Here is a 60,948-nt window from a genome sequence, read left to right on the forward strand (position 1 = left end):
CGATTCGTGGTAGAGGGTAAACGTCCTTTTTGGTGATCCGGTTCAGGTGGTGATAGCCGACGCAAAAGCGCCAGGTGTGGTCTTTTTCTTTAACTAAGGCCACTGGAGATGCCCAGGGACTCGATGAAGGCTCAATGACATCTTTGTTCAGCATTTTCTCGACCTCCCTCTGTATAACTTGGTGCTCAGCATGTGACACGTGATAAGGGCATTTGTGGAGTGGACTGGCGTCGCCGGTGTGAATGCGGTGAGTTACGTCACTTGTGCGGCCCAGGAGATGGTCATCGACGTCAAAGATATCCAGGTAAGAAAATAGAACACCCCGGGAGCACCCCAACTTGGGAAGGTAAGAGGTCGCTGGATATCGGTTTGTCGAGGAATGCCTTATATTGCGAGGTGATGACAGGTTTCGCCATGGTCTTAGTGTCAGGGGTAAAAGAACAAATCGAACATTCATCAAGGGTGGAAAGATCGGCTTAAGTGATGCCTTGGTGAAGAACTTGGGTCGACGTAGAGAAGTTCAGAACTGAAAGTAGCACCGTGTTGTTAGGAACAACCACTATAGTATGTGGTAGTGCGATGTGGTGCGTAAGGGTCAACTCAATGAGGAGAGCCACCAGATAGTCTCCATCAGGAATGGGCGCAAATGGCGACACAGGAATGTACATAGCACCCTGAGGCGGTAGCCGTAGAGATTCCACTGATCGCAGCCGAGTGCTACTTGGAGGAGTGAAATCAGTGTTCAAAGGCAATTCGAGCCGTAAGATACCGGTGAAACAATCGATGAGGACGGAGTGGGTGGTTACGAAATCAATTCCAAGGATGACGTCGTGTGGGCAAGAATCAAGTACTGCAAAGAGAACAAGAGTGTGGTGGCCGGCAACAGTAACGCGGGCAGTGCACATGCCAAGCACCGATGTTCAACTTCCGTTGGCCACTGAAACAGTGGGGAACATAGCAGGTGTGAGAACCTTTTTCAAGCGATATTGAAGTGTTGAACTTTAAACAGATACTGCGGCACCAGTGTCAATTAGAGCAGTAACGGCGTGGCCATCAACGAACACTCGAAGTAAATTGCGCCTTGAAATTGTAGCCGGTTGAGGGTTTTCGTTCCGAGTCGTCAATGCAGCGCCACCTCCAGGAGCTGTACCCGTCAGTTTCCCGAGGGATGAACAGAATAAGCCGGTGACGGAGAGCGGCGGCGTTGATGGGAGCGTGACGGCCAACCCTGAGGTGACGGCTAGCAGCTAGACCAGTTTTTTTGGGTGACGACGTCAGCGTAGGACGGTTCGGAGCGCGGAGATGAACGGCGAGGTGAAGGGTGCTGAAGATGGTCATCCGGAAAAGCGGGTTGCGAATAGTGTCCATGGTCCTGACGGCGGTCCACATTAGGAAAGTGCTGTGTTGGGGCTGGCTGGTCCCGACGAAGCAGAAGAAGAAGACGGCCGACGGAGATGAACGCGGCCGGCGGGGACGCCGACCAGCCCAAACACGCGGGTTGGCGCGAAGCGCCGAAGAGAAGAACAACAACCGCACTCCACGGTTACCCAACGCACACTCCTTTTATTTTACAGTCGCCTTGAAATTCTGGATGCCAGAGCGGCGCCCTCTGGCATCTTCACATGCCATTCCGAAACAGAAACCGACAACCCAGGACACAACAATCATCCCCTCCTCGAAAGAAGTTCACCTATACACTGTTTATATTTATACATGATTGGTACCAACGTAGTATACAAAGTATGTACGTTAGAACACATGAAAATTCAGAGAATGGCACACCAAACTCACACACCATGAGTGCTGAAAATGCACTGAAAAAGTGTGCAATGGAAGTCCTGAAGATGCACTGAAAAAAATGTACACAACTCAGTACAATATTGATTTGGTTGCATTGGACCTTTTTACAGAACAATAATGTTCACGAACAGTAATATATATATATATATATATATATATATATATATATATATATATATATATATATATATATATATATATATATATATATATATATATATATATATATATATATATTGTAACGAAGAGTGGCGCGGCAGCTTTGGGCGATGAGCTGGACAGCAAGAAAGAAGAGGCAGAATAGAAGAGCTTGCCCGACGAACGGGTGTTGTGTCTGTCTCGCTCATTACAATGGCGCAGCCGTTCAACGAACCCGTGCGTGACGGCCTGCGTGAAGAAACCGTCCTACAGAGCGGACGCACTCTACAGCGACCCGCAGCTTGTGCTCCCGTGGCCATGGCATCCGACCTGGCCACCGCGGATACCGAAGCCAGCGCGCTGCCTGCAGGCGTCCTTGCCCAATCACAAGGTGACTCCACTGACTTGGCTTCGCAAACCGCCTCCTTGCGCAGGGACGCCGTACACGCTCCCTTGGACTTCGCCTCAGGTACCATCCCTGGAGCAACGTCAGTACCGCCGCCAGAAGACAGGCGTAATTTCTCGCTTGTAGCCGCCAGCGAACTCTGAACGGTTCTGCACGCCATCGCTGCTTCGAGCCAGCGTCTTGCAGACGCCACCGTCACCTTCTCAGCAGCTCGTGCACGCACCACGTTTCCTCTTCCGTCCATGGCTGAAATGCCTGACTTTACCGGCATTGATCAAGACCCAACCGTCTGGCTGGATGAAATCCATTCGTTGGCCCGTCGACATGCATGGACTGACGACGTGACGCTATCGCTAGCCGTAAGCCGACTGCGCGAGTCCGCCAAAGCGTGGCATCAATACAATCGCTGCAAGTACAAATCCTGGAGTGACTGGACCACAGCCTTTGTCAGGGCCTTTCCACCACTTCCATCCGCATACGACGATCATTTCATGCGCATGCGATAGCGTCACCAGGCTCCATCGGAAGACGCCCGTAAATACGTCTACGATAAGCTCGGGCTTCTCGACAAATGTGGCATTACATGGATCTCTCCGGCTGCCCGCCAGTATGTCGTTGATGGCTTGGCTGACCCTACCCATGCTGGCGTCTTATCTTTCCAGTCACCTGAAGCGTCACCCCAGGTTTTCGCTCAAAAGGCAGCCGAACTTCAGCAGAACTCTAGTCGTCGACTTAGCTTAGACACATTACCGACTGTCCGTTCACTTACGCCTCAACACGACATGTATGCTTCAAGTGCGGTCGCATTGGCCACAACGCCAAGGAGTGTAGTCAACCGTTCTAGAACCGAATCCACTACCAAGCTTGTCAAATTCCTCGGATGTCCATTCATGTTGAGGGAATAGGTGACCTACCTGCTCTGGTGGATACCGGTGTGTAACGAACGGCGCTACACCGGCGTCATGCTCCGGACACTATCCGACCGTGGACGCAACCTCCCCTCTGCGGATTTGCAGGAAGTGCTATGCCAGCCGGAATGCTCGACATTTCAGTCCGGACGGCAGCGGGCACTAAAGTTTTTCCAGCAATTCCCGTCTTTAAAGACTTTCCTGCCGACATGATCCTTGGTGCTGACTTCTTGCTATCTGATGACATTGAGCTCACCATACATCGCGGCCACGTCGAGCTCTGGTCTTCGACAGCTGGGACTACCGCCACCACCCTGCCACCACGGACAGGTGAGCTGTCCACTCCGCCTACCTTATCTTCTATACTGGCTCGCCATCAGCCAGTATTCGCTAGCAATCCAGCAGAACTGCCAGGCAGCCAGGCACTAATTTGCTGCTTCATCGCATACCAACGGGAGATCATCCGCCAATATGCGTACCACTGCGACAATATGCTGAGCGAGAACGGGCAGTGATCGCAGAACGGGCAGTGGGGATCTGGCGCCGCCATGGACGCCAAGCATTTACGCCTACTGTTTCTGCAGCTGATGCAGGTGATGACTACCGTCTGCAGCACCTTCGACTCAGCGTGCTTTTTTCGTATCAAGAATGCCGACATGAATCACGTGTGCCCCGCTTTCATATGCCCTTGGGATCGCAACCCGCCACTGGTCATGACAGCGCTGCCGGCAGCCGATCGTCTCATCCTCTGGCAACCTTGGTCACACCAGGATTGGATACTACTTAAGCAGGCACCTCAACCTGCCACTCCGGGATCTGGCGCCGCCATGGACGCCAGGCATTTACGCCTACTGTTTCTGCAGCTGATGCAGGTGATGACTACCGTCTGCGGCACCTTCGACTCAGCGTGCTTGTTTCGTATCAATAATGCCGACATGAATCACGTGTGCCCCGCTTTCATATGCCCTTGGGATCGCAACCCGCCACTGGTCATGACAGCGCTGCCGGCAGCCGATCGTCTCATCCTCTGGCAACCTTGGTCACACCAGGATGGGATACTACTTAAGCAGGCACGTCAACCTGCCACTCCGGGATCTGGCGCCGCCATGGACGCCAGGCATTTACGCCTACTGTTTCTGCAGGTTGGTTATTCCTATCGTTGTGTATATGGAAAACCGTTTAGAAAGCTGGCGTCAGATCCCACGTGTGTCAGTGTGCTTATTTGTGATTTATTTCATGTTGTTACAAACTACTCGGAAAGCGGAGATGTTATTGTTGGGTTGCTTTTGCTGCTGTCCGGCGATATCGAGCAGAATCTTGGCCCCCTTTCCGAGGAGCAAGAACAAAAAATGTTTTCTGCGATCATGCAAATCCCTCAGATGTTGCAGAAGCAGTCAGACATTCTTGATGAAATTCGCACCCTACGCTGTGAGCAACAAGCTATCAAACAAAACGTATCTGATCTCGCGGCTAAGGTCGAGCGTGCTGAAGCCAGCGCATCATGTGTTCCGAATTTGAAAGAAGTAGGGAGAGTGACGGCTTGCGTTGAATCACTTGCTGCATCGTTTGCCTCCATGCGCGAACGCCAAGACGATCTAGAAAATAGATCACGCCGAAATAACTTGCTATTTTATGGTCTTGATGATACCACTGGTGAAACGTGGGCGGAATCTGAGGAACGTATTTTGACTTTTTGCTCCGAAAAACTAAGCGTTGGTGCTTCTGTAACATCAATAGAAAGAGCCCACAGGCTTGGGCGTTTTTCACAGCAAAACAACAGGCCGATAATAGTGAAGTACGTGTCATTTAAAGAAAAACAACGGGTGCTTGCCGCTGCGCGAAAACTAAAGGGAACCGACTATTCTATCAGCGAAGACTACTCTGAAAAGGTTAGATTGGAGCGTAAAAAGTTACTCCAGTTTGCTAGAGAACGCGGTGTTGATTTCAAGCTGAACTTCAATAAGCTCAAGATTGGCACACAAGTTTTTAGGTATGACGCGGCTAGTGATAGCGTGAAGTGCAATGTCCGATAGCCACGAATTCAACCTCTATCGCGCGAAAAGACAGATGCTGTAATGGAACTTAAAATAATTGTTGTAAATTGCCGTAGCCTCAAGAACAAAAAGGAGGAGTTTGGTGCACTTGTTGAACTAGTAAAGCCACACGTCGTTGTGGGCACTGAGTCGTGGTTGGATGACACCATAACTGACAGCGAAATTTTTCCGCCGAACTATACGGCATATCGAAAAGATCGCAATGTGCATGGTGGGGGCGTTTTCGTCCTTGTCCACAGTGCTATCAGTAGCGTGCCAATAAACCTAAATACCCCATCATGCGAAACGGTCTGGTGTAAGGTTATCCTCGCTAACGGCTCCGCAATGGCTATCGGGTTGTTTTACAGGCCACCTTCACAGAAAGGCCCCGAGTCATTGTTTCAGCTTAGCAATATTTTACTAGCTCTAGATGCAACGCGTGTTATTTTGGCGGGCGATTTTAATTTGCCAAACATCGAATGGGTTCATCTTCAGCCTAAATCTAACACGTCGTCGCTTCTGTACTCTGCTTTTTGTGAAATGATTAACGCTCATTCGCTATTTCAATTTGTATCTCGTCCTACCAGACTAGGTTCCTCTTGCAATAATGTGCTTGATTTAATTTTTTGCAATGACCAAACTCTAATCTCTTCTGTCACAACAATACCAGGTATAAGCGACCACGAAGTCGTTGTTGGAACAATAAGTTGTGATATCGGGCGCCGCCCGAATACGTTACCGCGAAAAGTGTTTTATTATAACCGCGGTGATTATGTCTCTCTTTCCCGAGAGCTAGATCATTTTTTACCGGAGTTCAGACAATATGCTACCAACCTGCTACATGGCACCTGTTCAAAACTAAGCTTTTATCACTGATACGCACTAATGTTCCGTCACGGGTGCTTTCCTCAAAGCGTAGAACTAGTAAGCCCTGGATGAACAGCAGCCTGAAGGCCTTGATTAATCGCAGGCACCGCGTGTATCGAAAGTACCGCCAGACACCACAACGCGAGCTACATGAAACGTTAAAAGAACTAAACAAGAGTGTTGCTAAACAGATGCGCTGTGCTGAACTTGAGCATCTGGGTCGCCTACCTGATAGGATCAAAAATAACCCGAAAGAAGTATGGAAGTACGTTAAAAGCAAGCAGGCTGTGAAGGAAACGATTCCAGATGTTATAGATGACCTCAACTTCAGCACAGACTTAAAGGGCAAAGCTGAGAGATTCAATTTTTATTTTCAGTCTGTTTTCACCCAATCAGTTTGCCTACCCAGCGGCCCTCAGTTAGTCAGAAAAAAATCAGAAATGACTGAAATATGTTTTACGGAACGTGGAGTCTTAGCTCTGCTACAAAAAATTAAGGTAAATGTGGCACCTGGTCCTGATGCTATTCCTAATTATGTTTTAAAAAACTGTGCTGCCTCACTCGTACCATTTCTAGTCTTGCTCTTCGAAAAATCAATGGCGCTTGGTTGTTTACCTGGCGACTGGAAAAGTGCCAACGTTGCCCCTATCTTCAAAGCTGGAGACAAAACGCGAACAAAAAATTACAGACCGATCTCGCTAACTTGTGTAATATGTAAATTGATGGAACACATTATCTATACCAATTTAATCTCCCATCTTCAAGATAATAACTTTTTCTGCACTACGCAACACGGTTTCAGAACAGGGTTGTCCTGCGATACTCAACTAATTGAATTTAGTCATGATATAGCTGCCTCGATCGACAATGGATGCCAAGTGGACCGCGTATTTTTAGATTTTCAAAAAGCCTTTGATTCTGTATCACACAATTTATTATTACTTAAACTGTCTGCTCTAAATATCCCTCCCTCTTTGTTGAAGTGGCTTGAAGCGTATCTTGTTGGTAGAAAACAGCGGGTTGTTTTCGAGGGAGTGAATTCATCTGAAGTCGATGTCTTATCAGGGGTCCCCCAGGGATCTGTTGTGGGACCCCTTCTTTTTTTGATATTTATAAATGATATAACCCAACAAGTATCCAGCCGCATGCGCATGTATGCAGATGACTGCTGCATATATCGTGACGTCACGTCTGCTCAAGATTCTGCTCAACTACAAAGTGATCTAAATGCTGTGCTATCATGGTGCACCACATGGAACATGACACTTAACTTTTCAAAATGTAATACCGTTCACTTCACAAACAAAAAGAACATTCTAAATATGAATTACTTTCTTGGAGACAATCGTTTGGAAGTTGTGTCTAAATATAAGTACCTAGGCGTTTTCTTTACGAGCAACCTATCCTGGAACGACCACATTGAATACGTCGGTGCTAAAGCGAGCCGTGTATTGAACTTCCTGAAGCGTAACTTTAAACAGGCCCCACCTAAACTAAAGGAAACGCTCTATCTTTCTAACGTTCGCTCAATTTTAGAGTATGGTTGTGTGGCTTGGGATCCAGACACTAAAATATGTACTAATGCGCTAGAAAGGGTTCAGAAACGAGCAGCGCGTTTTGTGTCTGGTAACTATGATTTCACTAACCGCTCTTCGTGCATTCGTAAACATTTGGGTTGGCCTCTCCTGCAGGACAGGCGCAAATTCTTAAGATTAAATCTATTTCATAATATTTATATTGGTAGCACTGGTTTAAATAAAGACGTGTACATTAAAGATCCCACTTATGTATCCTCTCGCCTAGATCACTCCCGCAAAGTTCGCGAATACCGATGTCGCATGAACACTTACAAAAACTCCTTCTTCCCGAAAACCACACACGAATGGAACAACCTACCAGAATATATTGTATCCACTCCGCCACCCTCATTTCAAAATGCTCTGTCACAATTTTTGTTGAAATGAAAGATGCCAATTTCTGTCTGCATTTCTGTTTGTGTTTTACTTTTCCTTGATTGCCTCGTGTTCTCGAGAATGTGTACACACTGTATAAGCTGAGCATGCTTACTTGTTTTGTTATCGGTATTCATACCCTGTATCAATTTCAAGTTTTATGTCTCCTCCCCCCTACTGTAATGCCCAAATAGGGCGCTGTAGGTACTCGAGTAAATAAATAAATAAATAAATAAATAAATAAAACAAGTAGATGAAATGCTTGCCGCGGGCATTATTAGGCCGTCATCGAGTCCGTGGGCAGCGCCAGTCGTCCTTGTTCGCAAGAAAAACAGATCACTATGCTTCTGCGTGGACTACAGGCAGCTCAATAAGTGTACAATGCCTGACTTCTACCCTTTACCCCGCATTGATGACGCTGTTGATACAGTACGTCACTGCAAGTTCTTTTCGTCGCTTGATTTACGCGCAGGGTACTGGCAGATTAACGTCGTGGAGGAAGATAGATGAAAAACGGCCTTTCGCACACCTTTCGGTTTGTATGAATTCAACCGCATGCCGTTTGGACTAAGAACGGCTCCTAGCACTTTTTAGCGTGCGATGAATTCAGTGCTCGGACCATTGAAAAACCAAGCCTGTGTGGTGTACTTAGACGACATCCTGGTCGTTGGCAGGACGGAGGATGAACACCTTCGCAACTTGGACGAAGTACTACACAGACTCTATGCAGCAGGGTTTCGTTAGAACCAAGAGAAATGCCGGTTTAAGGTGTCCAATATTTCGTACCTGGGACATAATATATCTCCTGTCGGCCTTCAGCCACTCCCGGAGTGAATAGCTGCCGTGTCGCAGTATCCCACACCAACCTGATTGAAGCAGGTTCAGTCATTTCTTGGAATGGCCTCGTATTTGCGAAGGTTGACTCCCACTTCGCTTCGATCGCAGCTCCCTTAAGCGGTCTTCTTAAAAAGGACGCACGGTTAGAATGGCGCGTCTCACAAGAAAATGCTTTTCGAGCTATAAAACAAAAGCCCACTTGTTGCCCCATACTAAGTCACTTCAATGAGGACTGGTCCACCGAAGTGCACACTGATGCCAGCCAAGTCGGCCTAGGAGCTGTGTTAGTGCAGCATGATCCACGTGGCGTGGAACACGTGGTCGCTTATGCCAGCCGAAAACTTTCAGACACCGAGCGCTACTATCACTCCAACGAGCTTGAATGACTTGCAGGGGTATGAAGCGTCGATGATAAGTTTTGACATTATCTTTTTGGGCGTAAATTCCCTGCTGTGACTGAAAATGCTGCTATAGCATAGATGTTCTCCAAGCAGCAACTTAAGCACAAATTTGCCCGGTGGATATTCACACTGCAAGAATACGATTTTGACGTGCGCCACCGTGCCGGGGGGCTGAACAACGTCGCCGATGCACTCTCATGGAACCACCTTGACTGCGCGCAACAAACCAGGCAAACCCATATTTTTTCCGCCCAGATGACTATATCCCGAGGCCAACAGGTGGATAAAAATTTGGCATCCATTATTGCATTTATCACTGACAAGGGAAATCACAGTACTTTTGTGATGCGCAATGCCGCATTGTACCGGCGTCACTGGCGATCAGACCGATCCGAAGAACGTTACTTCCTGGTGATCCCGAAATCCCACAGGTCAGAAATATTACGAGCCATTCGCTACTCCCCAGGAGGCGGACACACCGGCCGACAAGCCACGCTCCAGAAACTACAAGAACGTTTTTGGTGGCCGAAGATGCAAAGTAGCGTTGGTTCTTATGTTGCCAGTTGCAAAATCTCTCAGCAGTTCAGGCGAATGCCTGGGTGTCCACCTGGATTACTAACACCAATCCAGACACCTGAAACAATTTTACGCACGATTGGCATTGATTACGTGGGACCTCTACCCACCACCACCTGCGGGAAATCGTTACGTCATTGTAGCTGTAGAATACCTGACAAAATACGTGGAAGTGGAGGCCGTGCCATCTCTTGCATCCACTTACCTAATCGACTTGCTCAAGCACCGATTGGAATGGAGACATGGCTTACTAAAAAAGTTAATATCTGATCGGGCTACAACGTTTCGTAGCGGGGAACTGAAAATGTACCTTTGCACGACAGGCGTGCAGCACCACTTCGCATCCGCGTTTCATCCTCAAGCAAACGGCCTTACTGAGAGAACCAGATAGATATGTGGGGTTTAACGTCCCAAAACCACTATATGATTATGAGAGACGCTGTAGTGGAGGGCTCCGGAAATTTTGACCACCTGGGGTTCTTTAACGTGCACCCAAATCTGAGCACACGGGCCTACAACATTTCCGCCTCCATCGGAAATTACTGAGAGGACCAACCAGAGCATCTAGGCACGACTGGCTCTATATACGAAGGCAGGGAAAAGAGGAGAGCCCGACTGAGACGTCCACCTTCCGTCAGCCGCTTTTGCCATTAACACGGCACTGCAGACGTCTACCGGGGAAACGCCCCCCGAAATTGTTTATGGGAAACTAGCACAGCTGAAAGCGGTCCTCTGTCTGGATGCTTCCATTATAGTTCCACGTGCCAACGATCGCAAAGCGGCCCGTCAGAATATCTGAACTAAGGCGATCAAGAAAGCCGCCCACGCACAAGAAAGTCAAAAGCGCCAATATGACAGACGCCGTAGGCCCACTCCTGCTTACAACACCGGCGACGAGGTCTGGGTGCAAAGGAGCACCAGCGGGCCCGGCAAGAAGCTACTCCCTAAGCTGGACGGGCCATTTATAGTTACTCAGCGTGTACGAAAAAATACCTGGCGTGTGAACACCTCAGATGTGAACGTCACTCGATGAACGCAAAAGAAACAACTTTGCCGTGCATGTGTCGTGCTTGAAAAAAGCAGTTGGACCGCTGCAAGTGCAATGGACTGTAATTTCTTTTTTTTTCTTTGTCATATCCACAGTGCGGCCGAATGTAACAAAGAGCGGCGCGGCAGCTGTGGGTGATGGGCTGGACAGCGAGGAAGAAGGGGCAGAATAGAACAGCTTGCCCGACGAACGGGTGTTGTGTCTGTCTCACTCATCACAATATATATATATATATATATATATATATATATATATATATATATATATATATAGGTTTTGCACAGCATATTCTGACTGACGTTTCGGCTGGTGCACCAGCCGAAATGTCAGTCAGAATATGCTGTGCAAAACCAACGTGCGTAGTACTCTCTCTCTCTCTCTCTCTCTCTCTCTATATATATATATATATATATATATATATATATATATATATATATATATATATATATATATGTGAAATGGCTGACTGCCTCGCACGGTTGTCTCTAGATGGTCCTGCAATGTCCATTGTATCTGATGCCAGTTTTTTTTCTATAAATACCGATTTCGTAAATATTCTTTATTCCAGGATTCCATCAAAATTAAATTACCAGTTCAAGAATACGGCCATATTTTTTTGCTTGGAATAATTAATGGGCCCCTCTCGCAAACTGTAAGTGTGCATCACAAAATTTTGAAGCTGCATAATACCTCTTGATTTCTGATTACCGAGGTCTCGTCAAATGCCATCTCCCTTTTGCTCTTACTGTCAACAGCCAGAAAACATGGATCATTTTTTGCTGACATTTCACAGGCCACAGGAAGAAAAACGTAGAAACTTTGTTCAGAAAATAAACATTATCCTTAATACTGAAAATATCATTTTCCTTGCGGATCCTTCTCTGGGCGACAGCAACAGGAGTGGAGTGTCTGCGTAGCACTCTGTGAATTTTTTCAAAGACACAAAAAGGTTTTCTTGTTGTTTTTCGTGTTTTTTATATTTTTCAAACCTAATTAAGTTCTAGTTCTTTAAAATTACCGTCCATTTATCACTTTCAATTATTAGGTATTTACCTACTTCATTCGTAAGTCACCTTAGAATTATAATATATTTCCTAGATGACTCAATAATTATTTTTCTTCTTCAAAACTTAGCAATTAGTTTTCCCTATCACAATACGCACCGGTTTAATGGCCGATCCCCCATAGTGGGTACGAGCCAAAGCATATAGAAACTAGCAAGCAAGCGAGCAAGCAAACAAACAAGCAAGCAAGCAAGCTTCTGGCTGTGCCGAAAACGAAGACTCGGTGAGCGTTCTGCTGGCAAGGCACAAGAATGACTTCAGGCACAGGGTAAGTAAATTTCTGCCACTAGTTCCCTTCTTTCGGCATTTTTATCCTATTCTTTAGTCGCTCTAAAAACCTACTCGCACTTTTTTGCGCAAAATACGAGTTTATAGTTTCCTTTGGGTAAGAACATGTTGCGAGGACTTATCGTTGTGTATGAGTATGGTGCCGCGAGTCGTCTGATTGAACCAACGCTTTTGGGTGAGTGATGCTAACACGTCATTACTTTCTTACGAAGTCTCTTGCTTTTCACCGCTTTCTTGAACTAGAAATGATTCGCTCCTTACCTTCTCATCCACTATTTAACGCTACTAGGCTAACCGTAGATGTAATTACTGGTACGTATGTCGGACTCCCGACTGAGGGCCACTGTCTACTTTTCTATAGATTTACCAAAGTTTTAATTCTTAGAATGCGCCAACAAAAACAAAATATATTCTTGAAGGCAGCGCCTGTCTATTCCTTAGCACTTCGAAACTTTTCGCGTTTGATTCTCATGCACTCCAACCACTCACAACGTATACGCTCAACGTAACAATAACATAGAAGTACCCGATTAGTTCGCGAAACGGGTGCGTGCAACTCTTCAGTGGACAGGAAACGTCAAAGTAGGAGTGCGAACACTCGAAATCAACAAAACTCCGACATTGCAGACACTTTGAAACCACCAATGTCAAATTTGAGCATGACGGGGAGAAGTTAGTAGAGAATAAACGCGTGAAAAAGATGGTCATCTAGGGCACTAAGCTGGCCTAAGATCGCAGGGTCAGAAGTTCAGAAACACGCGAGCTTTTCGTTTTGTTTTTAAACAGTTAAGAAGGCCACGCAAGCTACTAGTCAGGTGAAGTTGAGAGCTGATGGGCGGTAAGGTGGTGTTGTACAGTGCTAGTATAGTGCAACAGAACCCCTTCTTAGAGATGGCGCAGCAACCTAGCATGCCATGACTAAATTCGGATCAAATAGAGATGTTGAATCAATCCCGATCGTATATTTTCTTAAAATGTGGGAGGAACGAATCGTTAAAAAATAAGGCGAAAAAAAAAAGATCTGAGGTGCGGCCTCACTGGAGATCAGTTGCCGGTAATGCACTCCCTCACCAGCGAAAGATTGGGCACCCTGGAGCATTACCTGGCCACCATTTGCCATCAACACAGCTACTAGCCCTAGGCCTTCAGTCCCCAGCAGCTGCGAAGCAACTGACCAAAGTGCCGATCAGACCTGTGATGCAGCGGAGGGTGCTAAGAATCCGTGGGGCCGGACAGGCCACCATTGGAATCTTAACTTGACTACCATCTGCAGTAGAACGCTATCTAGTGAGGCTAGTCTAGCTGTGCTATTAGAGGACTTAGAGGGTGTTAAATGGGATCTAACATGGCTCACCGAAGTTAGGAGGAAACGGCTTTACAGTGCTGAAGAATGAACGCGTCTTATCCTACCGTGGATTAGTTAACAGAAACAAACTAGGGTGCGGTTTTTCATTCACAAGAATATCGCTTGCAACATATGGGGCTCTAGAGCATCAGATGGGAAGGGGGCAAGTATATAATTAGGTTTAAAAGAAGGTACAATATGAAGGTGGTACAAGCCTACGTGCCTACATTGAGCCATGATGGTCGTGTGGTTGAACGCTTCTATGAAGACCTAGAGTCAGCTATTAGCAAATTAAAGACAAAGTATAGAATTCCGATGGGCAACTTTAATGCCAAAGTAGGCAAAAAAACAGGCCGGATACTTTGCAGGGGGGGAATATGGCATCGGCTCTAAAAGTTCTAGAGGGAAGTTATTAGTATACTTCGCAGAAAGTAATAACTGACGGGTCTTGAATACTTTCTTCAAAAAACGGGGCTAACCATTTGTGTACGTGGTGAAGTCCTAATGGCGAAACTAAAAATGAAATTGAGTTCATTTTGTGGGTACACCCGGACATTGTACAGGATGTAGAATTAGTTGCCAAGATCAGATGCAGTGGCCATAGAATAGTAAGAGCTCGTTTTGACCTAGATTTAAAAAAGCAAAACAAAAACTCATACGCAAGAAGTCAATTATTTAACTGGCGCTGAGAGTATTAGACAGGAATTCAAAGTGTTGCATCACAATTGATTCGGGGCACTAAATTAGATAACCGACGTTAGCATTGACACAATTAACGATAAACTTCCATTATCGTCAAACAGCTTTTAATTGATGTTGAAGGTGCAGTCACTTGACAGGAAACTGGCAAACTATCTCATCGTTTGTCGTCTCTTCACGAGACAAAATCTCTCATTAAAAGACGACAAATGATGAACGCCATAAATTCAACCGACAAGGTAGACCTAGTGGAGCTTTCGAAGATAATCAATAGGCGTAAAGTAGCCAACATCGGGAGGTATAACATAGAATGAATTAGGCAGACTGTAAAAAGTGGCAGAACCCTAAAAGCTTCGAAAGCAGACTTGAGCACAGGCGAAAATCGCATGTATGCATTGAGGAACAAAGAAAGCAATGTCATAATCAATAGGATAGGATAGTCGAGACAGCGGAGGAGTTCTACAGAGAGCTGTGCAGAAGTCAGAAGAACTAGGATGATATTGTGAGAAAGAATAATGGCCCAGAGGAATTCGACATCCTACCAGCAATGACAAGGGAAGTAAGGAAACCCCTAGAAAGAATGCAAAGAGGCGAAGCCACTGGTGAGGATAAGATAACAACGAACCTCCTGAAAGACTAAGAAATTGTGTTAGAAAAACTGGCCAGCTTAGATGCGAAGTGTTTCTTGACGGGAAGGGTACCAGAATCTTGGAAGAACGCCAACATCATCTTAATTTGTAAGAAAGTCGACGTCAAGGACTCAAAAAATTAGAGGCCAATCAGCTTACTGTTCGTTCTCTACAAACGATTTACAAAAATAAAAACTAACATAAGTATTTATTTATTATTTATTTATTTGATACTGTCAGCCCCGTGCATGGGGTCATTACAGGAAGGTTGTCACATAATACACATTATTCACACAATAAAGCAGTATTGAATAGCACATAGGAATAACAGATGAATAATCATCATCAGGAAAAGAAGAAACAAACAGCAGTGACTATGCCGATTAAAAATCAAGAAACAAATGCTGGTACCGGAAGTTAGCAATCATCACTGCAGAGAAAGCTGTCTAACGTGGCTTTAAAGTTGACTGACGTCGTTTGTTGCACAACCAAATCAGGTAAGCTATTCCACATTTCTATTGACTCTGGAAAAAAGGAGTGGCGGAAAGCATTCGTGCGTGTGAAATAGGGTTGAATAGCTCTGCTAGTAAGAAGCTCACATCGCCTTCCAGGCTTCTGAAAATATAAATTCTTGTTTATTCTTGTTAGACCGCTTATAATCCTACAAAGAAATCAGAGGCGTCATTATGGCGACATTACAGTCCAATCAACCAAAAAACCAAGCAGGATTTTGTGCAGGGCGCTCCACAATAGATCATATTCGTACTATCAATCAGGTAATGAAGAAATGCGCGGAAAACAACCAAGTCCTATACATACTCTATACGAGAACGCTGTTGACTTGGTCGCGACATCAGCAGTAATGCAAGCACTGCGAAATCAGGGCACCGAAAAACCTTACACAAACACATTGAAAGAAATATGCAGTGCATCTACAGCCACCATAGTTCTCCATAAAGAAATCGACAGAATTGCAATAAGGAAGGGTGTAAGGCGGGGGGACACAATCTCTCCAATGCTATTCACCGCGTATTTGCAAGAGGTTCTCAGGACCCTAGATTAGGAACTGTTAGAAATAAGAGTTCATGTAGAGTATCTTAGTAACCCGCGATTCGCTGATGACATTGCTTTATGTGTAATTCAAGGGACGAATCACAGCTCATGACTACAGAGCTGGACACGGAAAGCAGAAAAGTAGGTCTCAAAAATAAAATGCACAAAAGTAAGTAATGTTCAACAGTCTCGGCAGAAAACAGCACTTTCCGGTAGGTCGAGAGACGCTGGAAGTCGTAAAGGAATATTTCTACTTGGGATGGGTAGTAACCGTGGTGCCGAACCATGAGAGTGAAATAACTAGAAGAATAAGAATAGGGTAAATGGATCACGTTCGGCAAGCATTCTAAAATCATTATTGGTAATCTGCCACTAACCCATAAAAGGAAGGTACATACCAGCTGCATATTGCCACTACTTACAATGGAGTGGAAACTTGAAGGCTTATAAAGATAGTTCAACATAAATTGAGGATGATGCAGCGAGCGATAGAAAGTAAAATGGTAGGTGTAACCTTAAGAGACCACAAGAGGACAGAGTAAGTAAGAGATGAACCGGGGTGAAGGTTGTTATAATTGAAATCAAGAGGAAGATCCCGACATGGGTTGGACATGTAGCACGTAGGCTGGATAACCACTGGTCCTTAAGGGTACGTAACTGAATGGATCCCCAGAGAAAGCAAACGAAAGAAGGGGAGACAGAAAGTTATATGGGATGATGAGATTAAATAGTTCGCTGGGGTTAACGTGGCAACGGAAAGCACAAGACTGGACTGACTGGCGGATAATGGGAGAGGCCATTGCCCTGCAGTAGGCAAAGGCAGGCTGCTGTTGTTGATGATGATCTGTCTCTAGCCGCTGGAGTTCCTTTATCGCACCAAGTTTTATGCTAACAAGAATGCAGCCTTTAAATGTTTCTGAGTGTTCTAACGAAAGGGCTTACTTTGACTTGCCTTACATAACCTGCATAACGGAAGCAAACCTTGTAGATATGCCAATGTCTTCATCGCCAAACGCAGGTACAGGTTTGTTATGAATAGAATGGCTCCATTGGTATTTTCTTATGTTTTATGGTAATATGCATCCCGAGAACTTATATTTACCTGCACGTTGCGGAGCTCGAGGGGCTCGACGTTTTTGCTGCCCTCCACAACGGCCTCCCTCATAACTGCATCCATCGTTAGAACCCCAACAATTACGTAAAATAATAAAGAATGTGTCATTTTCAAAGTTGTGTGCACAGGTCCGTCATAAAGCGTTTCTGCCCGATTCCGAAAAGAGAGTTTAAGGGCTTTTCTATTCATTAAACAAAATCCCAATGAATGTTGATGTATCGTGCGTCGGAAAAGACGCACGGAAAATCGTGGGACGTTGCGGCTGAAGCACCGGTCGGGAAGCAGAAGAGGTGACGCAGCCGGGACCCGGGTAAAACTCTTTACAGGACAATATATATTATGAAGCTTACCTTGCAGGCTTTTTATATACACATAGGTGGTGCGCCCCCTGGCCCCAGTGAACCGGTTCTCGAGCCAAAACCGTAACCTTGACACCACATCTTCCCTCCTTGAAATACAGAACATGCGAGGTCCCAAGACATAACGCCATGCAGAAAAAGCAAAATGCATATACAAAATGCGTGATGAAGAAGAAATGTAGAGCACGCACATCGAAAATACAACAGTAAGGCACCCTGACAGCAGTAACATCTCATCGGAACCCCCCTCCCCTCCTTGAGAGAGGATGTCTGCATATTGACTGTCACCTTTCAGGCTGCGGCGCAAATGCCTGTACTGGTGCCAATTTCACAGAAGGCGTCTGAAGTGAAGATGCACACAACAGTTTGGTGGATCAAAATAAAAGGCCTATGAACTCTCCCCTCCATTAGGAGGAAGCTTATTCCCGTGCACTTTCGGCAAAGCAGGAATCCTTACAAGCAGGCAATGATGAGGCTCCGATGGGGAACGGGTAAGCGCCACCGATGAAGAGACCGTGCAGAGAATCGGAACGAGCACAGTCGGCGTAGACGTGACTACCGGAAGCACTTTTGCAGCATGTAGAAGAGGAACTGACTCTGGAATCACGGCTGTCACGCTCGGCGGATGCACCTCTGGTGGACGTCGAACAGAACCAATTTCCCGGAAGGCATCAAAAATCGAACGAAGCACAGCCGGAGCGTGAGCAGCAGGAGGGAGAACGTAATAATCAGGCAGAACCGATGGACTTGTTCCTGGGATGGTAGGGGCCGAATCTAATTCATAAAGTAGCAAAAAAATGACACGACGGACCCGAAAAAACTACAAGCGCAACTAACAACTTTATTTGAAATTTGAAGACATACACAATATATGTTCCAACCACGAGAAGTGAGGGATACATGCAGCTGGCTACAAAGGGCGTTAGTTCAAGATTACAAACTTGAAAGGTACTTGTGAATAAATAAATAAATAAATAAATAAATAAATAAATAATTAAGTCAATAAATAAATAAATAAACAAATAAATAAGTCAACAGACGTCTAACTAACTCAATCACTACCATATTTCTTGATGAAAAACGCTTATAGAAGTTCACATGCATTTCAATCTTTACGCCCTACCCAGGATTTTGCAAATCTGGTGACCACTGCGCACAGGCCTGCGAAGCCTCCGTCTCGTCACTGAATATTGATAAACCCAGTGGCTTCTACATTGCGGATGACAATGTGGTTAATGAAAAAAGGCGCAATCCTATTGGCAGTGCCTTGTAGGACTTTAGTTTCGCCGTACTTTGTCAAATAGTCAGTAGCGACTACGATCCAGCGGTTGTCATAATGTGAATTCAAAAAGGGCCCAAGCAAGTGCATGCTGATTTTTTGAAACCGTCGTGGTGGTGGTGCAACAGGCTTCAATAAACTAGTGGCGCGCAGAGGTGGGGCTTTACGGCGCTGGCAATAGTTACGCATTTTAATGTAATGCTTGACATCCTGCAGGGTGACCTTTGGTCAGTATTAGTGAGAACAAATCCGGTCAAGGTTATGCGCAAATCCCAAGTGGCCGAAGGAAGGCTCGTCGTGGCTGGCAGATAAAATTTCGCATAAAGCTTGTAGTTTTTTCGTAAAGGATGCCGTTGCGAAGAAATTACCCTGAAAGTGCGAATGCCCGTGGTGGACACGAACTGTGGCTACTAGGTACTTGATCAGTTGTCCAAGCTCTGAATTTTTCGACTGTTGTCGGACCAACTCAGATTCTCTGGCCACACGAAAACAAAATGGCCATTGGTATTATCATTGCTCGATATCGTTGCGAATAGAGCGCGCGAAAAGCAATCGACATGAGAGTGCCCACAGCCGGACTTGTAGATAACTGTTAGGTCAAATTCTTGAAGGCGCAAGCTCCAGCACGCGAGGCGTCTTGAAGGGTCCTTGTGATTGACCAGCCAACAGAGGGCATGATACCAATGGGCGTTGAAACTCTCTTGGACATCCGAAGGATACGAATGTCGGATTTAATTTTGACATCCGTTTGGCTTTCTCAAGCGGACGCCCGTGGAACATAACGAGAAGGACGTATTGTGGCTATATATATATATATATATATATATATATATATATATATATATATATATATATATATATATATATATATATATATATATATATATATATATATATATATATATATATATATATATATATATGCGCCTCGTCCCACATTGTTTACTTTGTCTTTGGCATATCTGTGTGATATAAAGCCATTACAGTAGCAATAAAATCTCGCATGTATATGTCTGCATCAACAATTGTATATTTTTCATTTTACTATGTATGAATCTTCTGTGGCGGTTATTACCACTGTTGTTCATTTGTTTGTTTCGAATCGCGTTCAATGTGTACCTTCAACAGAAGTTTCAAGTTTCGCGCGTTAAGTGCTCCAAGTTTCTTTCTTTTTAAAAAAATCTAATTACCATACGGTTTACGTACTTATATAGTTTATATCTACATATTGTTACGCCTGAATTTTACATATTTTATTGTCGTAATAAAGTTGTTTAGTCAGAAATAGGAAATTAAGATGTGCAAATGCGGTGTGCGTCTGCGCGGCTGGAAGCATTTTACTCGATTGGGCGTGTTACCCGCTGCTCGACCGAAGACCACCTCTTGAAGGGTTGTGTTTGAGTAAATTTCTCTCGTGTCTGAAGTGTGCTTGCGTTCTGTGTTCGTGTTCTGTGTTCTACAAGTGCTGCTGATTACAAAGACGCTCTACACTCAAGCGAGGGCGTGCGGCTTCGTATCGTGGAGCACTCGCCAGGTATGTACCACATTGCTGCAATTGGCGCTCTGTTACCAGCACGTTTGCCACGTTTTTTGTACCTAGTGCATGATAATAGAGCTTTTGTGTATGTGGCGAGCCTGTTTGTCTGTAGCATTTCATCAGGGTAAAGGCAAAGTTGTGCGAAATTAAGCATGGAGGAGTTTTTCTTTGTTATGGAGTGTGAAGCAGGGAGCGCATGCAGTAGACGCGGCTAGAATTCGGTGGCACATTTGAGCTGGGTTGGGGAGGCGCCCGTCTCTGTCGACAGTGCTATCGGAAAAAAACGAATGGTGGGCATGGTGTAAACCACCACCCACCATTATAGTGGATTAATGTAGTGGGTGAATGGTGGGAAACGCCCACCATGACGCATGGTGGGATATGGTGGGTGCTGCAGTGCCGGCAACGCTTGAGCGCGAAATGGTGTCAGAATCACCGTGACGAGCTGCCACAAAAAATGAAAAAGAATTCTATAAAAACGGTATAAGAAAACACCCGTCCCGTAAAAAAAATGCCACGGAGGATCGAACGTGCAACCTGCGGATTCCCATTCGGAGACACCAACCACTGCGCCATACCAACATGAGGTTAGTTGTGTGTTTAATAGTTAGTTCGCATACACATTTACGGTTCAACTTCAGTTATGTTTGTCGGGCACACGACATAGACGAGATCTGCACATGCTACTAAAAATTGCACATTTATTAAACACAAGCAACTGCTGCCTGTAACAATTGCCACTGTAACGGCACCAGTGCTATATTTGTTTTTTTACAATTCACAACCGCAAGAAAAAAAAACCAAGTGGACGGGGGTGCAGCAACAGTTTACCGGCGGGGTCTGCCAAGTTAAATATCCGTTTCGCGCTCGTTCTAAAGGGCGACGTCTGCTCACGCTTTATGACGCTTCTAGGCTCATTCCATAGATACACCCGCCTAATTTATTTGATTGAGTATTGGGATACTTTTCGCGCAATGTAGAGGGCGGTCGTGCCAGCGCAATGCTGTAGCTCTTTCGATAAAGCAACAACTACATAACGGCTTGGCCAAAACGAATGCAGTGTGCCGGAAACATTACGCTATCATATTGGTTCCCCAAGTATACGAATTGCCACGTCTGAGATCTCGCACAAAAGCTAGAGAAGTGCCGGCAAGTGCGACCGGCGGCTGTCGGTGAGAAGAGACGTACGTTCTCTGGGAGTGCTTGAATCGCGTCACATCGATGTTTGTTGCTTCTTGAGCGGACACCATACACAATGAAAAATGCTTCAGTTAGTTCAATTGATGCCGTGGCTGTGCTGTATTGTCATTCCTAATTGTCGAAATTGTGTATTCTCAAACCCGGAAGCACGGATAACACAATTGTACGGGCTCGGTCGGTAGGCCTAACCTTTGGTGGAAATCATGGTGGTAGAACATGTAGTGTACAGATCCCAGCTTGGTACACTATATAAATTGCCCACCATTATAAGCCCACCCATCATCTGCTTACTGCTTCCCAGCATTATCCCAATGGTGGGCAGAGTGTCCCATTATTGCCCTCTATCTAGCCTCTGCTTTCCACCATCATTTCTACTTTACCCATCATCTGTACACCATACCACCCAGTATGTCCCGACATATCCACCATATTTTCCACTACGTCCCACCATATCCATCATAATTTCCACCATGCCCACTATTATTTCCACTACGCCCACCATGTTTTCCAGTATCCACCATGACAATTTTTCCGATAGAATGGCGTTGGAGGGGGGCCCTGCCACCACTATTTTTGTTCAATAATTCTGGAACGTTTGTTAGCTGTAGTCATTGATCATGGCTAGGGCACGTAAGCCTGTCATATTTATTGTGCATTATTGAAGTGAACGTGACTTATTAATTTATATGTGGGGTTTAACGTCCCAAAACCACCATATGATAATGAGAGATGCCGTAGTGGAGGGCTTCGGAAATTTCGACCACTTGGTGTTCTTTAACGTGCACCAAAATGTGAGCACACGGGCCTACAACATTTCCGCCTCCACCGGAAATGCTGCCGCCGCAGCCGGAATTCGATCCTGCGATCTGCGGCTGAGTAGCCGAGTACCTTAGCCACGAGACTACCGCGGCGGGGCCAGTTTGAGATGCAGTACGTTCCACGAGATGCTGTACCTCCCACATGCATACGTCAATTAACTCACGGCCCTCAGTACCCAGCAGCTGCGAAGCAACTGACTACGGCGGCGGTCACATCTGCACGCAGCAGAGGGTGCTTAGAATCTCTGGATCCGGACAGGCCGTCATTGGAACCTGAACTTGGCAACGTTTAACGCTGGAACCTCATCTAGTGAGGCAAGTCTAGCTGTACTATACGAGGAGCTAGAGGGTGTTAAATGGAATATAATAGAGCTCACTGAGGCTATAAGGACAGATGATGCCTACACAGTGCTACAGAATAGGCACGACCTTTGCTATCGGGGCTTGGGAGACGGAAGAGAATCGGGGGTGGGGTCCCTTATTCACAGTAACATAGCTGGCAACATAGAGGAATACTATAGCATTAATGAAAAACTGGTGGGTATCGTTATTAAACTCACACTCAATAAGAGATACAAGATGAAAGTGGTACAGGCTGAAAGTGGTGCAGTGGAAGTTGGAGGTGCGGTACTTAGACAGGACACTGGCAAGCTGTCCCAGGAGACGAAGAATATTATTAAAAGCGTCAAAGCAATAAAGTCTCTTGTACAACAGACAAAATAGAACGGGCAGAGCTTTCTAAGTGTATTAATAAACGTAAGGTATCCGATGTAAAAAGGTATAACATGGAAATAATTGGACGTGCTCTGCAAAACGGAGGAAGCGTCAGAGCAGTGAAGAGGAAACTTGGGATAGGCAGAAATTGTATGTATGCACTAAGGGGCAAAGAAGGCAAAATAACCACCAATATTGATAGGATAGTTAAAATAGCGGAAGAGTTTTACACAGACCTGTACAGTGGCCGGGACAACCCCAACCTCAACACTATAAGAACTAGCAGTAACCCAGATGACACTCCACCAGTAATATTAGACGAAGTCAGAAAAGCCTTGGAGAGCATGCAAAGAGGTAAAGCTGCTGCTAAGGACGAGGTAACATCAGATCTGCTGAAAGATGGACAGATTAGGTTAGAAAAACTAGCCACCCTGTTTACGAGGTGCCTTCTGACGGGAAGAGTACCAGATTCTTGGAGGAATCCTAACCTCATCTTAATACATAAGAAAGGAGATGACAATGACTTGAAGAATTACAGGCCGATCAGCTTGCTCTCCGTAGTATACAAGCTCTTTACAAAGGTAATTGCTAACAAAGTTATGAAAACATTAGAATTCAATCAACCAAAGAAACAAGCAGGATTGCGAGCAGGATACTCAACAATCGACCACATTCATACTGATTCAGGTAATAGAGTAATGCTCAGAATATTGCCAACCACTATGCATAGCCTTCGTAGATTAGGAGAAGGCATTTGATTCAGTAGAAATATCAGCAGTCATGCAAACACTGCGGAATGAGGGCGTCGATGAAGTATATATAAACATCCTGGAAGAAACTTACAGGGGATCAACTGCTACCATGTTGCTTCATAAAGAAAGCAACAGAATACCATTCAAGAAGGATGTAAGGCAGGGGGATACCATCCCCCAATGCTATTTACCGCGTGCTTAAAGATTTCCAAAGGCCTTGAATGGGAACAGTCAGGGATAAGAGTTAATGGAGAGTACCTTAGTAACCTGCGCTTCGCCGATGAAATTGCATTGCTGAGTAACTCAGTGGACGAATTGCAACTCATGCTTACGAAGTTAGACAAGGAGAGCAGAAAGGTGGGTATTAAAGTTAATCTGCAGAAAACAAAAGTAATGTACAACAACCTTGGAAGAGAGCAATGCTTCAAGATAGGTAATAGTGCACTTCAAGTTGTAAAAGACTATATCTACTTAGGGCAGGTAACAACCGGGGAGCCGAACCACAAGGTTGAAGTAACTAGAAGAATAAGAATGAAGTGGAGTACATTTAGCAAGCACTCTGAAATCATGACAGGTAGATTGCCACTATCCCTCAAGAGGAAGGTATATAACAGTTGCATCTTGCGGTACTTAGATATCAAGCCGTAACCTGGAGACTTAGAAAGAGGGTTCAGCTTAAATTGAGGACGACGCAGTGAGCAATGGAAAGGAAAATGGTAGGTGTAACCTTAAGAGACAAGAAGACAGCTGAGTGGATTAGAGAACAACAAAGATATCATAGCTGAAATCAAGAAGAGGAAATGGACATTGGCCGAGCGTGTAGCGCTTAAACAGGATAACCGCTGGTCATTAAGGGTAACTTACTGCATTCCCAGGGAAGCCAAGCGGGTTAGGGGGAGACAGAAGGTAAGGTGGGCAGATGAGATCAAGAAGTTTGCGGGTATAAATTGGCAGCAGCAAGCACAGGACCAAGTTGACTGGCGGGACATGGGAGATGCCTTTGTCCTGCAGGGGACGTAGTCAGGCTGATGATGATGATGATGATGATGATGATGACGTTCTATAATAAACAGCTACAGTATTGTTATTCGTTATGACTACTACCGGAGAAGCTTTTTTTCTTGCGAGTGGCTGAATGAAAGCTGGTCTGTTCATCCACGCTTGCACGCATCTTTATAAACTACCGTGATATTCGAGTTGATGTGTGTTCGTATGTAGCGTGTTGTATCGTCTTATGTAAGGCTCGCAAAGGTTGCTTTACGCTTAGGTGTTCATGGAGCTCGTTTAGTAAAACTCGAAGTTGCGGTATACACCTGCAACACAGATTACCTGATGTGGCCACAAACCATGCATTTTAGCCATTCATTAAACGTGAACTACATCTTCGAGCGAATATTTCATGGCTAAATGCGACCGAATCGCTATACCCTATACCTTACTGTGCGAGCACCAATTCGGTTAAAAATCCAAGCGTTCGAGCACCATAAATTTTACTGATTGTTTCTATTATGTTTGTATTTCGTTATTTTGTTTTGGTTTAATAAAAATTGCATGCGCCTCGCCTAACCATGGTGTTGAAATCTTGCTAAACGTATTTCCAGTTTTTTTTTTCATTAGACTACCTGAGATGCTCAAGTGAGGTGTACTGAATTTTTAGCCAACCAGAATCATTAACACTAATGACCACAGTTTAGCAGCGCACACTAGTACTTTAGTGACATTATTTTCTGACGTTATTAATATAATAGTTTCAATGTGAGCAGCCTAAAAAAGCTACATTAGTTGCATTTGAAATAAAATTCATATGTTAATTGCATATGTTATTTGCATTTGATACTTGATGAAATTGCATACCATCATGTGTGCGTTGTCGTATCATTGAATTTGCATGTCAACACTCTATCCACGAGCGCAATTCAAGCATCGTTTTGACATATCTGGGATGTAGAAATTGCACATTATTTTTAAGGTTGCAACTGTGTTCGCTAAGAACACCAAGAAAGTTTATCTTGTAACATATCTAGTTTGTGTAATTCCTGCTAGTTGAAGACAAATTGTTTCAAGGCATTGTAAATAGAGTTAGAAATTCAGTTTTTCCAAGAGTTTCATGCGACTAAATTGTTTTTCCTGTGTTTCCATCGCAGCCAATGCATGCTTCTTGTGCAAACTGAGTGTGAAAGAATTCCGCACAAGCATGTCATCAATGATAGCTCGCGGAAAAGTTGGCAGATGTACAACAGCTGCGCATGGCTTGTATTTTCCTATGGAAAGCGAACTTCACTGAGCTACCTGGTTGCTTTATTCAAGTAGCTCAATATTCCAGGGTGTTCAACATTTAGCCTTTTGTTTTTCTTTTAAAAAGTCAGTGCTGTAAGTTATGAGCGTAAAAGCCCCCTTTGCAGATAACTATGTGTTCAGGGGGACACAATGTGCAACATTACTCATCAGTGCCTCCCGTACCATTGAATAAGATTCAATATTGAACCTATTAAAGACTGTAGCAGGTTCCCATGCATGTATTAAAAATACGAGCCAGCCACGTTTCTGCATAGATCCAAAATAATTTTGCATGCTTGTGCTTAGATATCCTGCATGTAAGTTTAGTTGCGGCTTGCATCATTATACATGTAGGACAGTGAGCACTAGCACACAGCTACTACTCTTTGATGGGCAGCATATAATCTGACTATGGGTCGAAGCCATAGGCAAACATTATAATGGTTTCCCTTTTACTGCCGGCTAGTGATAGCTAGCAGTGACTGCTCGTCCCACTAGGGAGTAATAATTTCCTGATCCTCACTGCCTTGCATGTGTAATCATGGAAAGCACAGTTACACTTCGGAGTGGGATACCCCGGAGCATATACATGCTCGAAGAATGTTTTTCAAGTGGGATTGTGTAGAAACGCAACTGCTACAAACTTTTCTGTGCAAACATACCCACTTATTGTAGCCACCGAAATTTCGTTATTCTTAGTTTATTAGGCAGATGATAGCATTATTGTCTTCGTGTCCCCCAGGACACATAACTCGTCTACAAAGGTGGTTGTCTATTCTTAGGGCTGAATTTTATAGCAAGCACAAAGCACATCTCTGAATTTGTCCGCGCTGCTTTCCAAGTTCTTTACAGCATACAATTTTTTTGAAACTCTACTTAGCAAGGTGACCTCACGACTTGTATGCCATGTGTCTTGTGAAGTTGGTCACTTTCAAAATTGAACTTTTTGCATTGTGATAAGGTTGTAGTACATCAAGGATATTATTTTCTTCACTTCACTTTTTATTTCCTTAAGGACCCCCTCAAGGGGGGTATTACATAAGGGGTGTGGTTACAATTGGGTGACATATATACATAATGAATACACAATTATATATACAAAAAATTATACGTAAAATATATATACATTTGTAAATTAGGCACATCAACCAGATATGCATATAATTGGTAGTCACAAATAAACATAAGAGTGGATTAGTGCTTAAGCTTCTCAGCAAATGATGATGGGCAGGTTATATCAGCGATAGAACGGGGCAGGCCGTTCCACTCAGTCGATGAACGACAGAAAAAGGAGGCAGAGAAGGTAGTAGTGTGGCCGCGTGGACGGGTTACTTGTAAGTGACGCCCAGTATGAAGGGAGAGGCGTGGGGGTGGGGCCAAGATTTATGGTGTCTGAAGAAGTGAGCTGTAATAGAACTTGTTAAGAAGGACTAGTGAATCAATGTGGCACCGGGATGACAATGAATCTAAGCCGGATCGTGCCTTCAGTAGTGATACGCTTGTGTGATATGAGTACGATGAAGGAATGGATCTTTCCGCGCGATTTTGGACTGCTTCGAGTGCATTGATGAGATATGCTTGATGTGGGGACCATATCGGGGATGCGTACTCAAGTTTCGGACGTACAAGTGTTTTAAATGTTAGTAGTTTGACGTGAGGGGGTGCATGACGTAAATGGCGTTTAACGTATCCCAAGGTTCGGTTAGCTGAGACAGTAATGCGCGAGACATGAACTGGCCAATATTAATCTAATATTTTCATTCTAATATTGACAAAATATTTTATTTTATTATGTCTTTGTAACCTTAGTTCATTGTATTCAGAAATTTATTGCGATAAGTGCAATACAGTGATTTCCTACAGTCATGCCTATTCATACCAAATTTTGCCAATGCCTAAGCATGTGATATGTTAGTGATACTTAACCACGTTTGAAATTGTTAATGATAACTGACAGAAGGCAGGTATTTTGAAATATTGCAACTTAAGTCAGTGGATTAAAATGGGATATCGGTGACATTTTTTAATACTTTTACTTGCTTCACTTTGCATGATATGTAATAAAAATAGGAATTGCTGGCTTTCACGTGTACAAAACCACAGTGTGTGATTATCAGGAATGCCATAGTGAAGGACCAAAATTTTGACTACCTGGGGAAGTGCAACCATGTCTAAGTGGACGGGTCTCAAGCCTTTTTTTTTATATGAAAATAGCGGCCACCACAGCCGGGGTTCAATTCCGCGACCTTCAGTTCAGCAGCCAAGGGTTACATTAAGCGTACTACTGGTTGTGAGCTGTATAAACTGTTGATTTCAATGATGGATGCCAAGTACTGCAGTTTGATGCCAACCAGGTATCTATGCTAGTGCAATGATAGCGTTTGTCACATTCGTAATTTACTATATCAAATTCCTAGTTTATTGCAATATTTTACGATTGCCACTTGAGTTGGTTCTGACGTTATGATTGTTCCATCTTTTATACTCTGTAAGGCTGCATACATTTGTTATTAGCCCATAAAATCCAACAAGTCGCTGCCTTATACTTTACATATCATATAACAGATGGTTTATTTGGGTTTGAAAAGCTAAGTATACTCTATAGTGTTTCGAATGCCCTGGAAAGAACCTTATGGTCAGAAATTACTGTCGTGATGAGCTTCTTACTTAAAACATTTGTTTTTGCATTTTGAGAAATGAATGTGCTCTCATTTACCTAGAAAATGTTTGAAGAGTAAGAACTTTAATAATAATATTGATAGGTTGAAGCTTCATCGGGTTAAGGCTGATCTGTTATTCTTATTTGACTTCAACCACTAGCTGATGTACAATACCTGTTCAAATATTGTCTGTAAAATGCTCTAAACTGCACAGTGTAAAGGAAAATGAATAAGTTTGCAGTTTCGCATGTTTGTTGAAATACATTCCACTTATAACAGCCTCCATTACGCAGCACTATACAGGCTATCAACTGGCCTAATTTCTGGTCTGCATGAAGGTAGGCTACTTATAGGACACGTACAAAGCACACACATGAGTAGACATAAACATGGTGGCAAAATTATGACAGCTGGAAGACATACTGGACGGTTACATATCAAATACATACAGGACGGTCACAGGTGGGACACACGCATGACGGATGCTATGAGAAGACAAAAAGTCGGTGGCCAAATTGTTGCATATTGGAGACATACAGTTTGCTTCCTCATGCTGCCTCGGGGAAATGTGATGGCATAAGTCATGACGCTTTTCAAATAATGGCAGTTTCGATATACCCGTCAGCAGATAGGAACATGTTCTTTTGTATGAATAAATGAATGTGAAAAAATGCGGAACGATGGAAGTCTCACTATAGTTAGTAAGCTCTCATGGGAAGTGGTGTGTAAACTCCACCAGAAATCTATTGGGTCAATCACCGACCAATGACAGCCACATAGTTGGACGTTCACTTTTACTTACAATGCTTGATTGGTGCATCTGGTCATATAGATAGAAAAAGTGCGGTGCAAACACAAACACGGGAACAAATAAAACACAAATGGTGTTTGTCATGTCTCGTTGCCCATGGAAGTGAACAAGACAAGACAAACACCTTTTGTGTTTTGTTTGTTCTTCTCCTTGCACCGAACCTCCTCTATCATATATGACCAGCTGCACCAATAAAGCATTATAAATAAAAATGGATGGTCGACTAGGTGCCCACTAACGGTATGTGATTTACCTAATGCTTATTTAGTAGAGACTGGCTAATGAAACAATAATACAATAAAACGGCCTATATATGGCCGTTGAACATCCGCATATCCGCCCTGGACACCCGCAGGACTCCCACTGGATCACCAATTAGTATGCGCCTTAGAGTCCTGCGGATGTTCGGTGGACGCCGATCGGCTATTTGCGGACGACCACTGGACGACCAAGACTTCAGAAAGCGGTTGTCCAGTGGACGCCAAAGGGCAACCTTGGACCAGGTCGAGCGAGCTGGTCGGGCCAGTGGGGCCCTGGCATAAGGGCTCCACCCACGGAAACCTTAGTATGCCATTTCAATAAATATTTATTCCTCCTCCTCCAGTGGACGTCCATCGGTGTTTAAATGCCCATGGGGACGGTCCGTGACTACTCTGCATGGACGGCCATACAGACACGGTCAGAACTTTGATATCGCCCAAATAACATCAAGGCATTCCTTCTCCGTGGTCGAGTAGTTAGTTCCGCAGAAGACTGAATGCGTCTAGCATAACCGATGGGACGCTCGGCGCCATCTTGCCACCAGATGAGCACCACACCATGCCCGATGTTGCTTGCATCCGAGTGCAGTTCGGTGGCGGCATCTTCATCAAAGTGCCCTAATAAGGGTTCACTCTGAAGGCGCTGTTGAAGCTTGGAAAAAGCGGCTCTCTGCTCTGGAGCCTTTACAAAAGGAGTACCTTCCTTCGTTAAGCGGGTAAGGGGTTCAGCGATGTTAGCAAAGCTCTGCACATAGTATGCGCAGAGACCTGAAAATTGGCGTAAATCCCGCTTGTTCGAAGGTGGAGGAAATGCCGCGACGGCCATGGTCTTTTTTGGGTCTGGTCGAATTCCGTCGTGACTGACAAGGTGGCTGAGGAACTTTAGCTCCTCGTAGCCGAAATGACACTTCTCCGGTTTTAGTGACAGGCCTTCGGATTGAATAGCGACTAAAACGGACTGAAGTCGTTGTAAGTGTTGCTCAAATGTTTTGAAAAAAAAAAACGACGTCGTCTGAATAGACGAGGCAGGATTTCCACTTCAGACCAGATAGGACGGTGTCCATCCTCTTTTAGAACGTTGCCGATGCAGAGCACAATTCAAACGGTAGGAGTTTGAATTCGTAGAGGCCATCGGGAGTTATGAACGCTGTTTTTTCCCTGTCGCGCTCATCGACCTCGATCTGCCAGTAGCCGCTGCGTAAATTCATTGATAAAAAATATCGGGCATGTCAAAGTCGATCTCGTGAGTCATCTATGCGTGCAAGAGAGTAGACGTCTTTCTTCGACACTTTGTTGAGCTTCAGTAGTCGACGAAAAATTGAAGTGTCGTCTCTTTTTTTAACAAGTACAACGGGTGACGCCCATGGACTGTTCGAGGGTTGGATGACGTCGTCGTCGAGCATCTGTTTCACCTAAAAACGTATTGCTTCTTGTTCTTTTTGCGACGCGCGGTAGGCAGGCTGTCGTACAGGTCGTTTGGTAGGGTGCGTTATAATGCGGTGCTTCATGGTTGGGGTTTGCTTGATTTTGGAGGTGGACGCAAAGAAGTCACCATACGTACGTAAATCATGCGTATCTGCTGCTGCTGCGCAGAGGATAGCTGGAAATTCACGTCAACTGTACTGGCTAATGCAGTGTCACATTTGGCGACAGAGGCAATCGGAGTGATAGTAGAACATTCTTCGTCATCAATGACTTCAAAGTTCACGATCGCTGTTCGCTTTGCCAAGTGTTGGTACTGGCCGCTGAATTTCGAGATCAGAATCTGAGTCCTCCGATGTTTCAGTTGGACGATAGCGCACGCGACACAAATCTGCCGAGCCAAGAGCACTGAGAGGTTAGTTTCGACAATGCCACAACTCTTGTTGTCACAGTCACTCTCCACAGTTACCAACATACTGGCTCACGGCGGAAGTGCGATCGTGTCGCCACCAATTCGAAGTATTGTGGTCTGCGCAGCCACATCTTGTTGTCTTTTGGCATGGTCATCAGAGAACGTACTGAGCAGGTCCCGAAGGTTATGAATGGCTCCATGCTCGCGGGAAAAATTCATTCCGAGAATCAGGTTTTGGGAGCATTCGGACAATACAACGAAGGGAACATTGTATGTCCACTCATGAATTCGGAGGCGGGCAGTGCATATTCCCAGTGGTGTCAATAGGTGACCTCCCGCAGTCCGGAGGTTGGTTCCATATCCCCAAGGTGTCGTTACCTTTCTTAGCTGTGCAGCGAGGTCAGCGCTTATCATAGAATAATCGGCACCCGTATCTGCGAGAGCGGTTAGGGACTGGTTGTCTACAAGAACGGAGATGCGAGCAGAAACACGTTTGTCGTCAATGGCACACGTCGGTGAAAGGGTGTCGTCGGATGTCGGCAGGCAGTTCGGGGGAGGGTCTTGTAACGGTCGATCAACAGCGGCCTCATCCCCAGAGGTCGTTGTTCTTAGTTTCCCCGGTGCGGGCTCGTGAATCTAGGCGGTCTTTCTACAAGGACGTCCGCAAAGGTCTATTGTTGGCCAGGTGACGTGGAACGCCGTGAAGACGGTGAGCAAGATCGGCAACGTGGAAGGATTGGGGACTGCAGGCTTGCCAAGTATTCGGCGATGGCACGGGGCTGCTCACTATTTCTGGGTCCACGAGCATCTGGACGAAAGCCAGGAAGATCCATGTGCCTGTATGCGCACTCATGGTAGATGTGACATGGTTCACCACGGTGATAACAGAGAGGCCGGTTGTCGGGAGCACGCCACACACTGTATTTCTGTGCAAGTGGTGGGTTGCTGTACTGCGGTGGTCCTGAGTAGCATGACGGCGCCGTCTGTAGGGTGTATGGACGGGACGGATAGACAGCAGCCGGTGCAGGAGTACGTAATGCTTCCGGGTACGTTAATAGCGGAGCTTCGGCTGGACGCGGGGCCGTCATGGGTTGGACCTCGGCTGGACGCAGAGCCATCATGGGTTGCACCAGCTACCATATCTCTTCGTGGATGACATCCGTTAGAGTGGCAACATGGGGCTGAGAAGACACCACGGGCAGCTTTTGCAGCTCCTCGCGCACAATACTGCGCACGAGCTCCATCAAGTCTCTTATAGTCGTGACGTCAGATGTTGGCAGGGCCGATGACACTGATGAAAGGCTGCCATGAAGCTCATACTGATACGAACGCTGCCTTAGCATTCTCTCCATCGTCGTGGCTTCGCGAAGGAAATTCGCTACAGTGCTCGGTGGGTTGCGCACTAGTCCAGCGAACAACTGCTCTTTCACTCCCCGCATCAGGAAGCGCGCCTTCTTCTCTTCTGTCATTGAGGAGTCAGCTGGCCATGTATGTATGCCATGTATGTCATGTGTGCCATTTGGTGCCATGTATGCCATGGCATACATGGCACCAGGACTATTTGTCTGCCCAGCTGCCACTTCAGTTCAGAAAGGTACTTCCCCCCCCCCTTTCCCTAAAAAAAGATTCTGTCAAAGGCCCCTCTTTTTGGATAACCGTGGTTAGGAGACCAACTGTGGTCATATCGGCTGTGTAGCTGCCTGTAACTGCTGTTAGCCGTAGTGTTCGTGTGACAGCGATTTTAATAGGTTTTAGTTGATCACGTGGGAGTGTGCAGAGCACGACGAATAACACGACACCAATGACACATGGGAGAAATGGGAGGCGCTGCTGTTTAGCCCAGCCTTAATGGATCAGCTGTGAATGATCCACAAAGCTGAACGGATAGCTCGTGCCAGTAGGGCCCTTGAATAGGGGCACCAATATGCCGGACCAACTACGCCCTTCACCCTGTATATTCCTCGGGGCACTGGAGTTCTAGCCTGTCTGATTTATGTATATAGTAATGTCTTGTACTACTACTACTACTAGATAGAAAATAGCGAGAAACAGAGCCAACCAAGGCAACGAGAAAAAATATTTTTTTTCTCTTCCCAAGAACAGTTTTGACCTTTTGCGCATCACTCGCATTCATCTTAAAGGTTTCCTTTTAAGCATTTGACATAAGGTTCTGCGTTTTGTCCATGATCTTCAGAAATTCGTTCAGGCAGCCTTCATCGTTAGTGCACCTGTAAACCAGTTAAGTTACTGGCTTTCTCCTGGTCCTACAAAAAGGTGTCACAAAAATCTGCAAAATTCTACAATTCCACAATTCTACAAAACGCCGCTTATAAGTTGGGCTCTCAGCCTACGATGCAGAACTTGTACGATTTGATTCGGTTGTCATTCACCACACTGTGCTCACTGAATCTACCTCTTAGTCACCTGAACTTGCAGACGTCGGCTTCATGTTGCTGGGGGCTCTCGTAGAAGTTGTTTGCCTTCCCACGTACGAAGCGCGACAATCAGCACGTGGTGTAGAGGAAACCAGCCCATGCGCTTTCCGTTCGGGTAGCCTAACGTTTGAACACGGAGACGCGCAGGGGCCAGCAATTTACCTGTCACAATCCATGAACAGTACGTTTCTACAATTTGTCATAACAGATCCCGCGGCTTTCTCCAAGCCTTACGGGCAATAGCTCAAAACTCGCCACATAGAGTCGGGGCGTTTTAAAAACTTCTATGCGAAAATAAAACTAAAAATGAACAAAATCATTCCACCCTCCCTTTTTTTGTCAAAGCCTACAGGCGGACAGTTGTCTGAATCTGCGACAAAATAATCGCCAGAGTGAGCTTTGAGAAAGTGGCACCAAGTGTGTTCGGGCTGTCAACGTGGATGGACGTGTTTTTTGAGCGCTCCGGATCGACTGCGCAGATAAGTGTTTTTGCATGTTTTGAGCTTGTCTTTATAAGTATAGGGCAGCGGTTGAAATCTTCGTAGCACTTATTTTATGGTACGGCTTTTTCGGGGGCCAGTCACCAGGTACTTATTAGTTAGTGCGGGTGTGTGTGTTTGAATTTTTTTGTTGTTGTTTGTTTCTTTTTTTTTTCTTTTGCCACCCCGTGGGGGAGGTGCGCGTACATTGAACGCGCAAATTTTTGTAGTAGAGCTTAGACTTTCTTTTTTTTTCGTAGTGCAGGGCTCGAGTTTAGAATTATCGAGTATAGGGACAATTGGTGTCAGAAAAGCATGGTTAAAAAGACTTTAAAGTGTTCAGGATGTGGAGTGGGTTTGAAAGTGGACCCAAGCGTAGAAGCGGATGGAGAAGAGGCTGACGTGAAGTGTAGGCAATGTGAGGTCGAGGAAAAAATTGAGAAAATGATGGTTGTCCAGAGTGAACTGTTGATGAGAATCGCCGAGCTCGAGACTGCGTTGGCGACCGAGCAAGAGAAAACGAGGGCAATGGGAGAAAGACTGAAGTCCGCCGAGGAAGCGCTAGCGAAGCTGAACAAAGAAGCGACCTACCGAGAGAACAGTAGGGAACCGGCAACCAGAACGGTGGAGAACGAAAAGCAAGCAAGTTTGGAAAAAACAGGTTTAGCCGGTTCAACTGTCGCAAGGCCCAGCTTCAGCGAGATAGTGGTGGGGCAGGGAGGGAACAAAGCAGCCGGCGTCACAGGTGCAAGTAGTCCCCAGGTGCAGAACGCTCCAGCTGAAAAGTCACAGCATGTGATAATCGCCGGGGACTCGAATTTAAATCGATGCACAGAAGCCATCAAAGAGAGGGTAAGAGGTGACAAGAGGGTTGCAGTAGGGGCGTTCCCAGGACGCAGGCTGGAAGCAGTCATGAAGCAAGCGAGCGCAAAGCTCAAAACGACAGCTGATAGACGAAACCTCGTGATAATTTCAGGCGGTTTAAGCGATGTCCTAAATGAAGATGCAACAGGACTAGCAGCCACACTGGCGAAAGGCGTCGATGACATGCGCGCCACTTCTCCTAAGGTACAGGTAGTGATATGCACGATACCGGAGGTACCGGTGCGTGATAGCAACCTGCAAAGAGCGGTGGTCAACGCAAACCAAGAGATATGGCGGATGAGTCGAGAGAAAGGCTTTGAGGTGGTGGAAATAAACAGAGAGGTGCATAGGTGGGGGGGTTTTCAACGAGACAGAATTCACTTCGATGGGCGGCTAGGTCATGAGGTGGGTTGGCGACTTGCAGGACGCGCAGTAGCTTTTTTGGGGGGACAAGTGAGCCCTTCGGGGTGCAGGATAGCTAGTAACGAGGAAAACAACCAGGGAGACTCTTCGACAGGTGGTATGGACAGATACGATTCCAAAGTGGCACCAATATCTAAGATAGGTAGAGTCCGGGGCATAAATAGACGTAGCCAAGAGCGCCGAGCCAATTCAGACATAGGGTATATTAACATGCAGGGTGGTAGGAACAGGCTGAAGTGGGAAGAGATAGAAGAACAGCTAAGGGAAGAGAGGCCGATGGTATGCGGTTTTGTAGAAACACATCTCAGGGACATGGAACTACCTCCGAACAATCCGGACTACGCGTGGGAATATTGTAATAGAACAGAAGGCAGCAGAAAGGGGGGTGGTATTGGGGCATTCATTCATAAAAGTACAGACTGTCAAAGGGTCAAGCAGGAGTGCAAGGAACATTTATGGCTAAAAGGGAAAGTGGCAGGTCAAATGACACTCCTTGGTTTCGTGTACTTGTGGACGGGAGCAAAGGCCAGAGAGGAAAACCAGGCAATGGTAGAGTGTATATCAAAGGACATTCAGGAGTTAGGAAGAGAGTGCGAGATAATTATACTAGGAGACATGAATGCGCACATAGAAGATATAGATGGGTATACCGACCCGACAGGCAAAATGATCATGGATTATGTGAAAGGCTTGATTTGATCATTTGCAACAGTACCGAGAAGTGTGAAGGGCAAATAACATGGGAGGTAGGAAGGCTTCAGTCGACGATAGATTATGCACTGATGTCACATAGGATGTATGATAAGCTCAGGGGAATGCACATAGGTGAAGGTGGCTCCAGAAGTCTGGGTAGCGATCACAAACGTATCAAGCTTAGTTTTGGAAGAGCAGTGAAAGTGGGAAGGAGACAAGATGAGCAACTACAGGAAAATTTAGATGCAGAAAGGCAAATTGAAATAGCCACTAAACAAATTGAGAAAGTAATCACGGAGGATAATAAGACAGTGTGGACATACACGAATCTAATTAGACTCTTTGAGCTACAGCTTGCTAAGACACGTGACAAGTCACCCCTGAAAAGAAGACACAAACCCAAAAGTTGGTGGGATGAGGAAGTAAAGAGAGCCATAGCAAAACGTCAGGAAGCCTCCAGGGAACACAGACATGCTAAGCAGCGGGGTGAACCGACAGATGATGTTGAAGGAAAATGGGCAACCTTTCCAAGCTGTAGAAGGGATGCATCCCTTCTGATCAATGAAAAGATTAGAAGGAAGGGAGCTCAGTGGCTGGCAGAAGTACATAAAAAAGATAGAAAGGCAGCTGCGAAATTTTGGAACCATCTAAACCCCCTAAGAAATGAGACGAGCCTAGAGCAGAGTTTTATAATTACCTCCCAAGGTGCTAGGCTAGAAGGGGACGAAGCTATTGAATATATAAGAACAAGGGTGACAGAAAAATTTCAACAAAAAAGTACTTTATGCACCACAATAGACAAGGACGAATCAAGTGGTGCAATGGCTCCATTTTCACAACAAGACTGGGAAAGGGCTGAGAAAAGGGTTCCTAGTAGTACATCAACAGGCCCAGATTGCATTCCAATTAGGCTGATAAAGACATTAGGTCCGAAGTCTAAGCAGGCATTGAGAGAGGCAATGAGCACAATAATAATAGTTGGTGAAGTTCCCGATGGATGGAGACTTAGCAGGATGAGCATGATCTATAAAGGAAAGGGGGACAAAGCTGACATAAACAACTACCGTCCTATAACAGTGACATCAGTGGTCTACAGGCTGGCGATGCAGATTATAAAGGAAAGACTGCAGGCGTGGATAGAACATGAGGGGGTGCTGGGGGAACTGCAGAATGGGTTTCGGAAACACAGGAAGTTGGAAGACAATCTGTTCTCACTGACGCAGTGCATCGAAATAGCAGAAAAGGAACACAGGCCCCTGTGGTTAGCATTTTTGGATATCAAGGGAGCGTACGATAGTGTGGTTCAAGAGGAATTGTGGGGAATACTGGACACACTAGGCGTGGAACATGTAGTCACTAACCTTTTAAAGGGTATCTATAAAGGTAACAAGGTAGTTATAAAGTGGGAAAAACAGGTATCCAAGCCTGCAGAGGTAAAACGGGGGCTTAGGCAGGGGTGCCCCCTGTCACCCTTATTATTCATGATGTACCTACAAGGATTAGAGGCAAAATTAGAGGGAAGTGAACTGGGCTTCAACCTCTCTTTAGTCAAACAAGGAAAACTTATTGACCAGGCACTACCAGCATTAATGTACGCAGATGATATAGTGCTAATGGCCAACAACAAGGAAGATTTGCAGAGATTGATGGACCTCTGCGGTAATGAAGGAGATAGGTTAGATTTTAGATTCAATAAGGAAAAATCAGCAGTCATGATTTTCAATGACAACGAATGTAGTGAGCTTAGAATACAGGAGGTCACGCTAGAGATAACAGATAAATACAAATATCTAGGCGTTTGGATAAGCAATGGGACCGAGTATCTGAGGGAACACGAAACATACGTGACGACTAAAGGTAACAGGAATGCAGCAGTCATGAAAAATAGGGCACTGTGGAATTACAATAGGTATGATGTTGTGAGAGGAATATGGAAAGGGGTCATGGTTCCTGGGCTGACGTTCGGCAATGCGGTCTTGTGCATGAGACCAGAAGTTCAAGCAAGATTAGAAATTAAGCAACGTGGAATAGGTAGGCTTGCTTTAGGAGCTCACGGGAATACACCAAATCAGGGAGTACAAGGTGATATGGGATGGACATCATTTGAGGGCAGGGAAGCTAGCAGCAAGATAAAATTTGAGAAGCGATTGAGAGAAATGGGGGAAGAGCGTTGGGCTAGGAAGGTTTTCAGCTACTTGTACATGAAGAATGTCGATACAAAATGGAGGAAGCGAACCAGGAAGTTGACTGGTAAATACTTAGAAAACAGCAGGTGGCCAAACCAAAAAGAACTATCGGTTAAGAAGAAAGTGAAGGAAACGGAGACTGACATGTGGAGAATGGGCATGATTAAGAAGTCCGCACTAGAGATCTATCGAACATTTAAGGAGGAAATTGCCAAGGAAAGGATCTATGATAATACTCGGGGTAGTTCTCTACTGTTTGAGGCTAGGACGGGAGTACTGTGAACCAAGACATATCGGGCCAAATACGAAGGGGTAGACACAGTATGCAGTGCGTGTGGAGAGGAAGAAGAAACTGCCGAACACTTGATAATGTTCTGTAAAGGGATTCACCCTATAGTTCAGGATGATGGCGCAGAGTTTTTCAAAGCGCTGGGGTTTAGGGACTGGGAGGGCAAGATAGACTTTAAGCAAGTAGACTTAACTAGAAGGAGGTTATCTGATTGGTGGCTAAAGTCAAGACACGAGTGAAAATTAAACTTTTCACTGCAAAGTACGAATCCTCAAACTCACTTTTTAAGGAAAAAAAATAAATATAGTTTTAAGTTCACTAAGTATTACGGCTTGGTGGCACTAGCCACCGCCCGATTTAAAGGGTACAGCCATATCCATCCATCCATCCATCCATCCATCCAACCTACAAGGAAAAAAGTAACAAGTAACTTGATACCACCCGTTACTGACAACCTTTATCGCATGTACGTTACCCGTTACAGTTCTAGAATTGTATCGAGTATGCTAATAAAGGGTCCCTAAACGCCGAATGGGTGAAATTTAGTATTGGTGAGGAAGTTGTGCTCGAGTTTACAATGAACACGTAGCCATGAGAATTTTTCGAAACGGTGCCGTAATAGTGGAGTTGCACACATTAGATGATCGAAACGCAACGACCACTTCTTTCCATCTTTCCTGCGCTACCCTATTCCAAAACCGCTTGGCCCCTCCTCGCTGAGTCAGCTGTGTGTCACTCCTCATCTTGCGTGGCCTACGTCATCACTGACGCACTGCTCGAGACAGCGTCTACTTCCTGTTGCCGCGATCCACCGCGATCAACGCATTAACTCGCCGTCAAATGTGTTATGTGTGTCATCGGGTTGCACTAATCGTTGACCAACCGCTGTTGCTGTCGTGCCGGCACATCCCCCTACGCCAGCGACTTGCTGGTTGCGTTACGGGCTGTCGCGGATGTCGATTCGCAAGCGGCAACACGACCAAGAACAGCAAGGTGCGCCCGAACAGCTGCTTGCAGAGTGACCGGAAGTCGTCGGTGGTCGTTCGGCCAATCGCAAGCATCGAAAATGGTAACGTCATTGAGTTTCACTGGTGATCTCACACATGTCAGTGGCGGGAATGGCAGAGACTGGAAAGAAGAAGCTATCGTTTTTTTTTTCGAAATTGTGGCGTGCCTGCTACCCGTAGCACTGCGGCGTGCGGCATCGTTGATCGCGAGGGAATTCTGCTCGCTATGCGCTTGTTTATTAGAAATGTTTTGGAAAAGATCGGAGGGGACAAAGGGGCCCTTGAAGTTACCAAAAAAAGTAGCGCGTTACCGGTAGCGGCGTTACTTGTAACGCGCGTTGCCGCTAACGCTGCTTGTGAACATTTACAGTGCATTTTTCACTGTGGGATTACTACTGTATAGGGATGTGGGGTTGCACATAGAAGCTCATTTGTCACCAGCGTTTACGCTTCAAAAAAGAGCTCTCCACATTATACTGCCTAACATTACACACACTAAGAGAGAAGATTATTTTTAAAAATTGAACGTTCTCAATATTTACGATTTGGTGATATACAACATTACCTCACTCAAGCATCAAACAATCATGAAAAGCTCGTCATGACAACAGTCTCGCTTCGCCATTCACCTCGCATGGCTTGATGTAGACCACCTCCTCGTTTTATCTTGCCGAAGGTAAACACTAATCACGGTAGCTCTACAATAAACTTCGTAGGTCCATCTTCTTGGAATAAGCTTTAATGTAACATATTCACTACAACACGGACAAATACATTTATAAATATGTGAGAACACACCCTTATTGACAGTTTATTGCATACTTGCTCGCTGTTTCCTTTACGTTCTCTTATTCTCCCCAAAGATCGGTTTTAACATAACGTATTGCTGAGAAAATTTGCCATTCGTCTCTCATGTTCTTTTGTACTGTGTTAATTTGTTGTGCATCATTTAGACACTACTGTTTCCCTTTGATCTCATTACAAACTGTACTCTAACAGCTGCTATAAATGTTTTTTTTTACTAAACACATCCAAGGTAAGGACCCTTCAACAAATCCATGGGGGCCCAAAAGTGTGTTTTTGTATGCAATGCATGCCTTATGGTAAATAAAAAAAGTATATCTGACGGCTTGACTAACTCTCAAACGTTTGGTGCATGACCTAAATTTATCCAAGTCGTGCGTGTTTTTTGCTTCATTATTGTACTTCATTTTCTTTTCTTACTGTTTATTGCGTTTTCTTGCTTTATTGTTATTATTTGTTTTGCATGCATTGCCCCCCCCCCCCCCCGGCCATGTTCTGTTTTAAGCATTCGGGCGGTGCTTTTTCAGGGGGGGGGGGGGGCAACGCCACAAGTTCCCTTTCTTTTTGTTTTCTTGTTGCCTTGTGCGTAGTACAAGTAGTAGTAGTAACTGATGCCTTGTGCGTAGTACACCCGAGTGACAGTGAACTATATAGATAATAGACAGTTATAGTATACCGGGCTTAGCGGACTTAACGTGATAGCGGTATTGAAGTGCGCATATGCAGATACGTACGTTACCCTACCGCTTACCATACGTGCGCAATTTTTCAGATTTAACGTTACCATGTTAGCGTGATAAACGTAAACATGGCGACGCTTTCAGACACCCGCTTAGAAGTGATTTTAGCGTAGTTGTTGAAAGATTAACTTTGATCGAAGCAACCGACTGTTTAAAATGGCTTCGCTTGCCTTCAGTTAGCTTCGATGACCAGTATGACGGATAAGCTAGCGTAATTTTCGAGATAGCTTCCCATTTCGAAGTCTCTAGGCCTATCTAAAAATAATTGTGAACAAATCGGCAACATAAATGCTTTCACGTTTGGTGTGTGGTTCATATTTATTTACTTTCATGATTACATAAATTAACCTGTTAACAATGCTTCGCGTGGTGACACAGGCAAGGATTCTCGTTTTCTTCTCCTTTTCACTGTTCTTCAACTTATGAAACCTCCAATAGGCGGCGCCACCATCTCAGCTGGGGCACGTGAACCGTTTAAAGGCGATCCCACTACACTATAAGACGCTGTGCGCAACTAACGTTAGCTGCACGGTAACGCCATCCCTTAACCTCTACTGTCCCGCTAACTGTACGCTATAAATGTCTAATTTTGAAACCTTCCGGTGAGATTACGCAAACAACGCGTACATTAGTGTTATTTCAGGACCTTATGCAGCCGCTATAGTGATAATGATAGAATTTCAAACCAACGCTTCCTCTATTTTATACCAACCAGATGCACCAAATCCACAAAAAAATACGTCCCCCACCACCTTGTCCTCAAGCTCTTTTCTGCTCTCGCCCATCACACAGCCTTCGCGTGTGCTGTAGGAGAGGACCCCTCATGCAGTGCCTCATGACGGAAATCATAAAATAAATCTTTTGTTTAGTTGTGTGAAGATCCATGCGGTGGCGTCTCGCATTCCTCGGGCTCACCATGTTGGCGGTCACGCTAGCTCTATAAAATATATGGCGTTTCAAGATAGCATGTCGCCGTTCATTGTGATATGCAGCAGGCCAAGGTAAGGTTATGGTTGCTCATAGTAAGGTTCCGTTTCGCGTTGCATACCCAAGTTGCCAGGTTTTGGGGTGGTTGTTGCCAGACTGTTATAAGGTTTGGTGAAGACATTTCTCCTTGTAGCTGCGGCTTCTCCGTGAGGGTTTGGTTTCGTCCGAAGTGTATTTCGCAAGTGCGTGAGCGACGTTGGCCGTTTAATTAACGGAATGAACGTAAAATGTGCGTTGCAAAAGTAGGGGCGCGATTAAGAGATCGTGTCTCAGAGTTGGGGACATCCGCAGCTTGCAAAAATGCTGTCATAGGCACCGGACAGTTGATGACGCCATTTTTCCTGAAGGACCCGCGGCAACTCGGAGGAACGTGCAACGAATTTTGTTGGTCTTCCTGTGAGACACTGGGCTGTCTGACACGTGGTGACAATTTCCAAATTCAGAAGATGCTCAGGCAGAACTAGTGCCGGCCATGCAGGCCAGGCGAACCCCACCTGCTGCAACACCACCACCACCACTACCAGCACCACCACCACCAGAGTTGGGGAATCAATGATGCGTCGTTCGCCAGGCGTACGAAGCCGTAGCATATCCGACGTACCACAATTATCCAGCCTTGGCACATTTACTCTTCATATGTAGACGAGTCCGATTGATATGTCTTGTGCTGACACAGCTAGCAGAAGCGTAGCGTCCCCGTCGTCGCGCGTGGTCGGCGCGGCATGACCAGCTGCGAAAAAAAGGGATGGGGCAGCGCACCACCTGCTGTGACTCCATTCCCCCGTCGTCCTAATTCTTAGAGCCGATCTCTTGATTGCACAGCTGCGCATACAGCAAAAGAACATGCTCCAACTTTTGCAACGCCTGGTTCATTCCGTTAATTACGTCGCCAACACACTCACAGACAAGTTCATCGCACTCGTGAAATGCACGGCGGATGTCGCGTCATTGATTCCCTAACTCTGAGACATGATCTCCTCAATGCGCAGCAACACATACAGCAAAAGAACGTGCCCCGACTTCTGCAATGCTTCTTTCACGGTCATTCCGTAAATGAAACGGGCAACGCCGCTCACACACTCGCTAAATGCACCGCAGACGACACCAAACCCTCACGCAGAAGCCACAGCTACAGAGACGAATTTCTCCGCGAAATCTGGCGGCACTCTGGCATCAACCACCCCAAAGTCTGGCAACTGGAGTATGAAACGCCAAACAAAACCTTGCCGCCAGCCAATGGCGAAGCTTCACTGCAACGCTTCTGCATGCGCAGCTCTATGATGCAGCGGCAGCATTGCTTCGAGCAACAAACAAAGGAACACGAAGGAACAAATTTCACAAACGTATGATATTGGAAGGCAAATCACGTCTATTGCACCTATGAGGCGAAACTCCGGGAAGCACGCGTTAGACAAGCTGCACTACCCATCATGTAGCGTCACACCATGACCACTCCCAGAACTGAGGCGGGCCGATGGTTCCCTTTAAAAAGCGCTCATTTGCACTGGCAATGAAAGAAATAAAGGAGGCGTTGCTTCGATGATACATATATAAAAGCCGAAGCGCTTGACCGCTTGTCGATTTGTCAGCAAACGCCGCTTTCTTCGCCGCCAACGGCACATAGTGTGCATAGCTCACAGTGTAACTTTTGTTTTCCTGGCCACAAGTTTGGCCAAATAAAGAATTTCATTGTCGACACGTCGACTGCTTCCTTCGTTAACGTCAAAACCTCGTAGCAATATCATATAGCTACAAAAGTACAGTTCAGTTACATGAATACGAGTGAAGCCCCAATACTTTTTTGGCCTGTTTATTTTCGCTGTTGTGCAGAGAATCTTCTGACCCGGAGCATTCAATCCCTCCGCGGATCATGTGGCTGCACCAGAACCTGCCCTGGAGCCAGTTCATTTTCGCCGAGACGGTCGTGGTGGCCGCCATCACGGTGCTCGTGGTTGTGGGCACGCTGGTGGCACAGGCCGTACTCGGTTTCTATGTTCCTCCCTGCTCGACGCCAGCCTGCGACCAGGCCATGACTTTGGCACGCAGCTCCCAGCGCTTCGAGGTGCCCGCTTGCACCGGCTTCTACGAACACCTGTGCGGCGCCGGTGAAGCGTTGAGTGAATACTCCCGGCGCCAACCACTCGTGCACGCCATGTCCGCCACGCTACTTGATAAAGGCGCTGCGATCAGCAGTGACACTAAAAACAGAGATGCCTTGAACAAAGTGGCAGTATTCTACGTCAGCTGCTACAAGCACTTTGTACCTCCCTCGGAGCAGTCTGGCCTGCACCAGGATGTTACGAACATCTTGACCATCCTAAAGGTATCGGGGAACCTGGAGCCTTTAAGCTTTTGTGTGATTCCTGAAGGAGTCGCTTCGCCCCACGAGGACAGTATGAAAAAAGTCCAAATCTTGACAACACCTAAGGTATTGGCTTATATCAGGCTTTCGTGGGTACTGTAGCTAATGCAGAAAGAGATTAGCACAAGCGACCGATTTTTTTGGCGGTGACCGTACCTCGTGTGGTAAAGCAACCCCTATACACAGTAGAAAGCCTACCTAAAGAAGTGATGTACACATTCGAATGATTTCGCTAAATCGACAAATTAGCGAAAAAAAGAAAAAAGTATTTTGGTTATTTGAATGAATAACATGTAACGCCGCTATGCCTAAAAGCTTATGCACGGAATTCCAATCAGACCAACATCTTCGATGCCACATCAAACGCGAATGCTGACCACTGGAATCAACACGAGTGATGCAAAAATCATCTTGTTATGACGTCATCATAGCGTCACATGTAGCTATGCTTTGGAACGTCGTCGTGATGCCTTATGAGTGACGTCACATGCTGACATCATAACATGACTTGGTCGCTTGGAGAAAACTGTGGCCATCCAGGAGGCAGTGCGAAACCAAAGTGGTCCAGAAAGTTAGCAATGCGCGTGATCTTGAAGGAACTGAAAAACGTCGTTGGGTGCAGGCTCCGCCTGTAGGGGGAAGATGAGTAGATAGACTGAGAATGAAAACGAGATCCTTGCCGTCGTCCTATTTATTTTTATTAAATGACTAAGAAATGCATGAGCGACCCCACGTGTTTGTTGTTAAGTCCACGCGTACTGTCAGACGGTAGCTCCGACATTGAGTCCCCCACTGCACCTTTATATGAGATGCTGCATGCAAGGGCAACGTGGGCGAGGTAGATGGTCAAGTGTTGACACGTTGCCGGTGTGCAAAGGTGCACAAAACAAGTAGAGTGAGTGCACGAACAGACCAAGCAAGCAAGTGGTGAAGACATGACCAGTGCCATCTGTGCTATGAAGAACAGATTGCTTCTAGAAAGAACATTCGATCCAAAATTTCTTGATGGATGACTTGGTGAAATAGGGCTTCACTATTTTGAAGTTTTTCTGCTGGAGCGCTTAGTGGCCAAGCTGTGCAAGGGTGAAGAAGACAAAGACGATGAACCCTACGATTCAAAGATCTACTCTACGATTCACATTAACAGCGTTGCGCTGTTATTTTCTCTACAGTCCCTATCCTGTGACAAACTGGTGAAACTGTGGGGTAATTTATGCATCAGACCAAGCAGTGTAGTAAGAGCTCAAGCGTGGTACCTGTAGTGAGGCCAGCAGTCGGGTGAAGAACATCTTTATTGCAGTTGGGTTCGTGTTATATGAAGAAAAGCGTGGCAGCGTCTCTTATAATCATATGGTGGTTTCGGGACGTTAAACCACACATATTAATAAAAGAAAAGCAAGACGTAACATGTCACGAGATTATGGGTGATATTTGATGGTTGCAGATCCAGCCATCTTCTTTAATTGTAGAAGAAATTAATTATGCCTTTCAGGCTGCGGCTATCGATAGGGCTAGTGGTGATCTCTGGTGCTTCGGTGAAGCTCCTAAAAAATTCGTCCTCTCTGGGGCCTTCTTCGCTGTGGGTTGTCCTGTCGTGCAGGTGCTCTCTTGTGCGCTTGAATTCTCGACCATCTGTTCTCAGGATCACTGACCGGGGCGTGCTGGCTGGCTTCAGAAGAACCGTCGGCGACCATGTTCGATGGAGGGTGTCATACGTGGACACTGGCTGGCCTGGAGACAGTGTCGGTAGATCCTTTGTTCCATGGTTTTAACAGACCTTCTGGCGTCGACCGATCGCTTGAAGCCTGCTGTGAGCGGCTTTGCTTGTAACTATCTCTGGTTCTATGTAGCTGTGACACAGGCAGCAGGGTCCTGGTTTGTCGTTTCATGAGTCTCTGTAAAGGGGATTTTATACACATCAACTCGGGGGGTGTCGCACCTTTTTAGCAACGCCATATAAAGATCAGTCCAGTTGCGCGAACATTTCTATAGAAGCTTCCTAGCTTTTTATACAGAACTTTCCATCATATTATTGGCGTGGGGGTGATTAGGGCTTATTGTAATATGGGTAACGCCTAGTTTTAACAAGAACTTTTTGAAAAGCTGGCTCTCGAATTGCGGGTTATTATCACTGCAGAGCTTCAACGGTAAGCCATGTGTGGCGAACAAATCTGTGCCCCTTAACGTCAGAGCGCTGGCAGTGCTCTCTCAGATTGATTGATATGTGGGGTTTAACGTCCCAAAACCACTATATGATTATGAGAGACGCCGTAGTGGAGGGCTCCGGAAATTTAGACCACCTGGGGTTCTTTAACGTGCACCCAAATCTGAGCACACGGGCCTACAACATTTCCGCCTCCATCGGAAATGCAGCCGCCGCAGCCAGGATTCGAACCCGCGCCCTGTGCTCTCTCAGAATTCACGGATTTCAAAAAAGAATGAAGTCCACAATTATGGAAAATTCATGGCCTTCATGAAAAAACAAGTCCATGTCAACAAACGCCCATGGCAGCTTTGGGATGTCGTGGCTGTGAAGAGACAATTTGGCGTTCCGCAGTTAATACTTCTGACTGACCGTGCAATTTTTACAAAATTTTTCTATTTCAAGCGGCATATTTGACCAGTACAATATGTTGCTTGCCCGCGCCTTCACCTTTTTAACTCCCGGGGGCGCAACGTGAAGCAGAAGCATAATTTCTTGTTTCTGTGAAGTTAGTATAATTACCTTGTTGCTGCGAAAAACCTGACCTGTGTGTGCAGCTCCTCCATGTAGGACAAGCACTGAAGAACACTGTCGAGCACTGCGCTATTTTCAGGCCAGCTTGTTTCCGCGTAACCTCGAAGTTTGACCATGACAGGATCTTCATTCGCGGCAGCACGAAGATCCCTCCGGTGTTACTGCAAAGCTAAAATGTGTTCAAGCGTATTTGCTTGAAATTGCTCCGTTTCTTCTTGCATGAGCTGTTCGCTGGGAAACCTAGATAAGGCGTCAGCTAGAAAGAGTTCTTTTCCTGGATCGCAGATAGATGTGGTGAGATATCGTTGCAAAGTCAAACGCATGCGCTATAAGCGAAGCGGACATTGATAAAGCGGTTTGCTGAATATCAGCACCAACGGGTGGTGATTGGTCTCAACGATCACAATTTCTTGGCCGAAGATGTAATCATGAAACTTGACGCAACCATGCACAATTGCCAATCTTTCCTTTTCAATTGAGCGTAGCGTTGCTGCGCCTCTGTTAGTGAACGTGACGAGTATGCGACGAGACGGCCATCTTGAATCAGCACCGCGCCAACTTCCATTTGATTGATTGATATGTGAAGTTCAACGCCCCAAAACCACCATATGATTATGAGATATGCCGTAGTGGAGGGCTCCGGAAATTTCGACCACCTGGGGTTCTTTAACGTGCACCGAACTCTGAGCACACGGGCCTACAACATTTCCGCCTCCATCGAAAATGCAGCCACTGCAGCCGGAAATCGATCCTGCGACCTGCGGGTCAGCAGCCGAGTACGCCAACTTCCATTTTACTGGCGTTGACCGAGAGGGTTATGGCCTTATTTGTGACAAGGAAAGCAAGAACGGGTGCCTTTTCTGAGCTTTCACGCAACATTTCATAACCTCGCTGCTGAGAGTCAGTCCAAACCCATGAAATGTCTTTGTGCAGCAATGCTCTTAGTGGGGTGGTCACGTTGGGCACGTTAGGAATGAAGCGTAAAATTTCTTGAAGATAGGGTCAGTTAATGATCCAACTCATTGCCAAAGCTTGTTCTTGATCACCTATTGACTGTGGCCCATACTCACTTCACGCATAATTATTCACTGTCGTCAGCCACTCCAGAACATTCTTATAGCAAGTGTGTAGCGGATGGAACGCTTCTCTGAAGAATGATGAAGGATAGCATAGTGTACACCAGCCCTCCGGTATTGAAAAAGGTATTGCTTTACTCCAAGCATAAGCAAACTAGCTGTAACTAGTCCCGTTATCTAGGAAGGCAATCGCACAACTAATTCCAAGGGACAACGTGTCAGCCCCCCGAACTGCACCGTGAAAGCATAGAAAATTATATTTGGTCCTATTTGGCGCACAAGCGGACGCCGGCTGTGGTCCATAGAACAAGTCAAAGCGGAAAACAAAAAATATATTCTCAAATATGGCAGGTCAAACAATACACATTTATGCAGTCTCGGCAATAGTCCAATACAATATGTCACCACACAAGCAACGGGTTACACAACACAACCTACTACACTCAAAACAATCGACACGAACAACAACACGTGCTACAATGCAATCTTATGTAATAAACAACCAAGACACTTAAAGACAAAAAGTTTGTCCACTTATACAGTCCAAAGATCTTGGAACGAAGTTTGAATGATACTCTGTGAAGAATCACTCCTTCAAAGCGCAGCGCTGTTATCGTTTCGCTGCCCCGGAAGTTTCCCTTCCAGAAAACCTCGCATCTTCATTTTCCGCACTCCAAAAATCAAATTGCTGCGCCGGAAACACCTTGGCTTCTCGCGCGCTGCGGCTGCAGGAGGCGTCTTTGCTCAGTGGTGGTAGACACACAACTTTATTCTGCTTGTAGCTTTTTTGAGCCTTCACCCCTCAGGTTGGAATCCTCATCATTTCAACTGCCTTGTCACAAAGGACAAAAGCCTTCGCCCGACACGGCGGAAAGAACCTACCCGCACTGGCACAAAACCTACCCGCACTCGTGTCTTTCGCTCGTGTCTTTCGTGTCCTTCTTGTCTCTGTGTCGTCGTTTTGTTCTCGCGCTATAACTATCGTCATGCCATACCAACTAGCCCAAGCTGCCACACTACCCGCACTGGCGCAAAACTTATTTATCTCCTGATCACCCTACCAGAGACCCTACTCCACTACTCTCTTAAATACCTTCGCGCTAGGTTCCAGAAAATTGTTCAGCGCGTTGCACCCCCAAGGTTGGGGGGAAACGAGAACACTTTACGAGAACAATCTGCAACAAGTGACGCAACTCTGCATCACCACGCCCTTTCCTTCGAGATTTTTCCAGTGATCTCTCGATGACCTATGTGAAGAGGTTGGTTGCGTAGCAGAGCTTCCGAGGGGAGAAAGACGGCACGCTCGAGAAGTCTTTTGATGCTTGTTTTCTTCCTTTTCGGGAGTGACAGTGTGGCGCCTTGTATCGTCGGTGTCACCAGAAATCGGTGGCGCGTGCTTTCTTGAGCGCTAGTTTGTGACACCAGCACCCGCATAAGCGTGAAGTTGGCGTTCCCTAAAGTCAATCTTTTTTACATACCTAAGCGTGCTTGCGAGTGGACGCGCGAGTGGCGAGTTCTATCAGTGTTGCAACTCATCTACTTAAAGGTAGCATATACCATGGCATATACAGTAACTCTGTCCAATATCAGACTGCAGCGCCACTAGTTCTCGCCACCGCCGTTCGGCCCATCCTCCTCCACTGTCGGAGATACACAGCTTTGAAACTGAGATTATTCTAGTAACGTTGGAACAGACAGATGGACGTACAGACAGCTGTACAGACATACGTACAGACGGACAGATAAACGGAGAGACCGAATGATGAACAAATAGACACACAGATAACAGACAGACAGACAGACAGACAGACAGGAGGACGACAGGCAGGCAGACAGACACGGAAAGAGAGACGCACGAATAGACGGACATACAGACGCACAGACAGTTACAGATGGAGGGGCAGACAGGCAGAGAGATAGAAGACACGTACACACAGACGCACTGACAAGCTGAATGATGGACACATACACACAGAGATAACAGACAGACACGCATTGACAGACAGACAGACAGACAGACAGACAGACAGACAGACAGACAGACAGACAGACAGACATGCACACAGACCGACAGACAGACACGGAAAGGGAGACACACGAATATATGGACATACAGACGGACAGACAGTTACAGATGAAGGGACAGACAGACACAGAGAGAGAGACATGCACAGACAAACACATTTACAGGCTGACAGACATACGGACCGACCAACACACGGACACACGAACAGACAAGCTGAAACACGCACAGACCATACAGATACACAGACGGACAGACAGACACATGGACAGACGAACAGACAGGCCGACAGATGGGCATATGGACAGATGACAAGACAAACACACGCACAGACGGATGGATGGAAAGACAGGCAGACAGACAGACAGACAGACAGACAGACAGACAGACAGACAGACAGACAGACAGACAGACAGACAGATGGAGAGACAGACGGACAATTCAACAGGCAGACAGACACACGGACAGACATACAGATGTACGGAGAAGCAGACAGATGGACAGATGGACAGAGAGACTGACACATGGGCAGTTTGACAGACACACGGACAGACAGACAGACAAAGAGACCAGCAGACAGACAGTCAGACAGACAGTCGAACGAACGCTTGGCCCTACTCATTTCCATTCACTCCGTGGACATGCTGTGATTTTTAAGGGCAAAGCTCCTCTTAGTCTAAACAGACTAGCTGACACACAGACAGACCATACATACACACAGACGGCCAGACAAACAGGCAGACAGATGGGCAGACAGACTGACAGATAGACAGATGACCAGGCAGATGAATAGATAGATAGACAGACGCACAGACAGACAGATGAACGGACAGACATACAGACGTACGCACAGACAGTCGGAAGAACAGGCAGACAGCTAGACGGACAAACAGACCTCAGACAGACAGACAGACAGACAGACAGACAGACAGACAGACAGACAGACAGACAGACAGACAGATCAGACACACTGACAGGTGGGCGGACAGGACACATGGAATAACAGACAGACAGGCACACGCACATATGAACAGACAGACAAAGAGACACATGGACAGACGGACAGACAGATAGACAGGTAGACACACAGACAGATGGACAGATAGACAGACACTTGGACAGACAGACGGACGGACAGATGCCTCGCCCCACTCTTCATCATTCACTCCGTGGATATGCTGCGACGCGTGCTCTGCAGTATGCAATTTGGCTGAGCGCTGGATTGTGACTGAAGCCCTTCGCGTAACTGGCGCATGCCCACCAGATTTCCCAGGATACCGTAATCTCGATCCTCGTCCATATGGATGCAGTTCGCCCGAACTTCCCCATATTGAACAAGGTAGCGCTCTCCACCGCACGTGGCGTGACAACTCGTACAGGAGGAGATAGCCTTGTTAAAGAGTATGCGGACCAGGATCGACTTACTGGATGCAATGAACTGACCAAGGCGTTCTACCTGGCCCGGCGATGCTATCTCCTGTCTTATGGCAATTTATGCAGGAACCAAGCAGGTACTTGGCGACAGCTGCAAATGAATACTTATCTTATTCCGCTGCTATATCACTGACTATATCCTGAGATCTATAGCACCAACTTTTACTTTCAGCTTTCAGCTTTTATAGCACCAACTTTCACTTTATTCATATGCTATGTAAATGTGAGGCTAAAGCAAAACTTATTAGTCCTGGTGTTTTTGCGGCGAGGTCGCATTTCGGAGCTCGAAGTTCGCCGACTTATTCTAGGCAGTCCAGCACGCCCGTCAAGCAGCGGAGAGGCAAGGCTTTCATGTCCCGACATGGAGTACCTGAACCCGGGTCATTAGTATGCAGGAACAAATAATAAAGTTTCTCCATTCACCCATTCATTTGATGTGTTACGCTAGTTACCCGAAAAACTGTGGACCACCTTTTTGTTTTCTTATTGCTGACCACACACCACATTTTCATTCACGTGCAATTCACTATGTGCTATAAGTATCTCATATTTTTTTCTCTTCATTTTTTATATGGATCCCTTCACTGTACTGTAGTGTCTGAGCACGGAGTCGATGCTTCATTGGGAGCAGGAATAATGCCACCTGGTGTTCTGAGCTGGCAAGTCGAAAAGGGCGGAGACAAGCGAGGGCCCTTCGATCATAATTGGCGTTAGTGTTTTGCCTTCCTTTTGTTCTTGTCTCTAGAGCGCCTCGCGCGTGACAGTGTATTTTCTAGGAAAAGGCGAAGTAAACGTAGAGAAGGAATCGTAAATACACAGCCCTGAAGGTATGTTTTACTGATGTAGATTTCTTGGCATTTCTACGTTGTTTATTTCCCCTGAAAATTCAGAAGTGCTTATCTCTTCAGTAAACTCTCTAACGTTCGAACGAGCGCAATCGGCACAGGTTCGCTACAAAGGCGAACACGGGCACAAAACCGCTTGCTGTATTGTTTTATCCATGTTTGCTTGTCCAACCTTTTTTTATAATGGACACTGAGGTTACGCAGTAAGCCACATATTTTGGCTCGTGTTGCGCATGCCATGCAAAGACATAAGACAGCCTTGAAATAATTGGTGAGCACAGCTGAAGAAATCAGAACTGTGGACCTGGAAAATTGGAATTTATCAACGTGGTCCGACTTCAACTGCATCGTTATTGTATATCTGTTACTCTGCGTGCATGTGCAAACTGCCTCTAACATATTTTTTCGCTTTATAAAACGGCTAATAATTTGCATACGCGTAATGTAATTTGTTCCTTTTTCGTTCCCACACATTCCCTTCAGTCACGCTGGCAAGACATCACTCAGCGTGCCATGAACGCTACATCAACGCTGAAGTTCATGTTACGCCTAATCATCACGTACCACATCGACCTGGGACTGAAGATACGCCTCAGCAAAGGCAGCATGTACCTCAGTGCCGGTGATTCGCTGCGCGACCGTCTCGGTCTGCCAGCGCGACAGCTAGAGTTGATGCTGAGTGCGTCGATAAACGCCAGCGCTGCCACCATCACGCCGGCGCAGCTGACTCAGTTTTTGATCCTTGACGAGTCTCTCACTAATTCCTTGAGTGATGACGAAGATGCTAGCGCGCTCCCACCGGACCAACTGTTTCTCCAGATCTACCCGAAGTCTCGCGATGCGTGGGTCGAAGCCTTGGCGGACGCTCCACATATGGTCAAGTCCCTCGAGCCATCCAAGCTCGTGCACGTAAAGGGCATGTCCTTTCTGCACACCTTTACTCACCTCGTTTTCGAGACTTCAAGCCGCATGACGCGCTCTCTGTGGCTACTGGCACATGCTCTCCTGCCTGCCCTGGAGGCCGACGTAGTGCGACAGACGCCACCGGAGCTTCGAGTGGACGCCGTTGTGTCTTTCTGTTACAGCCAAAGCCGCCAGTCGCAGTATGGTATCGCCTTGGATTCCTTCCTCTGGACGTTGGCGGTTGGTTCTCAGAGCTTGCCGTTGGCTGTGACCACGACGCAGGACTTGCTGCGATCTCAAGCGGCGCTGTTGGCGCAGAGGTTGCTCCGAGGTGGCCTGCTGCTCCAGGCCATGGAGGTAGGCATCGCTCGGCCAGAATATTTCGGAGCAATTATTATATGCCGTGCACGTGCCCGATACTACATATGACATGAGCTCAGATGTTTTACTACATCTGCCTGCCCTCAATGAAGTAACTACAAAGCAGAGATAAAAACATGGGACATGTATCTGCATGTTACACTGTAAATGTCGCCGAAAGACAATAGTCTTGCGTCTGCAGAGAGTGAACAAAATGTTTATTTGATGTTCCGCGCAAGAAAATCAGTGAATAGTATTCTGGAGGCGCTGCGTCAGAGGGCCTCGAACGTGCAGCGGAGGTGAACAAGCGCATCGAGTCACGTCACACGTGAGACATGAGCGCTATCTGGCAGTTATTTCGAAAAACGAAGCGTGTGGCGGGCACGCCCGTCTTAGAGGCGATAAGGTGTAAAACGTAAGGCGACAGGTAGGTGCCGCCACCGTGTCGTCTTAGCAAAGCGTTGGAAACACTTGCCTTCTCGTGCAAGCATTGCATTATCAGCGCAGCGTGATAAACGATGTGGTCCTTAGAATTATTTATGTATGGCTTTTCTAGCGTAAAGACACACATACAGAGTGTTGATGTGTTGTTATGGTGCCTCTTATATGCGGAATAATCGCTTTTCAATTGACAATCACACAAGTTTGAACGCTAAAACTTGAGGAATATTGGTAGGTGCTGCGGATGTGGTCCGCGGTTTGGGGTATCGTTTGGTGTCGTTTAAGGTACCGTTAAGGGCAGACAAACAGACCATTGTCTTTCAAAAAAGCAAGCGCCCCATTTCGGTGTCCTCCAGCGAGCCCGATGCACTGTCCTATCGTATCGCTACTACAATTGTCCTAAACATGGTCTAAACATTACTGGATAACGTGTTTTAAGTGAAGCTGATGACGGTGAATAAGTATGCTTCAGCTCCCATCATTTTTATCTGGTAATGAACATATGTATCAAGTGCAACATGTAGGAGCATCACCGCGAGTCTTGACAAAAATAGGCAATCTAGAGCAGGTGAATGCTCGCTGTGTGCAGGGAAGCGAAAAAGCAGTTGTCGACATTTTGTCCCCAGTCGTTTACTCTGCTGGCTCCCCTTGTCGGCAAGCGGAAATATGGGGACAAGCCAGGCAAATAAAATACAGAAATCCGTTTCAATCGGGAAAACTGAGTGAACAGCTGAGCTGACCGGTGCAAAATCTCCTTTTGCATGCAGCTCCCTGAGTGATGCAAGTCCAGAGTTTTGCTGTAACATGTAGCGTTACCTAGACCAGTGTTTCTGGGCGTAAGCATCATCAGTGGGCGCTCAAACAGCGCTTGGCAAACCACATGTTTAGCAACAAATTTTCTTGAAGCAAGAATTTTACTGCCGTGCGCAAATTCTCCAGGTCAGTTTCACGAGATTTCCTGTATGCAGCTTCTATTGAGCCAACACCGAGCAATAACGGGTGGCAGCCGCGACGGTCGCACACAACAGCATCCAATTACTGGATGACAACCTCTCTTGTTTTCGGTCTCTGCATGCAGCGATCCGCTGCAAATTAGCGCAAGGAAAGAATAGCGATCGCTGCAGTTCTCACTTATGCGCTAAATGCTGCTACAGTTCTGTGAGGCGTTACTGAGTGCGTAGCACAGCACCCAGCGATTCCGGTTCGCGAAGGTCCCACTGCTTTCCTTTTACGGCAATGCTCGAGAAAAGATTTCTTGGCTTGGCTAGAATGTTCGAAAGCTGGGTGTGCAACATGCGCTCAATTCATTTCCTGCGCTTTATTGAGAAACTGTCGTCTGCAGTACTTTTCGAGATGCTGTTTTCTCGTTCACATGTGCAAAAGCAAGTGGGAGGAACAAGTGACGTGGTGGTGCCCTCTGGTGCTGCGCCCAAGTCAGCCGCAGTTTCGCGGGGTGTTTCCAGCGATTTCAAGCTAACTATTGTGATTTCCTCTGTTGATTATAGTATCTGTGATTCCATAATTATAAAAATACATGGTTACTTCTGTTAAATATAGTATTTTAGACCTTTTTCGTAGGTTTGAACGCGGTTTTAAGAAGTGGTAGTCTTGTAGGATGAGATCTATGGATGGACAACAAGCCTAAAGTGCTTGATATTGCGTGGAGTTCCTGAGCGTATCTTTAGACGGGAACACAAATGCGTTTCTTCCCGAGTGCGCCGAGCTTTCTTTCTCCCCTTCAAGTGGGGACTTCTTCTTTTGCTGTGGTAGATTCCTTTTTCCTAGGCCGCGGCACAGCGGAGTTCGCCGAGTGTTGCTAAGCCAACGTAGTGGCTGTGTAGGCATTTGCTAACCTAGCTAAAAAACGTAGCTGCATTTGGTTTCTACGGCAGTTGTTCGCACCGGTGTCAGTTTTAGTGGGGAAAAGTACGTTTTCAAATTGCTTTAGTTTACGCACTTACGAAGAGCTTTCGCGTAACTACGGTTGTCTCGCGTATAGAAGAAGCTCAACGAGAGAATTTGTAGCATATTTACTAGACCCCAGTTATCTTTCTGAGCTAAATATCAATAAATCTTAGCATTCATTGATGTGGGATGAACGTATCTGCAAATGCAGCGCAGTCATATCCCGATTTGTTCTCTGCTGCGGTTTAAATGTGGCTTGGCAGCCGCTCTCATCGTCAGCCTCTTTGATACAATCGATAGTTTCAAACTACAAATCGTACCAAGTTGATAAACTATTTTTTGTCCATATGCTGTTTACCTTTCCCGGTGTGAATTTAATGTCCCGAGTCATGTATGTGTTGAATAATATGCTTGAAAACGCTCTTGAGGTTATGTAAGCATGAGCAGCTAATCTCTTGGGAGCGTTATAAGCAGATTCCTCTTGCTACTACGTGTGTACCTTAGCATATTGAAATAGGTGGCCATCGCAGGAAATCGAAGACATCGAAGTGGGGCTGTTTCTGGACCCCACGTCTCCGGACGAGGCCAGGTACCTCGAAAAGCTGTACAGAGAGCTCCCGATGCCGAGCCGCTCCGGCTACTACGTGAACCGGCTGCTACCCATCGCTGTGGCTCTGGACGGCTCACCGCTGTTGGAACGGCACTCGCGCTGCCTTGATGACGACGTGCTAAGCACAGCTGTAGCTGCGTACTCCCAGCGTGACCTGTGCGTGTCGCCCGCTCTAGTGTCGCAGCCACTATTCTACGCGGGAGCTGAGGCGTTCGTAAACTACCCCACGATGGGATTCCTGTTGGCCGAGCCGTACGCAGACGTCCTCTTCCGGACGCTACGGAAGGCACCTCCTGGCACTGACACGTCGCGGCGCTTTACGGCCACCATGAGCTGCCTCCGGCGCCAGCTGGAGTCTCTGGGCAACACGACCGTGTCGGGTGACGCGAGACCGGCGGCGCTGTTCCGACTTGCAGGGGCGCTGCAGCTGGCACACGACGCGGTCGAAAACTCAGGCGGCTTCTCCGGAGGCGACTCGGAGCGGCGCGCTTTCTTCGAGCGCCAATGCTGGCTATGGTGCTCCCGGATGCTGCACAGCGCACGCTCATTGTCCGCAGTGCAGCTGGATGCCAAAGGCGTGTGCAACATTGTCGTCCGTAACGTTCTCGCCTTCTACCGCGGCTTCCGATGTTACCCGGAAGACTACATGGGCAGCGTCGAGGTCTGCGCCGTCTTTGGAGTACCACCAGTCAAGGAGTGACTCCGCTAGCAGGAGACCTTCCACGCTCACTTATGAGCGTGTACATTATTATGAGACTGCATATACGCATTCGGAACGACTATCGTTCACCGTACGCAATGAGAACGTCTTTGCAGAGGCTGAGAGAAAAGACAATAAATGTTCTTTAATCGCCGATGAAGATTGTTTCTCTACTGAAACTGATAGTAGTAAAGATAGCGAATCACGTGTTGGGCTTACTGCCCAATATCAAAGTAAACGTAGTTCATGTTGGCTAGTCTAGTAGCGCGGTGCTTATGAGCATGGTCAGTGAAGGACGCAACCCTTCTCTATACTGTTACGCGTAAATGGTGCTACATCCGGGATCATTGGCACTCTAAAACGGCTTACAGTAGAATGCGGGACTATAAATGAGCTTGATGATTGATATGTAGGGTTTAAAGTCCCAAAACCACCATATGATTATGAGAGACGCCGTACTGGAGGGCTCCGGAAATTTCGACCACCTGCGGTTCAATAACATGCACCCAAATCTGAACACATGGGCCTACAACATTTCCGCCTCCATCAAAAATGCAGCCGCCGCAGCCGGGATTTGAACCTGTGAGCAGCGGGTCAGCATCCGAGTACCTTAGCCACTAGACCACCGTGGTGGGGCATTATCAATAAGCTTATTAAACCAGTGCGTGGCATAAAGTGCCATTCTTGGCTCGTGGACAAGAAACGGTCACCACGCGACTAGGGAACCACCATATGCGCTTACCGCCTTAGGCGGAGCACGCATGAAGGCTCCCTACTGACGACCGGTCAAGTACGGCCTCCTGAGGCGCTATCGTCTGACCAAAGGCTGAAACCAGTAGTAACGGCGCTAACGTTGATTCACGTAGAAAACTTCGAGGCCCTTTCAGTGGGTTGAAAAGCAAATTTCTTTCTAAGCGCCTATTTTATTCACCCAAGGGTGAATGACATTAGGTCAGCGTTGATTCAATTTGTTGTGAGTTGTCAGTAAAATGTCGTCTGTCGTAAATAAACTATCATCGTTATCACGAGCCGGCTCGTTCCCTCCTCGCTCATTCCCAGCTTTTCACGCTATTGTGCTCCAGCGTGCAAAACTCCTCAGGTGAGTATAATTTAGAGACGTTGAGGAAGCCCGACTGTCGTGTCCAGCAGATTTTAATGTCAAACCAACAAAGAAACTAATCAACCAGAAGGAGGCAGAAAAAAACAAACAAAATGAAAGTAAAAAAGAGAAAGAAAGAAATGGAAAGGAAGGAAAAAAGTGGTGATAAAAAAGACAGCAGTTACAGAGAATAACAGAAACAAAAAAACGTTTACCAGGGAAGAGGGAAATTACAAAAGAGAAAGACAAGAGAAACAAAACAAAACACCCATTTGTTATAGAGTCAGAATAAAACGAAAGTAAAACGTTTCTCTAAGTATTATAATATTGTTACGAGAAGGAGACTGACTCGGAATAGTAGACACAGATATAATTTCAGCTGGTTAAGAGAGCAGCGTCAGTCACTCAGATTATCTCGCGCCAGTCTATCCGCTTTGCCCTCCTCATCTCCATGGACTGGCACGTAGCATGACCCCCGGTGGCGGAGGCATCGTCCCGCTTCTTTATAACGCACACTAGTAGGGCTTCATCCGCGAGACGTGTACAATATTACTAGATCGCGCAGCATATGATGCTGGATAGATGGGGCTGATCTCATAGGTGACAGGTGTTACTTGACGCGATACGCGGTAAGGTCCCATGTAATTAGATAAAAGTTGTTCTGATAGGACCAACCGACGATGAGGGGACCAGAGTAAAACGAGGGTACTGGGAGCGAAATAGACGTCTCGATGTTGCGCTTCCTACAGACAACATATGTTGGTCTACGACGTCATCTGCTGAGCGTGGGCGAGCTGACGGGTATGATCGCCTCGGCAATCGCCTCGCGGGCATACTCGCTGGTAAACGAAGTGTGAGCTGAGATGACTGTGTCCAATGTTAAAGTCGGCTTTGTTCCGTACAATAAGTAGAACGGCGAAAAGTGTGCTGTGTTGTGACGGATTGAACATTCGCGGCCCAAGAAGACGCCGGGGTCTTTGAGGGCGGGAAGCGTCACGAAAGTTGTCACAGTCGCTGGGTTGGCAGGCTGTGCAGGAGGCCGGTCTACCGGAGAGGATCTAGGCCAGTCTGGAGTGGTCATGTTGAAAGCCGCGTGCGAGCGTCAGCTTCGGAGTTCCGTGGCGAGGACGGGGATCGCACCACTCCACCAAATATGTTACGAGAAGGAGAACGACTCGGAATAGTGGACACAGATATATTTTCAGCCAGTTAAGCGAGCAGCGCCAGTCACACAGATTAGTTCGCGCCAGTCTATCTGCTTTTTCCTCTCCATGCATCGGCACGTAGCAATATTTTTCGCAAGAAGCAATGCCAACTACCATCAGCAACAAAATCATGAGCCAAGAGTCATGCAACCAAAGAGACGTGACCCAGCGCGTCCTTGACATACTGGAGCACCAGCGGCCGAAAGCGGCGCCCCCACGAGTTTGACGCGAGTTGGTTGCTCCCCTTGGACGTTTGAGCACGCTAGAGTCTTGCTTTGATTCCTCTACCTTTTCACCCTTTATGCCTGATCGAGAATAAAGTTCTTTCACTTAACGTTGATATAAGCGAGCTTGTATAATGTCTATTAGCATTTGGCACCTATAGCATCGTTTACGTTGCTGCGTTGACGACAATTCTTAGCAATACGTCGACGTCTTGACGGCTAACCTCCGTTATGAAGGATTAAACAATTCCTTGTGGCCATAGACACTTGTGGTAGCTGTAGTAGTTAACGGTCAAAGTGACATCGGAAAACGTGCTGTGAGCGCCATAAGAGCGTCAGTGATTAGATACCGAATATGAGCTAAGGTGGCCTGCTGGTATATTAAGCACCACTGCCTGACTTGCGGAACGCTGCGCGTGTCTTGTCTTCCCCGTTGGCCGGTCACGATTTTTCACGCA

General features: G+C 46.2%; 1 protein-coding gene across 2 annotated transcripts; it reads left to right on the top strand.

The window, feature by feature from the left end:
* The first annotated feature begins 12,183 nt into the window (after positions 1–12,183).
* LOC119169093 (uncharacterized) lies at positions 12,184–58,278 on the top strand. 2 transcript variants are annotated; one of them, XM_037420184.2, is made up of 4 exons: positions 12,184–12,298; positions 44,397–44,889; positions 53,527–54,303; positions 57,183–58,278. In XM_037420184.2, exons 1-4 carry the CDS (start codon positions 12,282–12,284, stop codon positions 57,960–57,962), a joined length of 2,067 nt encoding a protein of 688 aa, XP_037276081.2. In that variant the 5' UTR covers positions 12,184–12,281; the 3' UTR covers positions 57,963–58,278. The 2 variants fall into 2 exon arrangements, with proteins under 2 accessions (XP_037276081.2, XP_075742562.1); XM_075886447.1 differs by lacking the exon at positions 12,184–12,298 and adding an exon at positions 39,695–40,097 and having other exon boundaries at positions 57,183–58,277.
* The last annotated feature ends 2,670 nt before the right edge of the window (positions 58,279–60,948 follow it).

The sequence above is a fragment of the Rhipicephalus microplus genome, chromosome 2 (assembly GCF_043290135.1).
Source record: "Rhipicephalus microplus isolate Deutch F79 chromosome 2, USDA_Rmic, whole genome shotgun sequence".
NCBI classification, from domain to species: Eukaryota; Metazoa; Arthropoda; class Arachnida; order Ixodida; family Ixodidae; genus Rhipicephalus; species Rhipicephalus microplus.

Excerpts from the sequence above, each read along its gene's own strand:
- LOC119169093 (XM_037420184.2), top strand. Across the intron at positions 44,890-53,526 it reads ACATCTTGACCATCCTAAAG|TCACGCTGGCAAGACATCAC; the intron begins GTATCGGGGAAC and ends CATTCCCTTCAG. Across the intron at positions 54,304-57,182 it reads TGCTGCTCCAGGCCATGGAG|GAAATCGAAGACATCGAAGT; the intron begins GTAGGCATCGCT and ends TGGCCATCGCAG.